Raw genomic sequence first — 72,089 nt, forward strand, 5'->3', positions numbered from 1 at the left:
GACCCAACGCATAAAAGGGTTGGGTTTCGGGTCAAAAGTCGGATTTACGCGTTTTAAGTTATATTTAAGATTTGGGGTTTATTTCCCCAACACCCCATTCACGAAAAATCACCCTAAATTCATAGAGACCAAGTCTCAAACCTCAAGAACCTTCCAAGGTAAATTTTATCATGATTCTAGGTTGAATTCAAGTCCCTAATCCCTTTCTAACTTGAGTAAACTTTCCAACTCAATTCGAATATATACTCTAATAATCTAAGCAAGAAATCATCATTCCTAAACTAGGGTTTTCAAGAAAACCCATCCCAAGGTTCAAGAATTCAAGATTTTGGAAATCTTCTTCAAAGCTCAAGTCTTTAATTCAAGTTTTGGAGCATTACCAGGTATGTAGAGTTGCTATCTACGTGTGGGAACATCATTGTTCTTCCCCACGCCTCTTAATCCATAAAGTATGAATCCTTATGAAAACTACTAGGGTTTCTATACCATCCTCATAATTATCCTAGGTCCATGTCCATGATTATATTATGTATGAATTGTTATAATTCCATCATTGAGTTCTTAATATTTCTTTATGATTATTGAGAATCCGTCTGTAATCCATGAAAACCCATATCTTGTAGTCCATGGGTTCTTGCATGCATGTTTTTAAATAAAAATGATTATTTCATGAATATGCTACATGTCTACGAGTTTTCATGTAACTATATTATATAATTACTTTCATGCTAAATACAATTATTTCATGAAACCATATTTACAAGTTATTTCATGAAACCATGTTTACAAGTTATTTCGTGAAATCATGATTGTAAGACAAGTACAAGTTAATTCACGAAAATCATAGGCTTCTTAGCCAACTATATTATGTTCATGTTTTTGGGGGTTGTACGAATTACCGAGAAGGCTCAGATAGCCTGAAACTATGTAGCCACCATAGGACAAGGATCGCTCCGCCCAGATAGGACGATACCTTAATTTTACACTGAATGGATCCAACAAGCACGATACCACCTTATACCCTGGCAAGGTATGAGGGCTCTGCTGGTCCGGCGAGGTACCAGACTCCACGTACCTACGTGGTAATATCACATGTCGGTTTATGAAATGCTCTCCCTACTTATCATGTTTTACTTATGTTATATATATATATATATGTACTCATGCTCATGCTCATGTTCATGTCCAGGTTTTCAGTTTCAGCTCTTATCATGTTATTCCATGTCCCATGTTATTTCTTTCAGTTGCTTTACATACCAGTACATTCAATGTGCTGACGTCCCCTTTTATTGTCCGGGGGCCTACATTTCACGATGCAGGTACTGATATACAGGACGACACATCTGCTCAGTATGACAGCATTCGTATCAGCTTATTGGTGAGCCCTATCTCATTCGGGGTTTAGTCAACTTTTGTTATATGATTAGTTATGCATCTAAGGTACGCTGGGGGCCTTGTCCCAGTAAGTATGTTTTCCAGTCAGACTCATGGTAGAGGTTTCATAGACTAGACAAGGTAGTTATGTTATGTCAGTCATTCGGAGTAGTATAGCCATCTTGGCTCATTCATGTTATTTCCGCACGCATGTTTAAACAAGTATTTTTATTAAGTATTATGACTTACTACGTTTTATAAAGGCTCATCATGCATTCACGCTATATTCCGCTCATGTTATGCCTCATGATGATTCAGCAAGCCATGTGGTTCGCTCGGTCAAATGCAGTAAGGCACCGAGTGCCGTGTTTCGCCCAGGCCATGGTTCGGGGCGTGACAGTTTTATAGCAACTCATTGAAGGGTAATGTTTGTTCCCTGTTTAAGTTTCCTGTGAAATAATGATATATCAAAGTGGTAAACTGTCTATGTGTTAGTCCCATGTGCATTGCTTGACCTCTATGTACTGTTTTGCATTACAATTTCAAGTACCCTTTTTTCTTTTTCTTTTTCTGGAATTTAACCAAGGCATTTTGGCATGTACATATGTATATCATATAGTATCCTCCTATCTAATACATTATGTAACGACCCGTTTGGTCATTTAGCATTTTGAACTCATTTTCGCTATGATACCCTTTTCGTAATTTTAAAGGGTATTCTTGACTTGCGGGAATTAGTGGCACGGTGATTTAATTGGCAGATATTTTCCTTGAAATATATTTATTTAATATGTGTGAATAGTTTACTTATAGGAATATGAGTTTCACACATATAAGGTCTAAGTTGGTAAATAAAGTATTTGACGGAATGATTACATTTATTATAATGGTTAAGTGAGTAAGTAAATTATAGAAATTATTGGGCTAAGTTATGAGGCTTAACCCACTTCTTATGAGCCATATATATTAGAAGCCTAGGGTTTAAAAATAATTCATTTACTGTGGGCATGAAAAATAAAGAAAATAGAAACACTTTGACGTAGTGGACAGCAACAACAGTTTTTTTCTTTTTTTCGTGGACTTAAACTCTAGAGAAAACAGGTACGTTGCTTCTACATTTTTGTTCTTGGAATTTCGCTTATGTGTGAAATCATTACATAACGATTAGTGTGTAACAATTAAATGAGTCCCTGAGTATTTGTAAAGGGTTAGTCACTGTTTCCGATTTGGTTTCTTCAAATTTCATATTCATGTGTTTAGAGGAAAACATAATGTGGATAATGGAGTTAAGTCTCAAGAGACCAATTGGTACGTGTACTATTATGGGCATTTAGAATTAAGTGAAATTTAGTGGGTGACACAATGATTGCACAATGACTTAAGGGATAATGATTAAGTAATGATGAAATAATCATTTGGGTGATATTGGTAGAATTAATGCAATGTTATGGTCCCTGTACGTTGGTTCTTTTCTAATTGAAAATCACTGGTTTCGTATTTTGTTTCGGGTATTAGAATTGCCTTATCGTTGCTATGTTGAAATTTCAATTTTATCGGATGGGTTTATGTTAGTTAACCTTTGGTGTATTGGATTATACGTACACCTTCGAATTCATGGTATTTGAGATGTGGTAAGCTAGATTTTAATCCTAAGTTAGGATTTTGGGGTAATTGGAAGTTTTGAGCCCTAGTCTTAAGAAACGAGAATTTATGATCTGAGAGTCCATTTGTGTATGGAATTGGCTAATTTTCTGAATACAGAACCTTTAAGTTATGGGTAAAATAATTTTTAAAGAAAGTTTCAGTTTTTCCCTTGTGGGCCCGAGGTCACTTTTCGGGGTGCGTTTTTGGGTTTTGAATATAAATATAGCATTATGGGCGTCCTTAAATTCGGATTCTAATGTAAATCGTACATTTGATAGATTTCGATCGTTCAGAGGCTCTACGCAAAGGAAAGGCATTGGTTTGATCGTTCGTGGCACCGCTCGGCATTGAGGTAGGTTACGGTCTACTTTAGTTAGACTATGATTAGAGAATCATATGTAGTTGTAGAAAGTGACGGGGATAGCATGATAGGCCTTCGGGCATGAAGTGGAGGTGAAATCCAACTAGGTTGGTTCTATCAGCTGTTATGTGGGCTTGTCGTCATATGTGTTATTTTTATGTGATTATCACCTATTTGTATCTCTGTCACATACTAGCTCGCTCATCACACGAAAGGGAAGTGTTATATTGATAATTGAACCGTGAACAGTAACATGACTTGGTACTTGTTGATTGTATATTGGCGATATTGTTAAGACTGATATCATGCATGACATGCTTTGCATATTATTCTTATGTTTTCTTGATGGTGAGGTGAGTGATTGAGAGAGTCCGAGGTCCTTACCGAAGAGCACGAGTGGTACATGAACTTCGCGGGTCCCCCATGGGTCATGGCTTTGAGGCACTGCCCTTAGCATGTGTGTACGAGAGTGGAGTGAGAGAGGTGACTGTTGCATTGCATTGCATTCATTCACTCATACATTTGACTCAACTCCAATTTTTTTTTTTTTTTTTGGGCTTAAAAGCCATTTTGGTTTGATTAATAACTTTACTTTTTTATCCCTCATATTTTCTGTTAATTTTGATACTATCCTTACTACTGATCATCTGGTGAACTATATATGTCTTGGTTGATTTCATGATTCCTTTACACTTTACTTGTATATTATATGTGACCATACCTGTTTGCTCTATGTGCTACTTGTTAGTTTCCACTTCTTCATGCGTTATCTAATCATTGTCGGCCTATGATGATTACCGGTACTAGTGTTGTACTGATACTACTCTTGCTGCACTTTTGTTGAGTGCATAGTACGATTCAGGCTCCAGTTCTACACCCCGTGGCTGATACGCGAGGGTGACATCTTTTAGTCATTCAGGGTGAGCTACTTGGTGATCCGTGGCCCCTGAAGGACCTCCTTTATTTATTTCTATTTTTGTATTCGACAGACAATATGTAGCCTGATATTCCGTACTATGTTAGCGCTCTTGTACCCTTTGACTAGATTTTGGGGTTATCATGACATTTCTAGTTATGATAAGTATTTAAGACTTGATAACTTATTCTTATTTAATTTTTCGCTTATTTAACTTGTTATTAGTAATGTGGTTCGCCTACTCGGAGGGATAGTGTAGGTGTCACCACGACTCGCGAATTGGGTCGTGACACATTAACATGGAGGTTTAACTGGTCATTAAGGATCAAGCTTAAGCCCTCCCCGATATTTGCCATGCCTGTGGTTCAAAGAAACCCCTTGGATCTTGTGCAGCGTCGGGAATAATGGGGGTAAGAGCTTTCCTATAATTTACCATTCAAAAATCTCTATGGATGTGTGTGATCATGTATACCATGGATATACATAGATGTGTCCCCATCCCTGTTTTTGTTTAAAGGTTGAAGTTTTCCCTGAATTTTGTACTGTTTTGGAAGCCCTTTCTATTTGAATTCGATGGTCTGTTTAAATATTGGTCTAAGTATATATATGAGATATTGATTCTTTATCTTTTCATTTGGGAACCCCTTCTTTGCATTTCTGGGTCATTTCTCTGCAATACAAGGATTGGGCTGAGGCCCAATCCCACTTCTGCCCGAGTTTGATGTTCACTATTTGCAAGGGAAGCTATATTGTTTTTTTTTTTTGCGAAGGCCCAACATTGATAAGCACAGTGAAGGCCCAACTATGGGTGAGAATAGTGTTAGTGGGTGCAGGTAGCCCATTAACTAAATTTCTTTACTTTCTTGCTTGATCATTTGATATATGGGTTGTAAAACTAAACCTCTACTATTAGTGAAACCCTTATGAACATAGAATTAGGATTGCCACTTAGCTAAGTAGGTAATTATTTTAAATGGGCGTAAATATTTTTACAAAGCCTCTGCTTATAAAAAATAAAAAATAAAAAAACATTTTGCTTAATCGGCCTTTAAACGATTTTTGGGATATAGAATGGTGGATATTTGCTAAAATATAGTCTTAAAACCGGGATAAATGGATTTTTTTTAATTAGCAATAGAAAGGTATTGTCAAAGAAATTTCATGGAATAAGGGTATTTTGATGAAGATTGGTTGGTGGTTTTGAGTTTAAATAATCTCTCCAACCAAGTAATAGTTCCTTGATATAATGTTCCTTTTAAAATTGATGATTCATGTTGGACCTGGAAGTGGGCTGCATTTTCTTTAAGAAAACTGGACACATTTTTTGACCTATCAGACCTGGTGAACTTGGGCTAAAAAAGAAATGGGATTTTACTTTGGACTGAAGCTGGAAAAGGGGCTTTACAAAAAAAATGACCTTTTGAAAGCCAGCCTCTTGGGCTAAACATATTGTGACTATTGGCGAACCAAGTTGCTCAAGATGAAATTGGACTTTGGGCCTGGTTTGTGTCACGCCCCAAAACCCACGTGACCGGCATCCGACGTCATGAACAATATCGGAAGAACCTAAACAATGCAATAATAACACTTGAACCCGCCAGGTTCAACATTCACCTCCAGCAGTTTATAAAAAAAAATGTAACGTCAAGTTTCTTTTTAATAATCTTTCCTTATTAAATTAAACAAAGTTATGAATAACTGTATATATCAGGATCATAATTATGAAATAAGATCAGCGGAAGTCTAATATAAGTAATAGTCATAAACGTGGCAACCACCCAGTAAGTCATACGAGACTTTGACAATCTACCCACAATTCTGACCACTATCTATGGAGCTTCTAAGAGACGCAGCAATCATCTAACTTCGGGACGCAACCCGGAAATCTAGAATAGTAAATGAAACAGGGAGTGTCCCACGAACAAGGATGTGGGCTCACCAAATCAACAGCAGCAGCAGCAAGTTCTCCTAAGCGTCGAGAGTATCACGAACCTGCTCTTCTCCGTTACCTAACATACCATCAAAAACAACATTGGTATACCTGAGTACTTTCATACTCAGTGAGTGCCTCGGGGACAACAAGTATTATAAAAATAAAATATAATAATACATAAAGAAATCAGTTCTGAAAAGATAGTATAAAAACAGTCATTCCACTTCATGATTCTTAATATCATTTGTTAAACAGTTTACAAAGCCATTAATCAATATAAAAAGAGGTATTCAACTTGTGTATCTCAATAAGAATTATCAAAACCGATTACAAAGCCTTTTGTCAATTTATAACTTTCAATTATGCCTTTTAAATTGATCGTGATTGTCAACAACAGTTCCATGAGAGAATGAGAATATCACACATGCCAATACAGGCCCAAGAATCAATCATATCGCGCATAGCGCACCACACCGGAACATATGATTCTCGGTGGCTATCCTTCCTCCCGAATAGCTAGGCATAAATCACACCGGACTATGTAGTACGCGGTGGCTATCCTTCCTCCCGAATAGCTAGGCATAAATCACACCGGACTATGTAGTAGGCGGTGGCTATCCTTCCGCCCGAATAGCTAGGCATACATCACACCGGACTATGTAGTACGCGGTGGCTATCCTTCCTCCCGAATAGCTAGGCATACATCACACTCCGGGTAGCGAACCCAGCGGTGGCTATCCTTCCCCCCCGAATAGCTAGGCTTGAATCACACCCCGGGTAGCGAATCCGGTAGTGGCCACTCTTCCTCCCGAATGGCTGGGCAATTACCACACTAGGATCCATAGTGACTACCCTTCCTCCCGAGTAGCTAGGCATGAATACACCGGAATATGAAATCCTCGGTGACCACTCATCCTCCCGAATGGCTAGGCATAAATACACCGGAATATAAAGTCCTCGGTGACCACTCATCCTCCCGAATGGCTAGGCAAAATCACATCAACAAAGTTCATAGCTTAAAAGTCGAATTACAATTCATCTTAAAGTAGTCACATCACCATTTACCATTGAGGTTCGTTATGCCATATCGTAAAGATAAATCATTTCAAAGAATGTCTTGAAAACGTTTCACTTCTTTAAACAAGTTTCAATTTCCACAATTCGTGATAACATACTTTTATGAGTCAACAACCTTTCAAGTAACTAGTTAAATCATCCATCAAGAGAATTCCAATATCATTACCAATCGTTATCCTTCATTATTAAGCATATCTTATAGAGGAAAACATTCATAATATCATATACATATATAGGGTTTGTTACAATCTAGGTTTAATGTGGGTTTGTCCCCTCACACATATTAACCACCATTTAGACATGAATTGGAGTTCAACGAAACATGAAAAGATTGATTTTCCTTTCATTCATTAAAGAATATTGAATAAAATTTATACTTCCAACAATAGTTTCAAAAGTGATTTTCATTCAAAATAAGTTCTTATAAAGAATCAATCTTTCAAGAGAGTTTGCAAAAGAGACATACAAATCACAACCAAAGAGTTCGTAAAAACCGGTAGAAAGAATATGTTCAAAAGAGACATAACTTAATTTGTTAAACAAGGTTTAACAAATCACTTTTCTAATGAAGAACACCCAAACCCTAGCTTGAATCACTTTGGGAAGAATTATGTTACAAACCTTAGGTTTTGGTCACAAAAATCATGTTAAGAATCATGGGTTTGATGTTAGAAAGGGATTAGGAACTTGAATTCAACCTAGAATCATGGTAAAACTTACCTTGTAGGGTTCTTGAGGCTTGGGACTTGTTCTTCCTGACTTTAGGGTAATTTTTCGTGAATGGGGTGTTGGGGAAATAAACCCCAAATCTTAAATATAACTTAAAACGAGTAAACCCGACTTTTTGACCCGAACTCGACCTGTTACGCGATGGGTCCGCGATGCGGGGCCATCTCTCGATGTTCTGCAGCTCAATACTTAGACTTGCGCCAGCGGCCCGCGATGCAGGGCCATCGCACGAGCCCCCACGCGCCTGAAAAAGGACGTGTGTCGGTTCTGAACTGTGTTCGGTAAAATGGACATACCTTCTTGTACATAACCTTTCTTGGGCTGGGCGACTACCGTTGGAAATCTATTTCAAAGATCTACAACTTTCATGAAGGAAGTTTTTCCAAATTCGCAACACATTTTCATGAAAATCGCCTAGAAGACAGACCTACCAAAACTTAGGCGACTTTAAGAGGCCTTAAGAACTTCACTAGTTGGTTTGACTTCAAAACGACCATCTTCCACCCGAATTCATCAAGAATGGTTTCATATAGATATAATATCATCTTAATACTAGATTTTTACACATTCACACCTAGTTCAAGTTTACGGGGTGTTACAGTTTGAGGCTGGACGGATCTGGTTATGTGGAATATGGATTACACATATTGGGCTTCGCTAAAAATGGACCTAATAAAATGGACTATATATATATATATATATTACTAAACACATTTCGTTAGGACTAGAATAGTAGCGCGACTCTACCCGAGAGCGACCCCGGGTGTGTCCTAGTCCGGAAACGAAGTGGGTTGAACACTTATGCGGATTTTTCTAAATCAAACCCCCTTATTTATAAGGGGAGTTTTTGCCAATTTTTTTTTAAAGGGAGATGATGATGTAAACATAAAAATATATATTTTGCGAAAAACTTTAACACATAAACAAATAATAAACCTTACAGTGAAGCTCTTAGGTCAACCTTATTCTACGGATCCTTAATACTAGGGTGCTTAAAACCTTTCCTGGGGGATCACCAGAACCCTTACTTAGAACTCTGGTCCAAAAGACTTTTTCTCAGCCTGAAAACTCTTTAAACCCGGTTTTCCTAATTTTCCTTTTGAATAAATTAGGTGGTGATTCAAAAAACATAAAATCCAATTTAGAGCACCAACAACCTCGTAGTTACTTTTTTGCCTTAACCCCCGTAAAAGCGAACCGTAACAACTGCTATAGGCAGATATTTGCTATTTCAACAGTGTGTCAACAACCTTTTTTTATTCAGGCCCCGTATCTTTCTTCAACCATCTAAAGCTGAATCATCAGAAATTGTCTTTCGCGGAGCACGACAACCCGAATAACACAGAAGATATAGAAATCGACATGCACGCACAGCCAGGATTACTACAGGGGTTGAGAGGATTACACAACATATATTCGAGCTAGTAAAGAAATTCCCTCAATTAGAATGGTATAATCAAGAAAGTGAGGCCTCAAATTTATGTATAGAAGCTAAAGCTACTGCCTGGGTTTGCTGCAACATTTTGAAACTTAGCAAACAGATGGGTGTAGATAGGTTCCAAAGCGGAAGCTAGACAACTTCTTAAAAAAATCGACAAAAAAAAAAGACAATTGAGGACCAAAAACCTCACCTAGAGTAAGTTCTAACAGTGGCAGGAAGAGTGGGAGTTACGAGATCAATAATCATGTAATTGAAATGATATTTAGGAAAGAGGGTGTTACGGTAAGGGGAAGATTGCTTACTGCAGATGAATCATGAAGATGAAAATTGCCAGTTGGAATGTGATGGGTTTAAATGGAAAAAGAAAGAGGGAAGTATTAAAATTACTTGTGTAGAAACATGAGGCCGATATTGTGTGTTTTCAAGAGATAAAGCTGAATGTAATCTCTGGTAGAATCATCAACGAGATATGGCCAAACAAGTGGGCTCAATATGCTGGAATGGAAGCCATGAAGGGGGGGGGGGGGGGGGGGGGGGAGGTAAATACTAATACTAGTATCGGATAAAAGAGCCTTGAAAGGCACTGCGTTCTTGCTCTCTAATGAATGGGAAGAGCCTTTAGATTTTTGAAGCAGTCGACTTTGCCAAGAATTAATTTCAGATCATTTTCCTCTGATGCTATAGTGTGGGCTATGTGAAAGACAAAATAGTTACTTTAAGTTTGAAAACTGATGGTTGGAGGTTTTGTGGAAATGGTCAATGAATACAAAATAGTTACTTTAAGTTTGAAAACTGGTGGTTGGAAGTTTTGTGGAAATTATCAATGAATGGTGGATTAGCTTCACTGTTGAAGGTAAGCCGAATTTTATACGTGCTACAAAGCTGACACTATTGAAACAGAATCTAAAGGAGTGGAACAACTAGTTTGCCGGGAACTTGGGTAAAAGGAAAGATGAAATATTGGGGAGGATTGTAGCACTTGACAGAACCATGGAAGATAGGTATCTTGGAGAAATAGAGCTGATACTTAATAGAGAAGGCCAACAATCAGATATTGCAAAATGGGAAGAAATTTCTTAGAGGCAAAAGTCAAGATGCCTATGGCTGAAACCGGGAGATAGATACACTAAATTTTTCCATAAATTGGCAAATGCTCGCAGATGGTACAATCACATAGACAAGATAGAGGTAGATGGAAATACCAAAGAGGAACCAATAGAGATTCAAGAGGAGATTCTGAATTTTTATGAGAAGCTTTACACATAACCGGAACATTGAAGGCCATCTTTCATTACGGGAAGCACAATAAATGAATCAAATCCACTAAATGGAAAATCTAATCACGTTAAAACCAAAAAAAAAGGACTGTCAAACGAAAAAATACTCACATTGATTATTAGTGGGTAACCCTTAAGACTAACTTTTAGGTCATTCTTCGTAACATCGTACTCAATGGACCTTGAATTTATTCCATTGGGGACAGGAATTTCAACCTTCACATCCAGCAATGTCTGCCCCCACGAATAGTCTTCCAGGTCTAGCCCAAGTTCTTTGTTGGGAATGGGAGCTGCACGGTTTATCTTTGATGTTTTTCCTCTCTTTGATTTTTTCTTCAACGCATCTGTTTCACCTTTGTTGCACCCAACACCTAAGGGTAAAGAAACAACTATTTGGTGAGTTTACATAAATTCTCATAGTTAATTAACATGAGACATGGATTGAGTATATTAGTTGAAATAGGCAACTATCCATTTTGTTCAGCATAGAAACCATGTATTTAATTCAATCATCAAAGGATAATGCACAGTACTCATAGATACTTAGGGCACCAAATTTCAAATTCAGGTCAGGCAACATTTAGACATCAAACAGAGACAAAATGGTACTCTTGTGTGACCTATCCATGTACCAAATAACATAACTTAACCTTCTCAAAGCTGACTGGTCATTTAGCAAATAGAGATATGTGTTTTAACCCATTTTTAAACTCACACAATTATTGAAGGAGCTTAGGCTCATACCAGTTACAACATAATAACTTTTTAACTAAATTAAGCAGTATTGGCATACATTTAGGGTCACTATACCTTCATAGGCTGTTGGGTCCTAATCAAACTCCCCCTAAGCCATTTGATCCCTATTTTCTACCATATGGAAGACTAGATGAACTAAATGATTTATACTAATATAAAACTTACCATTTTTAACTTATAGCATAGGGTCCTTAATTATACCTTGTTAGGCTAAAGTGGACAGACCTTGCTAATTTAAGTTAGCAATCATGCCATTTTAAATAACTAGTGTTGTATTTAGGTGTGGACCCCTATTTATAAGGTTCAATTAATCAAAAACAAATTGACATTTCAAACAAGGCAAGATGATGCATATTGACAAGTTCTGTAATACCACGTACCTTTAACGTAAGCTTTGACCATGATCCTAGACTTAGAAAATCAGATAAAGAATGTGGGAATTGGAATTTCCCTGTTTAGTTGTAAGATGGAGGTTTACGCCCATGAACAATGACCGTATTTTAGTATACGGGCCATAATTCAAGTCGTAAACTGGTACCAAGGATTTCTGAGCATTCTGGAATTTGACATTTGGATGTCATATGGTTAAATACGGACCGTATTTCAAAATATGGCCCGTATTTCAAAACGTATTTGGAATTTGGAAAAACTTCCTTGATAAAATTGTAGAGCTTTAAAATACCTTTCCAACGGTATATTATGGGGGTCAAACGGACATCTGTGCAAAGAGTTATGGACATTTTACTGAAGAGACGCAGTGCAGTCCGTATTTCAAAATACGGACCGTATTTCAAAATACGGCTAGTATTTAACTGGGCCGAAAATCCAATTTTTTCAGAATAGTATATATTCGTCCATATCAGTTCAAATCATTATTTTTCATTCCTTCAAGCCCTAGAACGACCTCCTACCCTCTTCCATCATCAAGAACACCAAGGTTAGCCTACTCTAATTATTCCAACTCAATTCTAACATATACTCTAATAATCTAAACAAGAAATCATCACTCCTAAACTAGGGCTTTCAAGAAAATCCATCTCAAGGTTCAAGAATTCAAGATTTTGGAAATCTTCTTCAAAGCTCAAGTCTTTAATTCAAGTTTTAGAGCAACTAAGGTATGTAGAGTTACTATCTACGTGTGGGAACATCATTGTTCTTCCCCACGCCTCATAATCCATAAAATTATGATTCTCTACTAAAACTAGGGTTTCAATGATTCTCTACTAAAATTAGGGTTTCAATACCATGCTCATGATAACCCTAGGTCCATGTCCATGATTATATTATGTATGAATTGTTATAATTCCATCATTGAGTTCTTAATATTTCTTTATGATTATTGAGAATCCGTCTGTAATCTATGAAAACCCATATCTTGTATTCCATGGGTTCTTGCATGCATGTTTTTTTACTAAGAATGATTGTTTCATGAATATCCTACATGTCTACAAGTTTTCATGCAACTGTATTATATAATTACTTTCATGCTATGATACAAGATACATACATACTAAATACAAGTTATTTCATGAAACCATATTTACAAGTTATTTCATGAAACCATGCTTACACGTTATTTCATGAAATCATGTTTACAAGTTATTTCATGAAACCATGCTTACACGTTATTTCATGAAATCATGTTTACAAGTTATTTCATGAAACCATGTTTACAAGTTATTTCGTGAAATCATGATTACAAGACAAGTACAAGTTAATTCACGAAAATCATCGGTTTCTTAGCCAATTATATTATGTTCATGTTTTTGGGAGTTGCACGAATTATCGAGAAGGCTCAGATAGCTTGAAACTACGTAGCCACCGTCAGACAAGGATCGCTCCGCCCAGTTAGGACGATACCTTAATTTTACACTGAATGGATCCATCAGGCACGTTACCACCTTATACCCTTGCAAGGTATAGGGGCTCTGCTGGTCCGGCGAGGTACCAGACTCCACGTATCCAAGTGGTGATATCATGTGTCGGTTTATGAAATGCTCTCCCTACTTATCATGTTTTACTTATGTTATATATATGTACTCATGCTCATGTTCATGTCCAGGTTTTCAGTTTCAGTTCTTGTCATGTTATTTCATGTCTCATGTTATTTCATTCAGTTGCCTTACATACCAGTACATTCAATGTGTTGACGTCCCCTTTTATTGCCCAGGGGCCTGCATTTCACGATGCAGGTACTGAAATATAGGACGACACATCTGCTCAGTAGGACAACATTCGTATCAGCTTATTGGTAAGCCCCATCTCATTCGGGGTTTAGTCAACTTTTGTTTTATGATTAGTTATGCATCTAAGGTATGCTGGGGGTCTTGTCCCAATAAATATGTTTCCAGTCAGACTCATGATAGAGGTTTCATAGACTAGACAAGTCAGCTATGTTATGTCAGACATTTGGAGTCGTATAGCCATTTTGGCTCATTCATGTTATTTCCGCACTCATGTTTAAACAAGTATTTTTATTAAGTATTATGACTTACTACGTTTTATAAAGGCTCATCATGCATTCACGTTATATTCCGCTCATGTTATACCTCATGATGTTTCAGCAAGCCATGTGGTTCGCTCGGTCACATGCAGTAAGACACCGAGGGTCGTGTTTCGCCCAGGCCATAGTTCAGGGCGTGACAAGTTCTCATACATGTTTCAGATGCATTATATTTAGATTACTAATAGCATGATTTGATTAGTAATGATAACACTAGCAGGTTTCAATATGAGTTACATCAACCCACTACTAACAAGATTTCAACTAACATTAAATGGGGATACTCTGACTCATGCTGAAACTATTATCAATAAACAATTAGCCTGTAATGCAATGAACAAACATGTTGAACATAACTACTAATCAACTAGGAGCAGTAATGACATCTTAATCATGCTAAACTATGAAAACAAAGGACTCAACTAGCAACAGCAAATCAATGCCTATTAATCATGCTCAAACCACTACCAACTAGAAAACCAAACATCTAGACTTAACACAAAACAAATTCATACCCCTAAATCCCCCAAACACCTAATAATAAACCTTAAATCCCCAAACCCTAATTAAATGCAAGCTTCAAATACAAAAATCAAGAAAGAGTCCAAAAATTACTTTGATCACAAGCTTCAAATACAGAAATCAAGAAAGAGTCCAAAAATTAGTTTGTATCAAAACTTACACTAAAACTGAAACAATAATATAAAATTCTTCTGAGCTTCAAATACAGTAATCAAGAAAAGATTCCAAAAACTTACTTTGATCTCACGCGTGGGTTTCAAGAATAGATATGTTAGGGTCTTCCATGGCAGCACTGTAGTAACTTGTTATTGGGGGCGTGACTTTTAAGTTTCAAAATTAAGTAGAGGTAACTCAATTTTTTTAATTAAGTAGAGGTGATAATTTTTAGATTAGTGATTAAGGAGTTTTGGACTTGCTCAATAGTTTTGTTTTTAACACTTTGACTTTAAGCTTTATTTTTAACACTTTAGCCCCAATTTTTATTTTTAACACTTTGACCAAACTTAAAAAAATCTTAATTACTTAAAATTGGTGGGAAAAAATCCCAAAAAACACACCAGCCCCCCCCCCCCCTCATCCCCTCCCCCCGCCGCCCCCACACCCCCGTAAAAAAATATTAAAAAAAGTTTTGAGATTTTCTTTTGTTTTCTCACCAGCCACCCCCCTCCTCCAAATTTTATTTTTCTTTTTTTTAAAAAAAAAATTGATCTTTTTTTTTTGTTTTTACACCAGCCCCCTCCTCCTCGTACCCCTCCGCCCCCGCCCCCCCCCCCCCCCCCCCCCCCCCCCCAAAAAAAAAAAGAAAATTAAAAAAGTTTTGATTTTTTTTCTCCAGCCCCACCCCCCGTGACCCAACACCCCACCACCTCCAGCCTCCCAAATGTAAAATTAATTTTGGTTTTAAAAAAAAAAGTTTTGAAAAGTTTTTATTTTTGATTTTTTGCACCCCCACCCTCCAAAAAAATATCTTTTGTTGAAAAGAAGTTTTGATTTTTTTTTGTTTCTTACTCGACCCACTCACCCTGCCAACCCCCCCCCCCCCTCCTCCTCTTTTGCTGCTGCTGCTTTCTTCTTTTATTTAGAAAAAAGTTGCTTAAGAAAAAAAAAATCACCCGATTTACGTAACTGTCGGACCGGATTTCATTTGTGTAGCACTGGGCATTACTTCATGGATTATTTCTGTCCATTTGGTAAGTAAAACAATGTTGTTTTATTTCAATTATTCATCTGGGTATAGTTGCTGATTTTCCAACAATTTACAGCAGCAGTTACATTTGTTGCAACAAGTGCTAAAGATGTTGTATAAGAGCTTCTGAATTTATTGCAACAACTGTCGTGGTTTTTGCAACACTTGCAATAATTTATGCAGTTGTTGCAACTTCTGTACTAATCTACAACAACTGCTAAAATGTGTATAAATAATTTAGCCTATTTGTTGCAACAACTGTGAAAGCTATTGGACAACTTCTACTCTTTCCAACAACACACTGACTTGTCGTATCAAATAGACTTCTTGTTGCAACAGCTACATTAGCTTTTGGACATAATTTACAGTTGTTGGATGAAACAGAGACAACTGAAGCTGTCTCCAACAACTAAGTGAACACTTGCAACAACTCACCTAACTGATATGTTGATCTTGTTCAAATCACAAATGTATGTTCTGTTGTTAATAAATTGCTGAAAATTTTCAAAAAGTAATAAATCTGTTGCAACAGCTCTGTAACATGTTGGGGGGTTTTCCAACAAGTAACAGGACTTGTTGCAACAACTAGTTAGTTGTTGGACATATCATAACAAATAGGAGGACTTGTTGGAACAACCATTTATCTGTTGGACTTTATCCAATAAGTGACAGGACTGCTTACAATTAACAAATCTGTTACAGCAACTAAGTTACTTGTTGGGGTTTATCCAACAAGTGACACGACTTGTTACAACAACTAGGTTGGTTGTTCGAATTTTTCCAACAAGTGGAATGACTTGTTGCAGAAACTAGGTAACTTCTTGTGTTTTATCCAACAAGTGATATGTCTTGTTCAACAGTTATGTTACTTGCTGCAACAGATATTGCAATTATCGCAACAACAATGATATGATTCACCCATATTTAGTGATCAACAAAGGGAATCACTGATATTTAGTGATAAACAAAGGAAATTAATTATATGTAGTGATCAATAAATATATACTTAATCAATTTAATGATATTTTGAGTCATGACAGATGATCAACTAAGTTGTTATGCACCAAATTGAGTGATCAATATAGTGATTTGATGTGAACTACTTGATTCACTCATATTTAGTGATGAACAAAGGAAATCAATGATATTTAGTGATCAGTATATATACTTAATCAATTTGATGGTGTTTTGAGTCAAAAACAGGTGATCAACTAAGTCACCATGAACTAAATCGAGTGATCATTAGAGTGATTTGATTTGAACTACCTGATTCACCTATATTTAGTGAAAATAAAGGAAATCAAAAATATTTAGTGACCAATATATATACTTAATCAATTTGATGGTATTTTGAGTCAGGACAGATGATCAACTAAGTCACTATGCACTAAATCAAGTGATCATAAAGTGATTTGATGTGAACTACTTGATTCACTTATATTTACTGATAAACAAAGGAAATCAAAGATATTTTATGATCAATAGAGTGAATATTTTACAACAACTAAGTACATTGTTGCAACATATGTGCCATCTGTTGCAACATTTGAGCCATTTGTTGCAACATATTAGCAATTTGTTGCAAAAGCTTCAGCAACTGTTTGATTTGTTGCAACAGCTGAGCCATCTGTTGCAACAGATTACTCAGTTGTTGCAACAATTTACTCAGCTGTTGTAACAATTTACTCAGTTGTTTGATTTTTACCAACAAGGTCAGGAATCTGTTGCAACAGATTACTCATTTGTTGTAACCATTTACTCAAAGCAACTCTTTGATTATTCCCAACAGTTGTTTAATCAGTTGCAACAGTGAGAAATTTGTTGCGACATCTACAACAGCTGTTTGATTATTACCAACATATTTGTAACTTGTTTGAAATTACTGAACATAAGGAAACTGTTGCAACATGTGAGGAATCTGTTGCAACAACCTCAACAACTGTTTGGTTTTTTCCAACCTATGAGGAATCAGTTGCAACAACTTCCTTGATTATTGCAATGACTTTATGACTTGTTTGTTTGAAACTACTGAACATATAATATATTGATACTGAACCCACAATACATATATATATATATATATATATATATATATATATATATATATATATATATATATATATATATATATATATATATATATATATATATATATGTATTGTAACACCCCGTATCTTGGAACTAAGTTTAGACTCATATCATTAGAGTTTTAGTCGAAAAACTGAAGGTCGAAAATGGTTGATAGGCCTACTTCGGGCAGCGATAACTCCTTGATTAGTTGGGAATTTGGGAAAGTACCCTTAATGAAAGTTGTAGTATGTAGAAATACCTTTCTAAAGATATAAGGACCAGGCCAATCAGATATCGGAGCAAGGAGATATGATCGTCTCAATATGGCTAATAGTAAGGCACTTAAAATTCTATAGAATCGGCTAAGTTTTCGATACGTCTGCCTTCCAGTCATATTTCGTGAAAAGACGTTGGGAATTTGAGGAAACTTAAAACATGAAAGTTGTAGCACTTTGAAATAGCTTTCCAACGGTATATTGTGGAGCCCAAACGGAGCTCTCTACAAGAAGTTATATCCATTTTACCGAACACTGTGCAGAACCGACACTCGTAGCTTCTTGGGGCGCGTGAGTGTGCGTGAGAGAGCTCGCGATGGCCCCGCTTCGCGGACCGATCGCGCAACTCTGAGTTGTTAGCTGCAGAATGTTGCGTGATGCACCCGCATCGCGGAACCATCGCGAAACAGGTCGATTTCAGGTTAATAGTTGGGATTTCGCGTTTTAAGTTACATTTAACCTTGGGGTTTATTTTCCTAACACCCCTAGTCACGAAAAATCACCCTAAAGTCAGGGGGAACAAGTCCCAAGCCTCAAGAACCCTCCAAGGTAAGTTTTATCATGATTCTAGGTTGAATTCAAGTCCCTAATCTCTTTCTAACTTGAGTAAACCCTTCTAATCAATAAAGTTATGAGTGGAACATTATTGTTGGGCGTGGAAACCCTAGAACTTGAATTCAAGAGGATTGAACGTCAAAAAGGTAATGTTTCTACACTCTAATCATTCATAATAGTGAATTGATGAGTTCTTGAGAGAATAGTAAATGGGTTTAGTAAAGAGAATTATACGAACTATAGTAGGGTTTTGAATTGTTGACTTGAGATTGTTATAATGATATAGGTGATGGAGAATGATGTTAATTACATCTAATTGAGATTGTAGAATCACCTAGAAGTAATAGAATGGGAATTGGGTGAAGAAACACCATTAATGGAGATTGTGGAGCTTTATGCCCACTAAGTGTTTGATAAAATGCTTAGATGACCAAAGTATGAATATTATTGCTAATATAGAATCCCTTTGGCTTGTATTGATATAGATCAAAGTTGAAAGGGGTGACGAACATTGTATTACGCTCAAAGGCTGGAATTAAGGTATGTGAGGCTAACTATCTACGTTAGGGAATGTTCATGATTCTTCCTACGCCCCATTCTTCATACTTGTCAGTAATTTGACTCAGAATACAGTTTAGCCCAGTTTTATGATATGTTGTAGAACCGTTATCTTCTAGGGTTGCAGTTACAGAATTCGTTCATGGTTATCAATTTGAATATCATGAACTCAGCACGTAATTTTTATAGACTTATGTATTGTTATCACATGAGTCTCAGTCTAGAAATTCAGTATGCTCAGAAACAGTCAGTGTTTTCAATTTAGTCCAGCATGTCTATTTCAGTTCAGCATTGTTCATTGTTGTTATGGTCTCAGCCCTTATTAATTAACCATAATTATACATATGTGATTTTACCCGAGGGCACAGCACAGTCTTGTGTATACGTATACATGGCCGAGGCCATTGACTGATGCACTACTAGGCCGAGGCCATAGCGTGCATTTATTATTGGGCCGAGAACCCACATATACAAACACAGATAATACAGATGATTCAGATATAGAGCAGAGAGTATTCATATCTCTACTTCCTTGCTATTACAGTTACACTTATCAGTTTCAGTTTCAGTTTCAGTATTTTATTGCTTCAGTTGCTTTACATACCAGTACAATTCAAATGTGCTGATGTCCCTTTTTATTGCTTGGGGGCCTGCATCTCGCGATGCAGGCAACAATATACAGGTTGACGACTCAGCTATTTAGGAGTGCATGTATCAGCTACTGGTGAGCCCCAAATTCCTTCGGGGCTTTGTCAGCTATCCAGTTATTTCAGTTTATAGACAGCTCTATTATTCAGTACTCTTAGAGGCTTCATAGACACAGTTCAGACAGTCAGATATTTATTATGTTAGCCTTGATGGCAGTTGTTCAGTCGTTTTGGTTTAGCCATGTTGGCTACTTTTAGATATATTTCAGATTGTCTATGTATTTCCGCATTATGATTTCAGTCAGACCTTTAGTATATCAGCATGTGTTTAGTTGTTTCCACATTTAGTTATGTTTTGATATCACATGTTGATTCAGTCAGCCAGTTGGTTCGCTCGGTCACATGTAGTCAGGCACCGGGTGCCGTGTTACGTCCAGGCCCAGGTTCGGGGCGTGACATATATATATATATATATATATATATATATATATATATATATATATATATATATATATATATATATATATAGAGAGAGAGAGAGAGAGAGAGAGAGAGAGAGAGAGAGAGAGAGATCAAAAATTACATAATGTTCATAATCCACCAAGAACATAAAATACAAATTTATAAATAATTGATCGTCAGCCCCCCTTAGGGCTCCAAAAAGGACAAATTAAACATAATTGTCTTACGACCCCAAACAACATAATTTAAAAAAACAGTTCACAAGCCCACTTTAGTCCTCCAGCATCTTATCAATCACACCCACAGCCCATTCCCAGTAAGTTGTCGTTCATTAGAGTGTTGGGAATTGTCACACTAGTGTCGGCAAGCAGGTGCTCAATGCAGTAATTGATTTCTATCTCTCTACTTGATGCATAGTTGATTTCTGATCTTTTCTTTTGGGTGGAGCCATTTTTTTCTGCACACAAGAGACAAATAGAAATCATCAATTAATTTGTGCATCATTCAAAGTAAATAGGGAAAAAAACTACGACATACAAGTATTGAAGCTGTTGCAACAACTGATGAAGAAATTGTTGCAACATCTGAGGAAGTTGTTGCAACAGATTCCTCAGTTGTTGGAAAAAATTAAACAATTGCACCAACTTCCTCAGCAATTGTTTGATTTTTTCCAACAGCTGAGGAATTTGTTGCAACAACTTCTTTAGCTATTGCAACAACCTGAGCAACTGTTTTTGATTTTTCCAACAGTTGAGGTCTTGAGGAATCTATTACAACAGCTTCTTGGGCAGTTGGAAAAATCAAAACAAATGCAACTCTTTTTTTCCTATACCATAGATTGACAACAACAACAACAAAAGAATCTATTTCACTACCAGTGTACGCTATTTACAAACACACAACCACAAGAAGTTAAACAAATACACCACATAAGAGTTTCTTTAAGCATGCAACCTCAACAACAGTTTTTATTTTTTCCAACAACTGAGGTCTTGAGGAATCTGTTGCAACAGCTTTTTCAGCAGTTGGAAAAAATCAAAACAAATGCAACTCCCTTTTTCCTAAACCATAGAAGGACAACAACAACAACAACAACAACAACAACAACAACAATATTTATTTCACTATCAGTGTACACTATTTACAAACACACAACCAAAATAAGTTAAACAAATACACCAAATAAGAGTTTCTTTAAGCATGCAACCTCAGCAGTTGTTTGATTTTGTCAAATAAGTATTGAAGTTGTTGCAACAACTTCTTAAGTTGTTGGGAAAAATCAAAACAAGTGCAAGTGCTTTTTTCCTTAACCATAGAAGGACAACAAGAACAAGAACAACAGTAGAAAAGTAATTTCCATACCAGTATATGCTATTCACAAACACCCAACCACAACAACTTAAACAAATACACCAAATAAAATTTTCTTAAGCATGCAACAACAAAATAAACAACTTTGAAGGTAAACCCATGTATTTCTTCTTCTTCTTTAACCAAAATCACCATTGTCACTTTCAGATCTCAACCCCTAACTTTGAGCCAAGTCAAAGTGAAAAAAATTACCTGAGAGAGGAGAAAACAACAAAGAAGAAGCACCACGAAGTGATGAAAGAGATAAGAGCACCAGAGAAAGAGAGAAGAGGAAAAGTGTTGGAGAAAGCAGCAATTCGCTGAAGAAAGAGAGAAGAGGAAGAGTCGGTCTTTTGATGAAAGAAGAGAGAGAGAGAGAGAGAGAGAGAGAGAGGCAACAGTTCTTTTTCTGATTTTTGAAATAAATGGGTTGGGGATTTAGGGTGGGAGCTTTTGTATTTTGTAAAAGATTAACAGGTTTTAAAAATTACATTTTGGACCCTAATTAACTTAATTCAGATTTTTAAGTAGGCTTTGACCTTGGCTGGTTAAAGTTGTCACCAATTTTAATTTCAACATTTGTTTGGTACCTTTTGTTAATTCTTCTCATGTAAGTGCTAATTTGGCTAAGCAAAAGTTGTATGTCGCTCTTCTAATTCTACCTTAAATGCTTATTTTTGTCCTTGACATAATTGTATCATACATTAAGAGTGTGTTTGGTATGATGGTGCACTAAGGACCCGTTTAGCCATGAGAATTTCACTTCTCGATTTTTTTTTTCACTTTATTTGAAAATCAGCGTTTGGTCATGAACATTCCAAATACAACATACAACTTGAAGTTGTATTTGAAATTTGAAAAACACCTAAAACCTTGTTTTCACTTTTGGTACATTCAAACAACCAAATATTATTTGCAAAAACTATTACCAAACATAACTCCAACTTCTAAATTTCAAATAAAGTGAAAAATATTTTGTTTTCATGGCCAAACGCCTACTAAATATCTTGAAAAACATTTTCCAAAAATTAGACGAAAAATATTCTTTGGATCAATAAAAACACACCAACTCGTCCCCAAATCCTCCAGTCAATCACTCCAACCACCAACCCACCCCCGCTATCCACCCCCACCCAACCACTCCAACCACCACCCCTTACCCACCCCACCTCCACCCACCACCCCCACCTATCCCCCACCCCCTATCTTCATATATTTATTTTACTTTTCTAAAAAAATTGAATTTTTTTCTACCTGCAGCCTACCCCCACTTCCCACCCTATCTCTCACTAGAAGTTGCAATCTGGATTAAAAAATTTATAGTGTTTTAGTTTAAATATATAAAAATACTTTTAAAATGATATTTTTCAACTTGCGTACCAAAGACAAGATAATGAGTAGAAAAACACTTATTTTCTGAGAAAATATTTTTTGGGAGAATATTTTCCGTCATACAAATACACCCTAATAATAACATGGGATGAGATTGTATGTTCATCAACATAGGGGTGGGCAAGGTACGGTATGGTACAGGATTAGAAACTTTAGTTCGGTAATTTCAGTTTTTGGTTTTAAAAAATATTGTATCATTACCATACCAAATTAATTCAGTGTTGCACCTCATAAATGGATTTTTGTAGAATCAAAATGATTTTGTTAATACATCTGAATGTTTCACAATTAGGAAACTAAATTTATTGTTATAACCTGAATTTTCCAACAAAATCGATCTATTTCTATTTAAACTGTGATCATGGGCAAGTGCATCAATATACTGCTGAAAGATATGGTTCAGTATTTTTCAGTTCAGCTTCTATGTTTTGCGGTACGGTAAATCGGTAATCATAGTTTGTTCGAATTTGACTTACACATACTCATATAATAGAAAATTATGACTTTCGACTATTCAAGAAATGTCTCAGTTATATTGTACTAAACAATTTACACATGTAAAAATATTCAAAAGAGAGTACAAGCAATCCCCTTTATAGATCAATTACACAGAAATGACATTTCAATCAAGATAGATTAGTCAAAGTTCATACGTCTAAACAATTAATTTTATACTAATACTAGTTTATATATTTGTAAGTATTATAATACTAATATATATGTAACTATATACACTTCGGTACGATATTCGGTATTTCGATTTTTTTAATAAATACCGAATACCGTACTGAATACCAATATTATTTTTTAAAATACATATCAAATATCATAATACTGTAACCGTAAAATTTTGATTACGGTATGGTAATCGATATCTACCGTACCATGTCCACCCCTACTTCCCTCTTCTGATTCTACCTTAATGCTTATTTTTGTCCTTGACGAAATGGTTTTGTATGGCTACTTCCAATTTAAATAAAAATAATACTAATATTTCTAGATCTTTTAGGTATAAAAATAAGTAAAATTTACTATAAAAAAGACATCATAAATTAAATAATAACATGGGATGAGACTGTACGTAGATCAACATGGATGTTAAGTGATATAGCAAGCGAATTAGCTAATCCCATTGTAAAATCAGATACTTTGCTACACAAGTTGGACGGAAGAAAAATATGGATAATATTTATATTATAAGAAAGAAATGATAATATAGAGGAATTATAAGTTGATTTGACCAATTTATATGTTTGTCTATACAAACATCTGATATGCCTAAATAACTCAAATGATTAATTTCCTTCATAAGAAATTTATATGATTGTATACATATGAGTGGGCAGAAACTGCTTGTGGTAAAATAATGTCAGTTTAGTTTGTAGGGGTAAAATATATCATTCAAGGGTGTTATGTTCAACTGGATGCGTGGGAATGTTAGAGAATCCAATCATAATGGACCTGAAGTCAATGACAAAGTCAGAAATTTTGTTAAAAATGTCTAAGATTTAATATGTATGTATATGAAGTAATTCTTTTACTTATATACTTTTAGTTTAATTAATACTTTATATATACAATATAAATTTTCAACGAAGAATTTTCAATTGATCACTCTTCATTGTATGTGGTTATGTTATTTATTACGGTTTATATTATCTTGTTTTGTCCATTAACAATACTTTACAAAAGGATATTTTTCTTAAAATCTGTAATATTATTCATTATTTTTCTATTATGACAAAGTGACAATCATCAATGAAGAAATTTTAAATGGTGATGATATTGCCCTATGATAATTTTCCATAATATTCATGAACATGATAGAGATTAGAGGCCACTGCTTTAGAAGTTGTTAACCGTATTCTCATCTCCACCATCTCTCCTTTCTTTACGCTACTCCTCCTTACATTTAAACCAAACCAAAACCAAGATTTCAATATTGCTACTTCCTATTTCCATTGTCATTGTCAATAGTCATTTTGTCAAATAATGTCAATGTCAATGGCTAAAATATTACTGGCACCACCAACTCTTTTGGTGTTGTTCATCTTATCAATCTTCATTATTTCCTCAAAAGCAACTCCACCAACCTTTGATTGGGTACAACAAGAATTCCTCAAGGCTCACAATAATCTAAGAAAGAGTGTTGGTGTTCCTCCTTTGGAATGGGATGCCAAATTAGCCGCTTATGCATATGATTGGGCTACTCAGCGCAAGGAGGATTGTGATTACAGGTAAGGATCGATGTCCATGAAAATATGACCTAACCAGCTCGTTTAAATCTAGATGGACTATACTGAACATATATGTATTCATCATTAACGGGTCAATTAAGGTGTAACAATCCTAGTTAGCTTATCGAAAGACTTGGATCAATTTGGACATCATATGTAGCTAAATTTAGGGTGACTTGCACAATAGGATCAATCTTCAGGTGCCACTGTTTAAATTTTGACCTCGTTAAAAATGGTGCAAATATAACCATTTCGCCTGAATATGGAGCAAAATCATGACGGGTCGCCAAAAGTGGTCAACTTCTAATAAACACAAAAGAAAATGTTCTATTTTGGTTAATTATACTCATGATAAACATAAGAGCAAAAAGCTTTTGTTAGTCCAATTTGGTAATTAAACAAATTATAAAAGAGCAAATAAATTCAAACAATTCTATAAATAAGGCCAAAAGTGGCTACTTGTACAAATCAGCTCGTCTTGACCGAAACAAATTCTAGACTGACTATGACTCGATCCTTTTATTGACTCAATCAAAATTTAACCTAACTCGGCCATTTGACACCCTGTAAATTTTATTTATATCTACAGGCATCATTCTCCTGGCCCATATGGAGAGAACATCTTCTGGGAGCTTTACAAAGCCACACCTCCAGCCTTTGTTGTACAGAAATGGTTCGATGAGAAGAAGAATTTCGATGAGGTGAACAATGTTTGCAAATGCCAGCCAGAAAATGCAGCATGTCAATGTGGCCATTATTTAAATGTAGTATGGAAGACTACAACAAAAGTTGGTTGCAGTGGCAACGTTTATTGCGATGACCAAAAGGGTGTTTATTATGTTTGCTCATATGATCCTATTGGGAATTATAAAGGTGTTAATCCTTTAAATCCTGGTGATAATTTAACAACTAATTCCACTAGCTCTTGAAGTCGTTAACGCGTGCTAGGTGCGTATTAATTCTTCAAAAGAAAAAAAATTGTAATTGATTTTTGTGTATGTTTGATCAATAAATAATGATGTTTGATTTTTGAATCATATTATTGTAAGGATTGTTTTATCCCATGAACTTGAATTCATTTAAATGGAATTAATGTCATGATATGCAGTCTTGGAAAATTGCTTGAATTTGTAATGTTTAATTTAGATGATACTTAATAACAAGTCCTTTTGGAAACGATATGCTACTTATTACTGTATTTTATTATTTGTCGACTACGTCTACTTGCGTGTGCGTTTATCATTTGGACCCAACAACTTATTTACATTACAATCCTTATTTGGTACAGAGCATAAACAACTAAACAAGACGTGGAAAGAAATAGAGCATAAACAAGAACCAAATTTGGCAGTCGGCACACCTTATATATTATAGACTGACACCTCCATAAAAGAAATCTAATTATTTGAAAATTTATAGCGATGTTCTAGAGTTCGAACTTATTCAAGTGAAACTTCAGAACATATGATCCCTTGAAACAAGCACAAATTTATCGTCAAATTTCTCGTTAATTACGAAGACCGTCTGGTCGTATAGCTTATCCAAAAAATATTTTTTATTTACATCCACACCTTTTGAGAAGACGCAAGCATGTTTCAGGTCTGATGAAAGAGATTAAGAGAGCAAATGACAAAAGAGTATCACGCTTATTAATGGAGAACTGGTAACTTTTCAGTTTTTTGTTAAACGGTAGTAAACATTAATTAGCAGCCCCAAAACTGTCCAGCCGACACCCTTTTTACAAAATCATCCAAGTGACATAAAATAATTCACAAACTAGTCAAGAGAAACTTCACAACTCAATTTTGAAGGCGATGATTTTCGGTGTTTCTAAGTTTTCTTTTAATCACCAAGAAATTTTTCAAGGAATTATTTTTTAACTATCACCTTTCTATATCTAATTTTTGAAATACAATTTTTATTCAGGAGTGACGCAAAAGGATAATAAATAACCTAAATCCAAAATTTAATATGTGTTGAGTAATTTTCATTTTGATGTGATGTTAATTGTTATATACCTTCTTATGCTCTATCCATCGAAGTATTATAGCGGCCGTGCAATATGTTACCATAACATGACAAGATGTGTCCTTTAATTTGCTTTCTAATAAGTTGTGTCAACTCGTGCATGATCTAGAAGAACATCATTTTTTTTGCTTAAAAGGCACATTAGCATGTAAGGGTGTGATCTAGTAGTTAATGGAGTGAGTATGAATCTTGGAGACAATGGTTCAAATTAATAGATCATTGATTAATAGAGTTACCTAACACATATGTTGGGGAGGTAGCAAGTATATATCTGACAGAATAGTCGAGTGTACGCAAACTAACCTGAACCCAGCGTATTAATAGATAAGAAGGAAAAGACCAAAGTGCACATTAGTCCTTGGTCTTGATCACTTTAAGCCTTCCACCATTGTGCCTTTACATGGCTTTTCTAATATTGGTTAGGTAGGTTATGTGATGGTAGTCGATCCACATATGGCGATATGATTGCATTCTTCCATATTGCCTAGATATCTAGTCTCATAGAGTTCAAAAATTCACTACCTCATGCTTTTAGATTTTGGTGTGTTAATTATCTACCATATATTTGACTTCTAAGCTCTAGGAAATAAGACAATACACTAGCTTTTCACTTCACTAGGGAAAAGCCACGCAGATGTGCTAATTTGATACATCACTTAGCCATTAGAAGGAGGTAAATATAATGGCTTAATAGTATGTATATGTATATCACACCCTTTTCATAAATCAAACTCCAATTATGACTCTACTTCCTTACCAACTTGAACTCATTAATAATAACAAGGATCTGACAAGATTTTCTAAATTATTTAGGAAATTGCCAGGCTCAAGTTCCAGGAAACTAATTTTGGAAGTGGCTCCCCTCCAGTATAGTTTGTGTCCAGTCCGTACAGTGCCATGCTAATCTAATTACACTTGTCCGTTTTCAATTTTAATGGTCAATAATTATTCAATTGAAAGATTCCTTAAACCACGGTTAAACCCATTAGTTATCTATTTTAACCTTACCTTATTGGTAAAGATTTGAAATATTGCTTATACCAGTTTTGTTTTACATTTCATAGAATCCCAGCTTGCTATGAATTGCTCGGGAAAACAACCTATGAAAACAATAGAGTTTTTAATTGGATGAAAATCATTTACACCCCCAACTTTGCTTTAAAAATCAAACTTTCACCTCAAATTTGAAATTTGAATAATAGATATTCTCCCACTTTATCCGAATTGACTTTTTCAGATGTCTATATTATCCTTACTTTATCAATCTTTGTCTTTTTTTTTTTACTTCTTTAAAATTATGATTTTTCATTTTTAATCTATGTAACAAATTTTCTATAAAAAGTGTTGGGATCAGTTCTCTTTTTATATATTTACAGTTTTATTTGTATGTCCATTAATTAATTTGGAGAGCAAGTTTGTTAAAATGTGATTTGTTCATTATTTTGATTTATTAAAAGGTACGACTCAATTGGGGGTCTATGTATTCCTGGTAAATTGGATAATGACAAATTACATTTGTGAAATAATAATTAGTTGATAGAATCCATGTCTCGACTTTGAGATTGATGATACCCCTTTATGGATGCTTATAAGTCTCATGTGAAAACCCTGTCGGTGGATTTTGTATCCGTTACATGATGTAAGTTAAGCAGAAATATAAAAGATTCAATTAGTTAATGAATTAAATTGTCAGTAATTTAATTTAATTTAATTGATTGGTATCTATAATCTTAACATGGGGAGTTAAATAAGTTTTAATGTATGATTTCGAAATTGAACTGAGTATTGCAGTTACGATTTTTTAGTGGAATAATTCATAATTTATTATGGTAGGATTAATTCAGATTTTTTGAATTAATTCCATAATAGGAAGCCTCGTTAATTAAATTATGTGGTCTCTGTTGTGCCCAAATAATAAAGAGTTAAATGGAATATTATTTCTTGGTGGAAAATAAAGACCTAACAGGTTTTGAAAAAGGGTGAAAACCCTAAACCTGTAGTTATAAAATAGGGGTCATATTCCAGAGGTGAAGAGTGTTACAAGCTTCTACACCTTTTCCATAGAAATTCGCCCACAAGAATTTCGCAGATCCTGATATCATTCAGGTTACACAGTAGAAAACCGTGGAACTGGAGGATGAACGCTTCGATGGTTTTTGCTCGTGCTTGAAGGCTAGATTCGAGGTTGCATTCACGCTTCAAGAGATAAGTATCAATTTTATATTTGATTAATATCTTGATTATGTGTTGTCTATATTACATGCAAATTCGATCCTACTATTTGCTTTCGCTGTGTATGAATGTATTCCATCAGTTATAGCACAAGACTTTGTCATTACTCTGAAAAGACGCAAATAATTACGAAAGAGCTAAGGTTAAGTCTCATTTACTAGTCGTAATTGCTTAGTATTACAAACAATGGGAAAGAAAGATATGTTGGGTACATCTTTCTATTACGGACAAAGCAAAAGATGTCAGGTAACATCTTTTTCTTTTAGGTATATTCGGTACCGAGGAAAACATTTTCCGGAAAATATTTTTTAATTTTCTCATATTCATTTGGTAAAAAAATTTGGAAACATTTTTTTTAGAAAAATAAGTTCCTCAAAAATGGGGGAAAATGACTTCCCTAATAAAAGTAAGGAAAACAAGTCCACAAGTGCATTCCATCAATTACTCAGCCCACCCCCAACCACCAACCCCAATCACTCCCACCACCCCACCGACCCTCTCCCACCCACCCTCCCCCCTCCGCCAAAAAAATAATTTTATTTTGAAAAAAAAAGTTTTGAATTTTTTTTTTTTTTTGGTTTTTTGCACCACCCAACCACTCCCGCAACCCAAGCACCACTCCCCCCACGCGGCACCCCACCCCCTCCCCCCACCAATATATTTTTTTTTAATTTTATTTTGAGTTTCTACACCACCACATCCCTCCCCCTTCCACCACCACCCTCCACTCAACCCACCCCCAGCCACTCCCCTAACCCTGCACCCCCAAATTATTTTTTCTTTTTTCTTAAAAAAAGTTTTAAAAGTTTCTTTTTAAAAAATATTTCACCCCACCCACCCCATGACCACCCCCCAACACCCCACCACCCCCTCCAAAAAAAATAATTTCTTCTAAAAGTCTTGAAAAGTTTTCTTTTTTGATTCTCTACACCCACCCCCCGCACGCACCCCCTACCCTGTTACATCCCGTAATTTTTGTACGTTGAGATTCGTTAGGTATTAGCTATTCAATTGCAGACATCGGAGTTATTGTCGAGAAGATACAAGATCATAGGTGCTCGTTTTACGATTATAAGAGTCCGAGTCCGCGTAACGGGTTATAGGAGGATTGGAAAACCAGTGAACTAAGGAGATTAAGCTTCCGAGGCTTTGAAGGAAAGTTAGGCAAGGTTTGGTACGGAAATTTTGGCCTAACTGGAAGAAAGAATATGTTTTAGTATATTAAGAGTTTTGAAGTGAAACAAAAGTCTAAAGTGAAGTTCGGGAAGTCTAGTTTCCAACGCAACAAACTGCTCCTCAATAGGACATCGGGGTAAGGAGATATGGACGTTAGAAGTCGGGCTGGCAGATCAGAAAATGGTCTGCGCGAACGCGTCAGGGAATGGCGCGAACGCGCAGGAGGCCAAGGGCCAACACTGCGCGAACGTGCCACCACGAGGCGCGAATGCGCTGAACAATTTTGAGGCCCAGATTCGGGATGAAGGTTATATTATAAGAGTGTAATAATAATAATATATATATGACATTTGGAGACCATATGGTGTGAATTGGTTCATATGTTACTTGACGAAAAGCCCTCGTTACAGTAAGCTAAGTAGGGCCCACACGCCGGGACTTTTATAAAGGACATATGAGTAGTACATGGAAAGTTGAGCAAGTCCTAAGAAGGACCCTTAAGCCAAATATGGGCATAAGCCCTCCAAAAGGACGATTTAAGGAAACATTTTCGGATCATCTGACTTGGAGGGGCCAAAACTATATTATAAGTTTGGAATTTGAAAAAACACCAAGAATGAAGGTTGTAGATAATTGAAAGAGATTTCCAACCATAGGTCGTGGGACCTCACATGATGTCGGTATCAAGAGTTATGATCTTTTTATTGAACGAACGCGCAGGCAGCGAAATAAGCCTGCGCGAACGCGCCCAAGACCCACGCGAACGCGCTGGGCAATTATTATGTCGGTCTGGGCAGATCCCAGAACCTTATAAAAAGGGTCTTATCCCCTTATTTCCTCATCCAACATCCTAAAACCTTCTCCAAAATTCTGGAGAATTCCCCCCAATTCCCAAGATCAAATTTTGAGCCCAAATCAAGTATAATTCCCGAATTCCGGTCCAGACAGCGTATAGTTGCGACTACAAAATTGTGTATTGAGGCATTGTGGCTTAATTTCAAGGTGGAGTAGTGAAGATATAACATTATTATTGAGGGAAAGGTATGAATCTCTTTCTATTTGTGTTAATACCGGTTTATTTACGAAGAAAGTGTGGTTAAATAATTGTATACTGAGTTGATTAGTTATGGAAGTTGGAAAACAACATGTGGGTTGTTCTATGGAATACTTTGGAGTTGGAAATGATGCTATTGATATTGGTATTGATATTGTTGTTGTTGGTTGTTGAATTGAGAATTCGGGCTAGGCATGTAAACAGGGGAGATGCTGCCCGATTTTTGGCAAAATATAGAATAATTTGATTTGAAACTTGGAATAAGTGTGCGATAAAGAGGCTAACGTTAGTGTAAATCCTCTTAAATGTAGACTTGCGAGCTCGGATGAATAAGCGTAGCTAATAAGAGGTGGAACGGGTACGTTAAGGCTTGTCCCTTTCTTTCAAAGGCATGACTCCTATATTGTGATACCATAAATGTTTCCATAATATCCTTAGTGTCAAAGTTGGAAGTCCCTGACTCAAAGGCATGGCTCCTTTTTCTAATAATCCATACATGTTTTCTAAATGCCCGTATTTTCCCAACCAAAGGTTTATGATTATGTGAACACTTATGATAACAACGATGAGCATGTTTTCACATGATGACAATGATGCCAAAGAGGAGAATATTTCTATGATGACTATGATGAGAATGATTTCATGTCTAAAGGATTCCAATTTATGATTTCAATGACGATATGAGAATATTGAGTTATTTCCTGATCCTCAACCTTATTCTTTGATAATGACTATGTTTTCAAAAGACTTCAAAGTAATATATGAATTGACGCCTCATGAGATTTATGATTTTATTCTATGTTCTCTTAATGCTATTCTTCATTGATAGTCTCACCTTATAATAATTGTTCCTTCAAGGTGAGACAAAGCGATGATGATTATTCCATAAAATAATCGGAGGTTACCGACCATACGTCACTCCGATAGAGACATAACCTTCCTTGGGCTCTCCGGCATGCTGCTTATATGATAGATGTCTATGATAGATGAACATGATATATGTATATGATACATGAACATGATACATGTATATGAATATGGGAAAGGGGGCCAGAGCGCTATAGACGCGTATCCACCTGATCAGTTGGTATTATATGACATGATATCACCCCAGACGCGGGATGCCCGGACGCGAGACATATGTGGCTAAATGGATCGGAGCCGACGGTTCTCGGCAATATGATATGTTCTATTTCCTAGATACATGAACAAGAAATGTTTTTCAAAGAATGCATTACTATGGATATATGTATATATGTATCTATGTGGATCGGGCTGCACGTTCCACAGCACTAAGCATGCATGGTACCCGCCTAGAAGGCACTCATATGTACAGGTTACTCTTTTATCTTACGATATGCTCTATATTTCCATTCTGTTATTATCCTTACTTGTATCCCTTATTATATTATCGTTCATGCCTTACATACTCGGTACATTACTCGTACTAACGTCCCTTCTTGTGGACGCTGCGTTCATGCCCGCAGGATCAGGTAGCTAGTCGGACGATCCATTGCAGTAGGACCTCCCCTCAGCAGCAGAAAGTACGCTCCATTGATCCGGAGCTACAGCCCTTTTGGTATGCTATTCAGTTACGTACATATATGGGTATGGCAGGGCCTTGTCCTGTCCTTTCTACAGTCTGTATTCTATAGAGGTCTGTAGACAGAGATATGTAGTCGTGTTGTTATGCAGCCTCGTCGGCACTTATTTTGTTGTACAGTATATATGAAGCGGCCAATCGACTTGCGTTGTTACTCTCAGCATTTGTGTTTATATGTATGTGTTGGCCGTGAATTCCCGATACAGTGTCTCTTATGTTGATTGTTCGGGAGACAGTCCAGCTCAGTTACAGATTGTGTATGGGCCTAGGATAGTCAGTGAGAGGTAAATGCAGGCATAGGAGTGCTTGACCAGCAATGGTCGGGCACTTGTTGCGGCCCATCGGTTTGGGTCGTGACAAAAGTGGTATCAGAGCAGTTCGTCCCAGGGATTGTCTACAGACCGTGTCTGGTAAAGTCCTGTTTATGGGTGTGAAGCCGGCCACACTTATAAACAGGAGGCTGCAGGGCATTTAGGAATCATTGGCCTTTATTTATATCTTAGATCGTGCGATAGAGCCATAGTCTAGGAAATATCGCTTTTGATCATTTTTCCTGCAGGTAAGTACAGACTGACGGGAGATGAAGAGATCAGCTTCAGATAGTGGGGGGGGGGGGGGGGGGGTACTAAGAAGGCCTCTAGAGTATCTCCAGGACCCCAGGCTCCAGGACCGAGCAGAAGGAGCCTCAGTTATTCTATTGAGACTGATCCTTCGGAGGACCCAGCGACGTTTCCTCCAGAGTTGTTGACTCCCAGGGAGGAGGACCCCCCGAGGACAGCTATGACACAGATCCGTTCGAGTATTCGTCTCCGGAGGAGGAGATTCCCCAGGCTATACCAGCTGCTCCTATGGCAGAGCACTACGTCAGACCAGCCTCCCCGGTGAGTGTTACGGATTACTCCAGCCCCCTATCCTGGCCGTCGGTAAACCAGGAGTTACCCGGTTATCTATATCCCTCGGATTCAGATGAGAGAGGTGCGAAGGCTAGACGAGCAGATGGTGGGTAGACGATGATGAGGAGCACACTTCACCTTATAGTCTGCCAGATCAGACTAGAGACCGATCGGATATAGGTATATGAGCCTTTATTTGGATTTTCTATGTATGTGCATTTGCTAAAGATTATTACTTAATAGCGGCGAGCGGAAATCCAAGGGCTGATAACTAAGTATTTATAAGTAACGGCGATCAAGGTGTTTTCGCCACCATCGGGAATCTGGAAATCTAGGATGAAAGGTAGTCATACACATAGGTGAAAGGTGAATATTGAGGATTGAAAAGGCTTAAATAGTAATTGTATAGTCAGAAGAGTAAAAGACCCTTTTCTAATTCGGAGGGAGATGCGTTACGATAATGTTTTGGAATATGCCAAGGCTTCAACTTGCTCTAGATAATATGATGAAGGTCATGTAGTAAGGTTGATGCGATCATGCCAGCATTAACGCACCAGATTTCATCAGAGTTTCAAGGTTAAGCGTGCTGGGGTGAGAGAAACCCTAGGATGGGTAACCCCTTGGGAAGTTTATTAAAAGTCCTATAAATTCAGACATAAGAGACAAATGAGAAGCTAGAGTAGCCCAAGGGAAATTAGAGTATGCGGAGTGGGCGGAAACCTTAAGAGGTCGCGTAGGACGAGACATACTAGACCGGTGAAGAGAAAGAAGGTGCATCACAACTCTAGAACTAGGATGGGTTTAAGTAGTGTTTGGAAATACTTTGTAAGCGAGGCGTTAGAATACATATATATGAATGCGTGTGATATCTGATGTTACTTTCACTACAGGTTAGGCTTGGAAAGTTCTAATGCAACGACATCTGGAAAGGAGAGAAAGTGAATATATGAAAGGTAAGGAGATCAAAATGTCAAAAGTAAGAAATATGAGTGAGTGAAGCCTCCAAGAGAGACGATGGGCAAAGCACGAGACTATTTGGGTAAAAATTCGAAGGTAGGCATGTGAAAGGGATAAAGTGTGGTAGTATGGAACAAAAGAGGAATGTGTGGGGTTCGAGAACAGAATTCGATAAGTGGGGCTAAAAGGATAGTGACCACGACAAGGAATGTGAAGTAAGAAAAAGAATGATTAGGCCTTGCAACGATGCTAAGAGATTTCCAACTCTCAAAAGATATATATATAAAGGCATAAATGTGTAGTCATATTGATATGGTTGCCTCAGATATAGAGAAGCTTTCCTAAAAAAATGACTTAAGAATAGAACGGATTTGCACATTTCAAGGAATATTTCACGAACTTCAGGGTCGATACTGTAAATAACGAGAGAAGAAAGGCGCTCAAGGAGGAAGGAACCAAATGAAGGTTAAGGATGAAAATAGGAAAGGTATACTAATGGGTTGATCAATAAAAAAATTGGGGGGGGGGGGGGGGAGCATTTAGCAGAAAAGTAACTGGAAATCTTTAACGATGAGAGTAAGAAGGATACTTTAACGAGTTGGCGGTAGAAAACCGATCAATCCCCGATATAAGAACGAGGATGATGGGGTTACCCATGTGATTAGAAAATCAATGATATGAGGCAAGAACTACCGTAAAGACCGAGAGGTTCGATTATAAAGGAAATAGAATGAAATGTAAGGAACGTGCATGGAAGAGAAGACAACCTGGCCGTGACATTAGAAGGACGGATGAAGGCTCGATGGACGAGGATGGAGAGAGTGTACATTGTAAGAATTCTATGCTAAGAGCAAGAAGTAGCAGGACACTCGGAAAACTTGGATGCGCAGCTGTAACACAAACACGTAGTTAAGAAGAATTATGAGTAAGTGAGCTAAATGGGCGAAAGGACTAGTAGTGGATGGAAGTGTATGGAAATATTGACAAAATGATGATATAGACCTAAATGGAAGAAGAACTCAGGGTAAGAAGTTTTATATATGTTATGAGTAGAGTCGGGAAGAAAGACAAGGAGTAAGGTATAATCAAAGACTTCATAAAAGGACGTGGTGAATTTCGATGTCCCCATTAACTTGTGGGTTCAGGACACCGTTAGTCATAAAAGACAGAGGTATGAAAAGACGAAAAAGAAGGCATCGGAATTGGATACCCTTATGAGTATTCCAATTGAACACAAGAGTGTAACTAGCAAGAAGGGTAAATAAGGCAGAACATACGATGACAGAACCCCGACCTTGAGAAAGTCGTGAAGGGAGGCGGATAATTGCCGAAGACGATAGATATTTGAAAGCTATTTGTGTATTATGACCTTCTTAATAAGGGGGGAAGAACATATTGGACTTGAAAGGAATTATGACGTTCTCAAGCTCCAGAAGGAGAAATTTATTAGCTCGGGGCCAGAGTTCGAAACATATCGGCATATCAGGAAGGTATCAGAAAGAAGCAGAAACGAATTGACAATAAGTGTACCATGAGGCAGACATAGGAAGAAAGTATGGAAGACACCGTAAGATAATGCTTCACGCCAATATGAACTACGATATTTCTAGACCATGATTTGAATCCCTCGCATCGGGTAAAATTGTGCCATACCTAAGTATGTAGTGATATGCCTAAAAGGGCAGTAAAGAGAGCAAGAACGGGTTCCAAGTCAAATTCATGAGGATGACAGAGAGGATGGCGAATCCAAGAATGACAAAAAAAAAAGGATTTTACACCGGAAGGAATAACATTTGTAACAAAAGCAACAAAGATTGGTAGTTTGGTAATTTTCTGAGGAAAGAAAGAACGTTGCTCCTATGAATGGAAATAAGAGAGTGCACTGGATATTAGAAAATAGTTCATGGACCACTAATTCCACTGAACATGAGAGAATATGCTATGGAATTATATGAACCGTCAACGTGAAGCTATGCCCAACTACAATTGTAAGAAGGCCACACCGGAAAGCCAACAAGGAAAACGACTGACGAAACGATCGCCAATACAAGGAAATCGAAGACAAGAATACTTGCGTTGCAAGAGAGTCATAATAGAAGAATTGTCGTAGTCCTATGCTTCTAGGATTGTATTGAGAGATGGGAGGGAAGGTAGTAAAGAAAAAGTTGTAGCAGGAGCTCAAAGATGTTGCGAGCTATGAAATTAGCTGAACTCGGATTATAAGTTTACCATAAGTATAATGGTACTGCGAAGGATAGTAAAGGGTGAAGAACCATTATGTATATACGTACTTTGGATCGATGGAAGTGGTCTTGGAAAGGAACTGGGAGGAATAGTTTAAGGAACACAGCCATTATGCCCACTAGCGACAAGGTTATGTTGGATAAACACTCGGAATGTAAGGGTAAGAGAGATGGTGACAAGGATGTAAGGACTAATAAAGCTGACCAATGAACTACCAGGAGTCAGTACAGTGTATATCCAAGACCAACAGATATCAAAAAGAGTAGCCCGAGATGGTACCGAAGGGATAAACGCAGAAAGGGCACCGTATATGAGAAAGGTAGTGGGTCACTAACAAGGAAACAAGGAACGAGAAAAAGAGAAATACTTACGGGCCGATGAATAGTTATGGCACGAAAGTCAAGACTACAATAATGGAGACAAAATGAGAGCGAGATGCTAGTTAATTTCTGACCATGTACATGAAGACAAAGAAGTGAAAGAAGTTGACTGAAGGCAATGAAAGAGTTAAGGAAAGATGAGAAGAGACTGAACCAAGTTATAGTCTAAGCACATGGAAACCAGACCTTAAAGGAAGAATAACCATTCTAACAAAAAGTTCGCCTCCAGGTCGGTGTTGAGGGTGGGCAATACTGCAACATTCGAGGACGAATGTTTCTAAGGGGGGAAGGATATTACACCCCGTAATTTCTGTACGTTGAGATTCGTTAGGTATTAGCTATTCAATTGCAGACATCAGAGTTATTGTCGAGAAGATGCAAGATCGTAGGTGCTCATTTTATGATTATAAGAGTCCGAGTTCCCGTAATAGGTTATAGGAGGATTGGAAAACTAGTGAACTAAGGAGATTAAGCTTCCAAGGCTTTGAAGGAAAGTTGGGCAAGGTTTGGTACGGAAATTTTGGCCTAACTGGAAGAAAGAATATGTTTTAGTATATTAAGAGTTTTAAAGTGAAACAAAAGTCTAAAGTGAAGTTTGGGAAGTCTAGTTTTCAACGCAACAAACCGCTCCTCAATAGGACATCGGGGTAAGGAGATATGGACGTTACAAGTCGGGCTGGCAGACCAGAAAATGGTCTGTGCGAACGCGCCAAGGAATGGCGCGAACGCGCAGGAGGCCAAGGGCCAACACAACGCGAACGCGCCACCACGAGGCGCGAACGCGCTGAATAATTTTGAGGCCCTGATTCGGGATGAAGGTTATATTATAAGAGTGTAATAATAATATATATATGACATTTGGAGACCATATGGTGTGAATTGGTTCATATGTTCCTTGACGAAAAGCCCTCGTTACAGTAAGCTAAGTAGGGCCTACACGCCGGGACTTTTATAAAAGTCATATGAAGAGATATATGAGTAGTACATGGAAAGTTGAGCAAGTCCTAAGAAGGACCCTTAAGCCAAATATGGGCATAAGCCCTCCAAAAGGACGATTTAAGGAAACATTTTCGTACGATCTGACTTGGAGGGACTAAAACTATATTATAAGTTTGGAATTTGGAAAAACACCAAGAATGAAAGTTGTATATAATTGAAAGAGATTTCCAACCATAGGTCGTGGGACATCACATGATGTCGGGATCAAGAGTTATGATCTTTTTATTGAACGAACGCGCAGGCAGCGAAATAAGCCTGCGCGAACGTGCCCAAGACCCGCGCGAAGGGCAATTATTATGTCGGTCTGGGAAGACCCCAGAACCTTATAAAAGGGGATTATCCCCTTATTTACTCATCCAACATCCTAAAACCTTCTCCAAAATTCTGGAGAATTCCCCCCAATTCCAAAGACCAAATTTTGAGCCCAAATCAGGTATAATTCCCGAATTCCGATTCAGACAGCGTATAGTTGCGACTAAAAAATTGTGTATTGAGGCGTTGTGGCTTAAGTTCAAGGTGGAGGAGTGAAGATATAGCATTATTATCGAGGGAAAGGTATGAATCTCTTTCTATTTGTGTTAATACCGGTTTATTTATGAAGAAAGCGTGGTTAAATAATTGTATACGGAGTTGATTAGTTATGGAAGTTGGAAAACAGCGTGTGGGATATTCTATGGAATACTTTGGAGTTGGAAATGATGCTATTGATGTTGGTATTGTTATTGTTGTTGTTGGTTGTTGAATTGAGAATTTGTGCTAGGAATGTAAACAGGGGAGATGCTGCCCGATTTTCGGCAAAATATAGAATAGTTTGATTTGAAACTTGGAATAAGTGTGCGATAAAGAGTCTAACGTTAGTGTAAATCCTCTTAAATGTAGACTTGCGAGCTCGGACGAATAAGCGTAGCTAATAAGAGGTGGAACAGGTATGTTAAGGCTTGTCCCTTTCTTTCAAAGGCATGACTCCTATATTGTGATACCATAAATGTTTCCATAATATCCTTAGTGTCAAAGTTGGAAGTCCCTGACTCAAAGGCATGGCTCCTTTTTCTAATAATCCATACATGTTTTCTAAATGCCCGTATTTTCCCAACCAAAGTTTTATGATTATGTGAACTCTTATGATAACAACGATGAGCATGCTTTCACATGATGACAATGATGCCAAAGAGGAGAATATTTCTATGATGAGAACGATTTCATGTCTAAAGGATTCCAATTTATGATTTCAATGACGATATGAGAATATTGAGCTATTTCCTGATCCTCAACCTTATTCTTTGATAATGACTCTGTTTTCAAAAGACTTCAAAGTAATATATGAATTGACGCCTCATGAGATTTATGATTTTATTCTATGTTCTCTTAATGGTATTCTTCATTGATAGTCTCACCTTATAATAATTGTTCCTTCATGGTGAGACAGATTATTCCATAAAATAATCGGAGGTTACCGACCTTACGTCACTCCGATAAAGACATAACCTTCCTTGGGCTCTCCGGCATGCTGCTTATATGATATATGTATATGATACATGAACATGATATATGTACATGATACATGAACATGATACATGTTTATGAATATGGGAAAGAGGGCCAGAGCGCTATAGACGCGTATCCACCTGATCAGTTGGTATTATATGACATGATATCACCCCAGACGCGGGATGCCCGGACGCGAGACATATGTGGCTAAATGGATCGGAGCCGACGGTTCTCGGCAATATGATATGTTCTATTTCCTAGATACATGAACAAGAAATGTTTTTCAAAGAAAGCATTACTATGGATATATGTATATATGTATCTATGTGGATCGGGCTGCACGTTCCGCAGCACTAAGCATGCATAGTACCCGCCTAGAAGGCACTCATATGTACAGGTTACTCTTTTATCTTACGATATGCTCTATATTTCCATTCTGTTATTATCCTTACTTGTATCCCTTATTATATTATCGTTCATGCCTTACATACTCGGTACATTACTCGTACTAACGTCCCTTCTTGTGGACGTTGCGTTCATGCCCGCAGGATCAGGTAGCTAGTCGGACGATCCATTGCAGTTGGACCTCCCCTCAGCAGCAGAAAGTACGCTCCATTGATCCGGAGCTACAGCCCTTTTGGTATGTTATTCAGTTACGTACATATATGGGTATGGCAGTGTTAGATCCCGTATTTTTATGCGTTGGAAAGCGTGCGAGTTAAATGATATTAGTAGCGGAAATGAGATTATCCGCCAAGCTTATAGGTGGTTAGAGTGACGGTACATATGTGTTGTAAATATTAGAAGTTAAACAAATCTAAGAAAATAAGTTTTGTCAAGGTTCGAAATTTATTTGCAGGAAATACGGTCCAAGCTATAATATCCCGTATTGTTGGACCAGGAAATTGAACCATCTGATATGAGCTAATTTTACCGAGGCCGTAGGATTCGGTAATATTCAAGGATAAAAATCGAGAGCTCGGTGTACAAAGAGTTTGAGGTCCCGAAATAATTTAGCACTTGACAAGTGTGACGATGGTGATTGGGAATAATATTTTGTGTATCCCGAAAGAGGCTATGGACTAATATTATATCACGTGAATCTCAGAATGAGAATATGAAGTTTGTTAAAAGTGATTAATATTTAAATAAACTGGGAATAAAGAATTAATTATCAATTTTAGTGGAAAACAAAGAAGTGTAATTAAGAAATAAAATGGATAAGTATTGAATTATCATTTCCACGTGGGGCCTTGCAAAGTAGTGTAACATATGATTAATGTTTTGGATAGAATCTGTTGGTGTACACGTGTGGGACAACAATAATTATAATAATAATAATGAGTATAAAAATGAATAAGTAGTGGGGTCAATGGTCCACAAAAGAAAGAATAATTGGGATCTTTATTCTCAGTACCTTTTATGAGCAAATCATTTATGTATATGCTGCAATTTATCCATATACAAAACGAGAGCAAATAAAATTCTACTCAAAAGATATGCTAAGATTCTACGCAAAAATACTACAAGGGTTGACTCGGAGATTATGTCCACATCTATTGCGTGATTTTACCATCGATTGCTCTTCGGATTATAGCAAATTGGAGGTTTCTTTATGATGAAGTAAGGTGAAAATGGACTTAGTTCTTGTCATCTAAGGTAAGAATTCTCCTATTCTTGATATATTTAAATTCATTGAAATCACAGCTAAATCGTGGGACTAGTTTTATATCACGTGGTCATGGTAATGGGTGTATGGAGTATGTTAAAGGTGATTTCTATTTAAGTGAATTGAGACAAGAAATTAATTATGTTTGTAATTGATTAAATGAGGAATTCTATTAGAATATTAGAATTAATTACGATTTTTTTTGGGATAAATATTATAATCCACATGGAAGCTTGTTAATTGGGAAGATGGGGTTTTAAATATACGCATGGAACAGATGGGATGATAATGGCTGTTGAGGTGTAAAGGTCCTAAAAGCCCCATGCGTCAAAAGGAATAGAGTGCATGCGTAGCCTTTTTATTCCACTTTTGGAGAATTCACTTTATGGAACTAAGTACTGCATATATTTAAAAAGGAGCACAACGTAGCAATTCTTTCTTGGAAGCAATCTTTCAAGGTAAATCCGACAAATTCCTAGACAAAAAAAAAAATGGACAGTGACGTGAACTTCCAAATTCAACCAGCAATGCCCTTCTTAAATACACAGTAACAACCTTTCGTTTGTGCAACATAGCAGCTATTTTGTCCTAATAAATATCAAGTCAAGTTCAATTCCATTGACGTGATGATACTAATATCAATTTCCTCCGGTGCTGGCAAATTGAAGAATTTTTCGAAGTGAAGTAAAGTGGAAAAAGAATACTTCTTGGTATATAAGGTAAGAATCTTTCCCCTAGATATATTTAATTTCGTCCAAGTCATAGCTAAATTGTGGGCTGAATTATGAGAATTTTATATGTACATATATGTACATCTCTGTCGGTGGTATTTCTGTGTTAATAGGAGAATAATTGAAAATTCGGATTAGGTGAAAATATAGGGGAAGTGCTGCCGAATTTTCGTTAAATTTTAGATAATAGAAAATCTTAAACGAGAATATGTATAAGCTAGAATATAGGTTCGATGAGAAATAGGCTATGGATTTGTAAACTAGATAATATAGTTACTAACAATAACGTTATTCTTATATAAATAGGCTAAAAGAGCGACGAGACGAACGGGTTACGAATAGCCGCTAACAGGTATGTAAAGCGCAACCCTTCTTTCTTTTGGCATGCCTTAGTTTTCAATAGGCTATATCACGAGCCTCGAGGAAATTCCAAATTCGAAATCCGAGCACGTTATGATCCTTATATATATTTCTTGGCATTCTTATGTATGTTGTGATGAAGTATGAACCATTATGTCTTCGAAAGCATTGATTTCCAAACTTTGTACAAAAAGTTGTTTTAAAGAATTCCGTAACTACGAAATGCCATATCTTTCGCATAAAGGCTCGGATTGCTCCAATATTTTTATAGGAGTTTGCATGATGTATAATGAGTATGTTTTCCATAGGCGGGCCCGTCTCGGGTCAATACCCGTCCGTGGGTCCCGCGACTTTCCTTGATGTAATTCGGACGACTTTTGAAAGAATTTGGTATGATTATCATTTCGAATTTCAAGTATGGTCATTTACTTATATTTGAGTCTATGATAATGATTTTATGCATATGGTTACTCATGACTCTACTCGTGCGTTTTGTTATATCTTTCGCCGGTTCCCGGGCCGGTTCTGTTATCGTGCGCACTTTGATATACTCCGGAGTTATGCTGTGTTTATGGTTCACCGAGCTACTCGCAAAAGAGGGTCGGGTTCCACCTATATTTGGTGTTATGCTGTGTATGGCGTTATGTTGTGATGTGATATGTGACGGGGATACGGAGATTTGAAACTTTCTGGTGTTATGCTGTGTTATGGCGCCATCGACGGGTGGGCGACCATATTCTTCTGTACCCTATGCATTACTTACATATTTTTGAAAGTAAGCAAATTTTGATATGTTGGATTTGCACTTATGTTTGGTACTTCCATTTCGTTTATGTCTCAGATTTGCTTTCTGTATATTCTGCTTTGCATACTCAGTACATATTTCGTACTGACCCCCTTTCTTCGGGGGGCTGCGTTTCATGCCCGCAGGTACAGACGCACAGTTTGGTGATCTACCCATTTAGGACACCCTTTTCTGCTGTTTGGAGTGCTCTTCTCATTTCAGAGCACACATTTTGGTATATATTCGTTCGCTATGTATATATGTATTTGTTCAGGGGCACGGCGGGGCCCTGTCCCGCCATATGATTCGGTTTGTCTGTTTAGAGGTCTGTAGACGTATTTGTGGGTGTGTGTGCCTACTTCTGTACAGATGTGTTTGTATGACCCCATTCGTTATAGCAGCCTTGTCGGCGTGCACTTTGTATATGTTTTGGGCCGTTGCGCCATCTGTTAGCCTTGTCGGCTTTTGATACATTTGATAGCCTTGCCGGCTTTTTGATATATATATATGTCCGCATATGGTTGCGTTGAAATGTGTTCGATACAGTTTGATATAGTTTGAGACGGCATATAGTATTGTGGCCGTATATGCTATCTGTATGTGATTCGATTTGGATAAGTGTGTTACGATTTGATATGTTTGTCTGTCTGGGTGTCCAAGTAGGGCACCAGTCACGGCCCACGGGGCTGGGTCGTGACAGGCAGGGCCTTGTCCTGTCCTTTCTACAGTCTGTATTCTATAGAGGTCTGTAGACAGAGATATGTAGTCGTGTTGTTATGCAGCCTCGTCGGCACTTATTTTGTTGTACAGTATATATGAAGCGGCCAATCGACTTGCGTTGTTACTCTCAGCATTTGTGTTTATATGTATGTGTTGGCCGTGAATTCCCGATACGGTGTCTCTTATGTTGATTGTTCGGGAGACAGTCCAACTCAGTTACAGATTATGTATGGGCCTAGGATAGTCAGTGAGAGGTAAATGCAGGCATAGGAGTGCTTGACCAACAATGGTCGGGCACTTGTTGCGGCCCATCGGTTTGGGTCGTGACCCCAATTTTCTACTTTCTATTAAATTTTACCTTTATTAAAAAATTACAAAAATTGAAAGTTTGTTATTGGAGGGGTGGGTGGTGTAAATTTCCAAAAAAAAAAGTAACCTTCAAAACCTTTTTTACGAAATTGTTTTTGGTGGGGGGGGGGGGGGGGTCCACACGGGGGAGGGGGGGTTGTGGTGGTGTAGAAAACCAAGAAAAGAAAATTTCAAACTTCAAAGAAAAAAGAATGGGGGTGAAGGGGGGGGGGGGCGTTAGGGTGGAGTTGCGGGGCTTGGGTGGGTATTTTCCTGAAAATGTTTTCTACCAACCAAACGAACATGAGAAAATAAGTAAGAAATTCACTTATTTTCTGCTACCCAAATGAACATGAGAAAATAATTAGAAATTCACTTATTTTTCAGAAAAACATTTTCCTCCATACCGAACACACCCTTAATATTCAATTGATTTCGTTATTGGAGTAGCTAATGAAGTTTGCAATAACATTGCATATCATATCACGGGTCCTTACTTGATGTGCTACTGTTGTTTAAGGAAAAAGATTAAAATATGCATATAGAGATACGGGAAATAGTATCTTGTTCACCTGACAAATATCGTTACATTTGACATATGAGTTTTTTATGCTATTATTCATAAATTTCTAAAAAAAAAATAAAAAAAATAGGTTGTAGATCTCATGGTGCTTTATAGCTTCGAAAGCAGCAATTGCTTTGAAGCTCGGTATACTCTTAAAAATATGTTAGAGAAAATTCTCTATCTTATATGTATGTCTTGATTTGTTCTTGAAGTAGCAATATCTTAAAAGAGGTTCTGAACTATCATTATTTGATACGATTAAGGCACGTAAATATCTCATTCCTGAAGAATGAAAACTTTTGATAAATGTTACAAATATAGATTCATTCCCTGAAGTGAATGTGATAGTTTGGAGTAAAACCTATAAATACGAACGTGCATTTGGTTGTGAAAATATCACGACTCACCAGAAAAGGATGAATAATTGAGAAGTAATATTCTGAATATTCTATGTTTTACTCCTAAAGTACTAATCTCATAAATCTGCTCTCGAAACACAAATTCAGAAATCTGCTCCCGGAGTAACAAACTTTGAACTCTACTCCCGAAGTACTAGAGCTTTGAAATCTACTCCTGAAGTACTAGAGCTTTGAAATCTACTGCTGAAGTAGTAGAATCTTAAAATTGATTCCAAAGTATTAAATATGCTGAAATCAACTCTGGAAATACTAAGACTCTAAACTCTACTCCTAAAGTAGTAGAACTATGAAATTTACTCCTGAAGTAGTAAGACTTTGAAATTTACTCTCGAAGTAGTAAACATTTAAACTTTACTCTCGAAGTGGTAAAACTTTAAACTTTACTCCTGAAGAAAAAAGAATTAATAAACTATCAGAGAAATATTCTGAAGCAATGACTTTTTGTGCTTGAGCAAAATAACAAGCTATTGATGAACATCATATTGCAAGCACATTTGAATAATCAGGTTTCATTTCTTGAAGTGAATGAAGAAATACCACAATATGTGTCCTAGAGAGATAAAATACAAGGAATATACATGTTAAAGTGCTTATGGAGGTTAGTCACTATTTCCAAATATTTCCTACCCGTCCCTTAGCCGACGTTACAACCATACAAATCCTATGTGATGCTAAATTCAACTTACTCTAATTAGCGAAACAGTTACTGTAAGGGCAAGCCTATGGTTCGTCATGTTCTAGCATTGGATTTTCTTTATAAGAGTGAGTGATATTGTGTCACGCCCAGAACCATAACCTACGTGTGCTACCATACCGAAATTTGTCTTTCAAATGGTACTAACACCTGATAAGCACACCACACACTATTTGGCAAGTCTTGGGTCTCGAATTTCCTTCTTGCCTCTTACACATTTGATACGTTTAGAATTCGATGGAAAAAGAATGTTACTTACTGCTCTTAACTTCATGACACGAATTAGAATAATTCCTGATGACTCCATCTGAAAGAAACACATTGATAATGATTAGATTTATATCTTTCTCATCCATTGAGACGTGGTGTATTCGGTAGAATGGGAAACAACACACGAGTCCGAGTAATTTCTGAGAACATAGCTCTATTGCACGATCTAGAGTTGAAAGAAGTGAGACAATCCTGAATGTCTTGGTGGTCAACTATTTATATGTATGGGGCCCTCACACATACAAAAGTGACCCCACTGGACACGGTTTCATAGACTCCCTAAAGACACTTGAACCTAGGCTCTGATACCAAGCTTGGTCACACCCCGAACCATGGCCTGGGCGTAACACGGCACTCGGGCCTTGCTTGCATGTGTCCGAGCGAACCTCGTGGCTTGCTTGTCAACATGGGCATCAAAACAATATAATTTATATGATGCAATTTAAATGAATCATGAAAATGTAATTTGCGGAATAAAGTCTTGAAATTATCTCGTAGCATGAAATATCATGAAAACATAACAGTCTGCAAACATGAAAGCATAACTGACTCTGTGGACTAACATCTGTCTATGAAACTTCTAAAACATGTCTGAATACTAGCTACCAGGGCATGGCCGTGGACTACCATAAACTGAATACTAATGCAGACTCCATGTTGAACCCCGAGAGGAGTGGGGCTCACCAATAAGCTGATAATTGAAGTGATCCTATTGCGCAAGTGTATGCTCCTGAAAACTGGTATCTGCGCCGTGAAGTGCAGGCCCCGGGCAAAAGGGACGTTAGTACATGGTAAATAGTACTAGTATGTAAAACCTGCTGAAATGAAGAACATGACACAACATAGGTATAGGACATGAACTGAAACTGAATGTAACTTGAACATGAGCATGAAATGTGAGTAAAGTCTGAAAACAGGAAATCAATGGAAATACATGTATGTAAAACTGCTTGTAACGTGGGGAACGCTATAGTATAACCGACAACATGATCTGGTACTTGCGTCCTACCAGCAGAACACTCACACCTTGCCAGGTATATGAGATTTAAGTAATAATAAGCATGTAAGGATCCAAACTGCATAATGAAGGTGTTGCCTCCTTGCTGACAACCCTTATCCTACGGTGGCAACGTAGTTTCAGGCTATCTGAGCCTTCTCGGTTAACTAAGCAATTCCCAAAAACATGAACATGATATAGTTGGCTAAGAAGCCCATGATTTTCGTGAAATAACTTGTAATCATGATTTCACGAAATAACTTGTAACATGGTTTCATGAAATATCTTGTAATATGGTTTCATGAGATAACTTGTCATAGTCTTGCAAACAAGTTCTTGATTCATGAGTAATAACAATAGTTCATAATTATATATATATATATATATATAATTGACTTGAAAACATGCTTGTAACTTGCTAGATAAAATCATAAAGTTTCATATAAACATAATGAGAACACATGAGGAAGAAGTCATGATGCATGGATTAAGCTAGGGTTCCTAATAACCGTAATGGAAGATTAGGAATACAATAACGAATATAGATACAAAATTCATGTACATAAATACATAAATACGGGCTACCAATATGTTGGGTTTAATGCCCTAGGATTTGAACTTCATGGATATCAAGAAACGGAGCATGGGGAAGAACGTAGAGATTCTCACATATGGATGGAAGTTATACATACCTTAATTGCTCCAAAACTTAAATTAAAGACTTGATTTTTGGAGAAGATTTCCTAAATCTCGAATTCTTGAACCTTGAGATGGGTTTTCTTGAAAACCCTAGATTAGGAACAATAATTTTTTGCTTAGCTTATTAGAATATATGTTAGAATTGAGTTGAAAGGGTTTGAATTGACTTACCTTGATGTTTTGGATTGTTGCTAGGGCTTGGAATTGTGAATAATGAAATAAAAGAACTCAAGGCTTGAATTTATACAAAAGTGAGGCGAAAGTTATATGGACGTATTATACGGTTCGTATAAAGTTATACGGTCCGTATAATATGACCATATTTCATCATGGCTGAACAGAACATCGATTTGGAGGATCTTGAAGTGCGAACGACTTATACGGTCCGTATAAAATTATATGGACCGTATAAGTAGTTCGTATAACATGACCAGTGAACAGACTGCTCTGTACTCCTTCAGTAAAATGACCATAACTTTTTGTACAGATGTCCCCTTGACCCCCATAATATACCGTTAGAAAGGTATTTCAAAGGGCTACAACTTTCAAGAAGGAAATTTTCACAAATTCCTAACTCCCGAAAACAGGCCATAAGTACAGACTATCCTAGACTTAGACGAATTTAGAAGGCCTTAAGAACTTCACTTTTTGGTTTGACTTCAAAACGACTGTTTATCACCCGAGTTCATCCCGAATAGATTCGTATAGCTAAAATATCACCTTTATACTAGATTCATACATTTATACCTAATTCGGATTTACGGGATGTTACATATTGTTGCATTTTATGTCCATTGAAATAATGTCATTGAACTTGTGTGATATATGAACAACTCTCTTTTGGGTGAGGGCACATAGTTGATAAGAGATGGGTGAAGTATTGATTTCTCGATTGAGTAGCATACTTGTTGTGTTTTGAGTCGTGTCTTGAGTCATGTGCGTTTTTGAAAATGAGTAGTTTCTTGAGAAGGTTGGGTTTAGATGTTCTGAAATTTAAGATTTTTTTTTTGTTTTAAAGTGTTTTGCGTGACTTTTGAGAGAATTGACTCAATGTTTGGTTTGTAATGCAATGTTGAAATTATCATATTAAACGAAACCCGATGTAGACCTGTTTAAGTGGCATGGTTGTGTTGAGTACTAGGGAAATGATTGGTAAGTGGTTGCTCGAGGGAGAGCAAAGTCTAAGTGGGGGATATTAATATTTGGTACAAATATCTAGAATTTGTGTCACTTTCACCCTACTTCTTAGCACTTGAATCGCAGCTTTGAATGGGAATTGTTGTATGTGTGCTTATGTTGGTATGTTTGTATGATTAGGTACAACAAGGACAAATCAAGGGTAATCCAAGCAATTTTGGTTGATTCTGAGGCAGTTTTGGTTTAGTCGAGTTAGCGGAAGGTGGTTGCACCACTTAGTGTCAAAATAGACCACTGAAGGGTCTCGTGCACGCACAGCCAGCACACAAATTACCCCTCTCTGACTATCAGACTTGTTATGCATTGGCTATGCGGCGCACAACGAAAGCACAGAGGCGCTCATGCGCTGGCCATGCGTCACATGACCAATGCACAAGCAGCGTCAGTTGTCCTAATTAGATCGGGATTGGGCCAACTTATCACATATTTACCCTAGCATATAAATAGTCGTCTTTAACATTAGAATAGCAGCTTGGACGATTTTTTGAGACTTGTCAACGGCTATCTAGGTTTTTATTCTCTCCTATTATTTTCTTTTCATTGAAACCCGATGTTATTCATGAATTCTTGCTTCTATTCTTGAATCATGTGTAACTAAACACTTTAATTCTGGGGTTGGGCTGTAGCCATGATTATTGGCGTTTGACAAGTGTTTGAATCTTAGTAGTTTGTTTGTATGCAATTGTTTCTTTACTTCTGTGCTTAATTTCTTGATTGTCTGCGCAACAATTGAGTTCTATTTACTAATTAATAGACGCGCTTGGGAAAGACGTTGATAGTTTAGAGAGGAAGTAAAGAGATTGTGATCTATTATCCCTATAGTTGGGCTAGGATTTATGACTAGGATAGGAATATACTTAGTTGTCGCAATCAATTACATACCGTACTCTTATTGCGTTCTTGACAAGTCAATTCCATAGGAATATAAGCAGCGAATTGTCTTGAATCAGCGAGTAGTGGTTCGGAAGAATACTACGAGATTAATAATTCGGTTAATTAGCAATTATGAATGAAGTTACTAAGATAAGATACTTTAATGACTCAATAGGATTGGTGAACTAACCATGACCCTGGAATACTTCTTAATCCTGGTAAAAGCAATTCTCAACTATGTTAGTAGCACAAGTTTCGTTTACATTGTCAGTTATTTAGTTTTTAGCATTAAGTTACAAAACAAACAAAACTTTTATTTCTTACTTGCCTAATTTGTAGTAATAGTTAATTTTCATGAAATTGTTGGTCATCAACAGAATCAGTAGAATCAGATCCAGCAACACATCCATCATTGTCATGAGGATTATCCAGATTAATATCACTACGAGAAGTATTAATATCATGATCGTCTTGAACTGACTCAGATCTAGAAATTTAGGGCTCTTCCTCATCGGATTGCTCGTTATGTTCAACTATAGCACTAAAAGATGTAGATGTATCTCCAGGTCTACTTCTCTTTCTTTTTGTTTGTCCGTCAATCTTCGCTTTAAGTTCTGCTAGATTTCTTTCAATGTCCAAAATCCAGTCCTAAGTTTTCTATTCATTTCTTTTAACGTCCGAAATTCGGTCCTGAGTTTCTTTTTTTTTTTTTTGATTTGATGGGGTATCAAGTGGGCTTGATTAGCATCAAGCGGTCTCTGAATTTTTGCTCGTAAAGCCTCTTGTGCGTACTCACAATTAGACAATTTAATCAAAATATTAATGCTATCACCCTAGAAATAGTCATTCAAAACACAGCCCAGACAGTCGTTATCGTTCCATACATGTAAACGGACGCACGGTGCCATGTTATGGTGACTTGTGATTTGTGAGAGAGAGAAGGGTTAGAAAGAGAGAGGTTAGAGAGAGGCGAAGTGATTAGGGTTTAGGTTTTTGTCTGGCCCAAGCCCGTATCGACATATGCTCAGACTATCGCTTTTAGTTGGAGGTTAGACGAAGACTACATAACATAGGGTTTTCAAATTAAGTGGACCCTAAAATATGACAAGCAGTGTTTTAAAAGGCGGAGGCGTAAGGCGATGCGTTTTACATTTGCCTCGGCAAGGCGTAAGCCTCGAGGCACGGGGCGTAATTTTTAGTATTTCATAAAATAATATAATTAAAATAAATATTTTTAAATAGAAAATTACATACAAAAATAAAGAAAAATGTAAATAAATGATAGACATAAAACTAAATTTAAATATGAGGCCTTAAGTATAAACACATATACAAAAATTTTAGTGTTGCCTTTTTTATTTTTCATACTTGTTGTCTATTACTTTATATAGTAACATTAGTATTTATATTAGTGAGGATCAATTCAAGTCAATAAGACATTAGCCATGTGTTTTAAAGACATTACCTAGGATGTTATTGTAAAAAATTTATTTAATAATATGAAGATTTGAGTAGTTTAGTTCAAAGTTTTGAAATATTGCTCTTAAGACATAGATAGTGTTTTTTCTTTCTTTTGTTATATATATATTCTGTACTTCTTTTTACAATCTTCAATATTATCCAAAAGAAACTTAAACCATAAAATTCATCGGTAAAAGTTTGGGGGCCTAAAGCAAAAGCTTTACTAGCCTCACCCTCTAGCCACACCCTGCTTACCACTTGTAATTATATACGTATAACATAATTTTATAAGTATAAATAATACAATGAAATAAAAGCTATTAAGGAATACAAATCAACTCTAACATCTTAACTTTCAAACAATGAAAAAATCACAATTTCTTAAAACAATATTATTATTATTATACTGTTCATTTTTTATTTTATATCAATAAACTTTATCAGTATTATAATTAACACATAACTCCTTCATTAATAAAATTAATTACTTTCAAATAGAGAAATAACAAAATATGATGTACATAAGGACAAAAGACCAATGATAAGTGAAAATGTACAAATTGGCTATGTATTTTTAAAAGAAATATTAAGTGATATTCACCCTCACGATGCTCTCAAATAGTAAATATGCAATACTACGACTTGTTATCTGAGTTGCACCCAATCTTCTTATTTATATAGATGAAAAATATTAAGTATCATTCATTTGTTAAAGAATTATGAGGGTCAACGATTATAATTAATGAATTTAATATATAATTTGTGTAAGAACTGTTAGGCGAGCCCCGAGCACTGGGCATTACAGTCGGGCGCTTAGGGCGTAATGCTCGCACGTGAGTCCCGAGACATTTTGCCAGTGCCTCACCCTGAGACGAGCCCCTGGGCGAGTCCTGAAACTGCCTTTTAAAACACTGATGACAAGAAATTATTAAAAGATCAATCCCCACATAATAACAATGCCTAGAATCATTAAAGCTTCTTTTTTTATTATAATGTAAGCTTTAGGATTATTTAATTATATTTTTTTTCTTGATTTGGTCTGAATTAAGCACACTTATCCACAAGCAAGGCAATGGGGTGGCATAATAAGCATCACATACATCGGTTTTTCAACAAGTATTCGAGTGGGCGTTTGAGTGCTTCTTGTTCATATCATAATCTTAAATTAACTCATAATTTAAAATTTAACTAAAATTCAAGTTATATACACAACCAGCGTAGAAAGTCGTGATGATAATTTAACCAGCCATAGTAGATTATTACTCTATTTTCTAAGATTGAAATATAAGACTTGCTATAAAGGCCAACACTTTTGTTATAGGTCAACTTATCGGACGTAGTGCACGGATACCCGATTTTGAGATCATTATTTAAGTCATTATTATAGTGTGTAAAAAATTGCAAATCTGGCCATTTCGGATCAACTTCAAGCATGAGGTACATATGGCTAAACTGAAGTTCAATGATTTTATCTGAACTTAAACCTTATGTGACTGGATTCAGTCATTTTACCCGAACTTGAACCTTATGTGACCGAATTCATTTAATGAATCCTTATTAACAGCTGAAATACAAATTTACGTTTTTTTTTTTAAATTAAAAATTATAGGAGTAATGTATAAGTGAATGGCAAAATGGTCACTCCACTTTTATAATTTTATAATTCCACTTAAATTGCTTTTATATTTTTGTGCATTACTGATAATAAAAGAAAATAAATTCGTTTAAGCATAACATAAATATTTCTTTCAACTTGTTTCAATTTTTCAACAACATACTTAACTTCTATAACAAAAAAGGCGTACAAATAATGCAAAAAGAAGAAGAAGACGAAGCTGACATATCTGTTAATAATGCAAATAATGCAGCGACGGTGGTAGATAACGTTGGGCGACGGCGATGACAGTGAACAGATAGAATTGGTGAACTTTCATCTTTATTGAAATTTTTGAATAAACATCTTAATAATATTAAGACTTTGTTACACATCTTAATCATTAACATCTATTTGGAAGTGGTTATAACATTAAAAAAATATTTAATGATTAAAATTCTGACCTAAAATACAAACTGACATAATAACTAAGATCTGGATAATTAAAATTAACACCCGGCCCCCATTAAATACAAACAAATCAGGCTGAAAACATCAATGATCGGAGGTTAGTATCACATTCCGCATTTCATTTCATCCATATGCTATCTAGTTTGTAAAGCTAACTAGATAGCATATAGATAAAATATTATTTAAGCTTGTGGATATCTAACAATATCTGGTGAGAAAATTAATCCTACTCCCCTTAAAATTAAGTCCAGACAGCCAGACAGTATATGTGAATCAACTAGCATGACCAAACTTTTAACTTGTAACAACCAAACCAACCAATTGAACTGGCATATTTGTTAATCATAAAAACTGTAACTCGTCTTAATTCAACAAGCTACCTAACTAATGATCACACTTATTTATTTATATCGGGCAATTCGCACAAATGTCCTATTTATTGGTGGTCTTTAATTTTTGGCCCTCAAATCGCAGGTCTTTAAATTTTATCCTTCGGCATTTTAAGTGATCGAAAATATCTGAACTTTTGGATTCGAACCCCACAGAGTATAAAACAAAATAACTTCAGCAAGGTAAGATTGCACAGCAAACTAGGCCTATTCGGACAAAAATTATGCCTTAAAGCATAGTTTTTATGTAAGTTATGTCTTGTCCAGCATAGTTCTGTAGAAATTAAGTTATCCTACAGAACTATGCTGAGTTACATAGAAGTTATGCCTTATCCGGCATAGTTTTGTAGAAATTAATTATACTACAAAACTATGCCGCAAAAGGAACTACATAAAAACTATGCCTTAAGGCATAACTCTTGCCTGAATAGGCATAATTTGCTATGAAACCTTGCCTTGCGATATTGTTTCTTTTTTTGCCTCTACTAGGGTTCGAACCCGAATCTTTGGTTTCATAGACTAGCGAATAAGAGTACTTTGACCTACAAATTTTCATTAAATGAGAAGTAGGAGCAAAAATTAAAGACCGCCGATTTGAGAGGCAAAAATGAAAGACCAGTCCATATGGAGGGCAATCCGCTCAAATTTTTTATTTATATCGCACCTTAAACGCCACGGCCTGCCAACATGATGGTAAGACTTCCTCTATGAATAATACATAAAATTTTAGCTTCAATATATATAGTAGGCGTTTGTACATGCGATTTCATCTCATGAGATGAAATCAGCGTTTGGACATGCGATTTCATCTCTGATTTCATCTCATGAGATGAAATCCCAAATCATCCAAAAAGGCATGAGTTGGGATTTGAAATCATGATTTCAAAAAATATAAATGTAAAATTTGACCCATATGTTTATATTTTGTAAAAAAAGACTCATAAGTTGGTAGATATATTTACCAATCATGTTTAGCAATCATAAGTTGGTAGATATATTGTTCGTACCATTTGGGAGGATTACATTAAAGAGTAGTTACATTACTATTCATGTTAAATTTTCCTTTTTATTGAACTAAAGTTTGATCAATTGATGTTATATTTTTTAGAAAGGCATTCTAGTAGCGTATTAATTTTATTATGAACTATGATTTACTCATTTGGTAAGATTGTATAAGAGTTGGGAAAATTTTGATGGTTTTTACAACTTTTGGGGTTTTTATGTTTATAAAAAAAACTGCAACTGAAGAAATCCAAATTGCATGTCCAAACATGATTTTATCTCGTAATTTCATATCATGAGATGAAACCATGTCCAAACGGCTCCATAATATACATCCCATGCATGCATAGCTATTTAATTTATATCCCAAATGACAATGCTTCGCGTTGAAAATCTTTTTCCCTTTAGTACAAGGGTACCAACTAAGTTTTTTTCTAAAAATAGTCATTTCACTAGCAAATTTTCATACACGAACAATGAAAGATCAAAGGAAACTAGTCACATAACGTTAGGAATTCATCATGGCTCGTCTTCGTTTTGTTCCTCTATTAAAGCATTGGGTGAAGGAGATGTTTTAGCTCCAAAAGCTAGTAATGGAATAGGAATTGTCGAGTTTCTTGAAGCCAAAAACCTTCTTGTCACCGGTGCTACTGGGTTTCTTGAGAAAGGTAATTTCGTTCAGAGTTTAATTAACCAATATGCACTGTCAGTGTAAATAATTTTTACACTATCAGGTCATTTTTTCTTGTTGTAGCAGATAATTAACATATTTTATTTTAAAATTTCAAATCTCACATTTTAAGAATGGTCACCTATAGATATATTTTGAATAATTTGATAACGTAGAAGAATTTAAGCTATTAAAAACATGTAATAGTGCAATAAAATCATCGACTTAACCTAATATACGCCTTTCATCTGCCATCTTAGCCGTCGTGGTACATGTGTGTTTTGTGGCAATAGGTATATATATCCACGTTGTGTTATTTCTTCTCTTTTATTTTTACAAAAGATATTGATTTGAAACAGGTGCATTATTGAAATAGTAAGATCACAAAGCAAGATGGTATGAGCTATAAAGCATTTTAATTCTCACCTTAAGTTTTATTCCTTTGCTAAAGTTTGAACGATCGTCACATTTTCTGTTACTTTGATGTCATATTAAAGTGTGTGATCATCTCGTCTAAAAGTTTACGTTGTTTGAGAGAACATACGTTTATTTACTTTATTATGTTCTCGACATTTCAAATAAAACAATTCTTTGCAGCTCTAATCAAAAAGATGCTAAGAACAACACCAAAGATAAATAAGATCTACCTCCTCATCAGGACGAAGGATAAGGAAGCTGCATTTGACAGATTAACAAGAGAAGTATGTTAATTTTATGACTGCTCTCTTTCCTCCATACTTTTCGTTTTAAAATTTAACTAACTTATTCTGTTTCCTATATTTCAGATAATCGAATCAAAATTATTCAAATGCCTAGAAGAAATGCACGGAGAATCTTACGAGTCGTTTATACGTAGTAAATTGATTGCTGTGGTTGGAGATATTCATGAGCCAAATCTAGGTATGGATAATATTACTGCTTACCAAATTATATTGCTCAAGAAATTGACCTGATCGTTCACAGTGCAGCAAACACCACATTTGACTTGAGGTTAATTCTCTTAATTATATTTTGAGTTCTTCTTTTCCAGGAAGGATACACAATTTAATGGAATAGGTCACATTGCATGATACAACATGATACTGCATCTTATGTTTTGCAATGAATATCTCAACTGATGATGCTTGCCAGGAAGTGCAAGAAATTGAAACTCCTCATCCATTTTTCAACCGGTACGGTATGGTTAATTTCATTGATAGAGAAAAAATGTGTTTATGTAGATTTACCGTCAGATTTCTCTATAATAGTCATCCCCTATAAAAACATTGTATTAAAACGATAAATCAAGATTTCCTTGAAATCAATTTGTCACGTTATGCTATATGTTCTCTAGAACAACATTTTGTTACAATAGCTAAAAAATATTTAGACAAACAACGTTGTTATAAAGAAATTTGAATGAATATGTATTTAACAAAAACGAATTTCCAGTGCTTATTCAATTTCTTTCTTTTAAAAGCGTATGCCAATGGCGAAAGAGAAGGCTTAATTTATGAGAAGCCTTTCACCATGGGAGAAAGCATAACAAAGGAAAAAGTCACATTATCACCACAACATAAGGCATCTATAGCTACGGAATTTAAGCTACAAATTTATAAATCGTAGCTATTACCTAGTAATAGCCACAAAAAATAGAATTTCATGGCTATCTACAATTTCGTAAAATTTCTTAGCCACGAAAGTTAAATTGACAAAGCTAATACCTCATTTTTGCTTTGCTAACAATCGTGGCAAAAACTATCTAAATAGCTACAACTTTATTGCTACAATAAAAATTTGTAGCTGATCATAAGTTTTTGCCACCGGATAAAAGTTATTGTAGCAATAGTAACCTTTTAGCCTCAATAAATTATTTGTGACAAACTATTGTAGCTAAATAAATATCTTTGCTTCCAGTTCTAAAGTGTTGTGGCAATAGTTAAATGATATAGCCACATATTTTTTGCTATAATAAAATTTTGTAGCTGATCATAAGCTTTTGTCACGCAATAAAACTTATTGTAGCAATAGTAAGTTTTAGCCACAGTAAGTTGTTTCAAACAAAAAATTTGAAGCTAAATAAATATGTTTGCTTCAACTTATATAAAATTGTGTCAATAATTAAATGATATTGCCACAGATCTTTTTCTATAATAAAATTTCGTAGCTAATTATTAATATTTGCCACGAGTTAAAACTAACTATAGTAATAGTAACCTTTTAGCCACAATAAATTAGTGTATTAGTGATGTCGTTAAGTAATGTTAATGCTTGATTAACCAATACATGATAGTTACAGTAAATATAAGTGTATTAATGGTATTCTTAAGTAATATTATTGATTGGTCAGCTTATAATTAATAATTACATTAAGTAGAATTGCATCAGTGGTACTTTAAGAAATGGAAAATTTTCAATAATGTACGATCTAGCATACAAAATTACATTTACGTAGCCATATTTTTAAATTACACCCGCATAGCCACTTTTTCACAGTATACAGCATTTTACAACAATATACAACTTATAAATCCACTGTAGATAATGTATCAACCTTGTATAAAAGTGTATAATAATGCATAAAAGGTGTTTATACATACTTTTACACTAGTATACAATATTATACAAACTTATACAAGAGGTTTTTAATGTTTATACATAAGAGGGGTTTATACATAATGTATAAGAGGTGTTTATACACACTCCAATCGTATAAAAGTGTATAATAGTGTATAAGAGGTGTTTATACACACTCCAACCGTATAAAAGTGTATAATAGTGTATAAGAGGTGTTTATAAACACTCCAACCGTATAAAAGTGTATAACAGTGTATAAGAGGTGTTTATAAACACTTTACTGGAACCCTAGATCTGGCGACGACGCAGCCACCGGCGACGCCGACAACAAGATTCCTTTATCAATGAGCAGAAAGTGCACAGTCACCGGCGACGGCGATGGCAACAGTGTTCAAACCGGTGACGACGCTGCTTCTCATCTCACATGCTATAACAATCACCGGCGACAGCGCACCCAATTACCTCATCGCTTCCTTCTTCTCCATCACTGCCACAGATCCAACTTCGTCTCCATCGATGCCTCCGATGGCTAGCTCGGGTAAAAAAATAAACATGAGCTAATCCGGGTAACTATTCCTCAAATTGTCACACAATGTTATTTTCCCTTAAGAAATATTATTGATTGAATAGCCTATACATCAATAATTATAGTAAGTAGAAGTACATTCGTGATATCATCAACAAAATATTACTGATTGATTCACTTAGACGTTGATAGTTAAACTAAGTGAAGTGTATTAGTGACATTATTAATAAATATTATTGGGTGACTATCTTATAAATTGATAATTACAATAAGTAGAAGTGTATTAGTGATATCGTTAAGTAATGTTAGTGATTGATTAGCTTATATGTTGATAATTATACTAAGTAGAAGCGTATTAGTGGTATCTTTATGAAATAATATTGATTGATTATCGTATACGTAAATAATTACAGTAAGTAGAAGTGTATACATCCTTAACATAACGTTACTGACTAACTAACTTGTAAATTAACAATTACACTAAGTAGAAGTGTATATATCCTTAACATAATGTTACCGAATAACTAACTTATAAATTGAAAATTACACTGAGTAGAAGTGTATTCATGATAATGTTAGTGATTGATTAACCTATATTTTGATAATTATACTAAGCAAAAGTACATTCATGGTATCTTTAAGAAAAAATATTAATTGACAATCATATACACATCAATATTTACAGTAAGTAGAAGTGTATTTGTGATATCCTTAACATATTTTTCTTTTTTGAAAAATAATATCCTAAACAAAATGTAATGATTGATTAGCTTATAAATAGCCAATTACACTAATTGACGTTTATTAGTGACATTCTTAAAAAAGAATTTTGACCGACTAACTTATAAATTGATAATTTCACTAAATAGAAGTGTATTAGTGATATTGTTAAATGTCATATTATGTGTTGATAATTAATACTAATATTTATAATTAATGTTGGAAATTTCTTTACACAATTTGCAACAATTGAACTCAATTTTTATTATTTCATCTTTCCCTCTATTTTTTTCCCCAACATTATTGTTTCCCTCTAATTTTTTTCCCAACATTAATTAGCGATTCCCTCCTGAAAATTTTAAACAAATTGAAATAAGCTAAAAGCTCTCATATCCCTCATAATTCAAGAACCACCATAGCCGCTGCCCTCATCTGGTCATCCGTCTCTCACCAAGCACCACTGCCGGCCACCATGCCTGGTAACCCAACTCACCTCTTTGAGACTATATTCTCTCTATAATGCATTACTCTCTTTTCTAGGGTTTTGGATTTTGATTTTAGTTAGAGATCTGAGTTTCTATGAAAATATATCGAAAATAGGTGCAAAAAGATTCAAGTCTAGTTGATCTAATTGTTTGCTGGAGTATTTTATATCTTTAATTTTTCGTTCGGAAAATACTGTCAATTAGAAGATTCCTTCAGTATTGAGTTTTGAGTGAAGCATTAAGGTTTTAATTGGTAATATTTCTTCTAGTAAATAAACTTACAGAGTTGTAATCAATTGTAGAGCATTCAAGAAATTAGACAATTTTTCCACTTTCATGCTTGTTAACCTAGAAGGGGAGCCTTGGAATAGCTAGTAAATTTGTTGCCATGTGACCAGGAGGTCACGAGTTCAAGCCGTGGAAATAACTTCTTGCAGAGAGTCAAGGTAAGCCTGCGTATAATAGACCCTTGTGGTCTGGCTCTTTCCCGAACTCCGCGCATAGTGGGAGTTTAGTGCATTTTGCTGCCCTTTTTATGCTTGTTAACCTACCATCGCCTCTGCCAACTTTATTTTCAGTTTTGATTTTTTTTTTTTTTTTTTTTGTATTGTAATATAGTTTGTCAAGCTTGTTTCATGAAGCTGAGTTCACGCTAGCAGGTCTGTAACTAAGTTGAAATGTTTTTTCTTAGTTCTAATGGTCTGTGCAAATCTGTTTGGTGACCTTCTATGTTTCACTTCTCTTCGATGGTGAGGTTTCTAAAATTTTAGAGTTTATTTGGTTTATTACTGTCTGCAGTAGGGGAATTTTTATTTACTTTATGAGCCTTTCAATACTCACAATTTATACGATTTTAAATTCAATTTACCGTGTGCATCTCGTTTGGCAGTCCAATTATCTATTGTTCACTACTGTACAGTTCAATATTAGCCTTAGATGTTGGCTGGGATTCTTGAATAAAAGCAGAAGCACTTGAAATGTGGAAAACACGAGCTTCTGGATTTTCTCACACGGTTGAAGGCAGAAGCACTTGGCTACTCTTGTAAACAAGTTAAGAAACAATACTAAAAGGAAACTTCAAATTTTTGAAACATATGCCCATTGTTTTGTCTTATTTGAAATTGTGATCTAGTTTATTACCTTTGTTTTTTTTACATATAGTACTTTGTACCAGTAGTATATAACATCAACAACAACAACAACAACAACCCAGTGAAATCCCACATCGTAGGGTCTGGGGAGGGTAGAGTGTACGCAGACCTGACTCCTACCAAGGTAGGACGGCTGTTTCCGAAAGACCCCCGGCTCAATAAAAGCATAAAAAAAAGTCAGATAAGGTTAGATAAGGTTAAGAGATTCGGATAAGAGATTTAAAGCGATATGAAAATGAAATAATGCAAGCGACACAGATAATACAGGATAATCAGAACACAGAAAATAACCGATAATAGCAGAAATCGGAGCAGATGACACAGGATAACCAAAGCACAGGAAATAACAGATAATAACAGATAATAGCAGAAATCGGAGCACAAGAAATTATATTGCAATAATGCGACTACTAATAAGAACGGATAACGAGACTATCTACTAGCCTTCTACCCTAATTTGGGTCCTCCAAACCCTCCTATCTAAGGTCATGTCCTCGGTAAGCTGTAATTGCGCCATGTCGTGTCTAATTACCTCTCCCCAATACTTCTTCGGCCTACCCTTACCTCGTCTGAAACCATCCATGACCAACCTCTCACACCTCCGCACTGGGGCATTTGTAGCTCTCCTCTTCACATGCCCAAACCATCTCAATCTCGCTTCTCGCATCTTGTCTTCCACCGAGGCCACCCCCACCTTATCCCGAATATCCTCATTCCTAATCCTGTCACTCCTGGTGTGGCCACACATCCATCTCAACATTCTCATCTCGGCAACTTTCATCTTTTGAACGTGAGAGATCTTAACTGGCCAACACTCCGCCCCATACAGCATAGTCGGTCTAACCACCACTTTGTAGAACTTGCCCTTAAGTTTTGGTGGCACCTTTTTGTCACATAGCACTCCGGAAGCAAGCCTCCATTTCATCCACCCTGCCCCAATACGATGTGTGACATCATCGTCAATCTCCCCGCTGCCTTGCACAATAGACCCAAGGTACTTGAAACTACTTTTCTTCTGGATGGCCTGGGTACCAAGCCTTACTTCCAAGTCAGCCTCCTGAGTTGCTTCACTGAACTTACACTCCAAGTACTCTGTCTTGGTCCTACTCAGCGTAAACCCTTTAGACTCCAGAGTATGTCTCCAGTAGTATATAACATCAGTTTCTGAAAATACCTATAAGAAAATATTTTTGCACTTTTGTATTTGAAATTCCTGGTCTGTTTGATTGACTACTTTTTTTTGTTGTATCCTTTCTTCTGCTTAGTTGGATTCAAATGGAAAGCTACAAGGAAGGAACATTTCAAGTTTATGGAACTTGCTTTAATACAGGTATAGACCTCTTATATTGTTGATAGAGTATATGTTTATGTTTTAGGTTGATGAGTCTCTAAGTAAACTTAAGGCTACAAGTTTGACTGCTGAACCACAATACAAGTTTAAGGCTATAGTTAGCAGAAGTATATGTTAACTTTCTTTTTTAAAGCGTTCTATTTTCTCGATATGTGTCTACATATTTTGCTTGCAGGTATGAATTGTTTATAAAAGCTTTCAATTATATATTTGGAAATATGGACTAGATATACAAGCAATTGATGAAGAGAAAGAGGCATCCCTTCGGTGGGAGGTGCATCAAGGGATAGAGCGCAAGTAAGAGGATTTTGATTTAGGTAATTACTTAACTTTGTTACTTTTCCCCTTTTGGTAGATGGGGTTGAAGATGTTTATATGATTAGTAAAAAGAATGGAAAATAAAAAAGATAGCAAGCTTTCTAGGATGTCATGTTGTGTTGGTCAACTGTTACAAGTTCAACTGGAGTTTTGGGAAATTAAGTTATTCTTTATGACAGACTTAATATGCACAGTGTTGCATTTCTATCTTGTCTTGTTTTTATCTTGGTGTTTGTTGGGTCTGGTGGCAGTGTTGTACCACAGGACCTTTCAGCGACACAATAACTAAAGATGAGGGTCTATCGGAAACAATCTCCCTATCTTTTAAGGTTGGGATAAGACTGCGTGCAACCTACCCTCCGCAGACCCCCACTAGTTGGAAATACACTAGATTTTGTTGTTGTTTGTTGGGCCTTGCTTGTGTTCTAATTGGGATTTTTTACATTTATCATAGACAAGTACTTTAGCCGAACTCAGTTTCTTTTCAATAATTGGTGTTGTTGTATACCTAGTGTTTTAATTAGATTGTCGTTAGTATAAGTTTTCATGTAAAGTTGGTTTAAAAAAAGAGATATTACATGATATGCGGCTCTCTTTTTTCAGCCGCAAAAGTGTTTGTGAGTTGGTCAAACTTGTTATGAAGACGGCTCTCTATTTGTTCTGTTTTATTGCGGTAGCTGTAAGAACATAAGTAGTTACAATCACTCTTGGACTTCACCTTGCTTATGGTATTTGTACTTGCAGGCTTTGTCTTAAAGGTGCAGAATTCGTTGTGTTAGCTCTTCCCCTCAACAACAATTTCAACATTTCAGTCTTTTGAGACAATCTACTATTGGCTCTCAACATATCATAGGAAAGACTTTCTCCACGTGAGAGCTCATTTACCTTACCTCAGAAACATGTTATTGGATATGCATTGGAGCACCTCTTGGATTTTCACTTCAACATCCTCGTTGATGATTATCACTATCTAACCTCATGTTAGCTTGTTTTTTCTTCTAACTTTATTGTGTTTGCTTTAGAAGAGTTATGTAATGCGGATGCTATAAGTTTTAGCTATACAATTGTGTATCTGGAATTTATTTTGGCAAACTTTAGATGTCAATTTGAATGAAATAAGTTATTTCTAAATCTTTATTATGTTGCTAGTTTCCAATATTATGTGCATCAGTGCGTGATTATTCGAAAAAATTGAAAGTATGTGTTAAAAGCAATGGATTTGTGGCGGAAACTTTGGCCATTACTAAGAAATCAAAATTTTGTTACCAAAATGCAATATAGTAAAAAAAAAATTAGCTCCAATTATTGTGTCACTTATAGCTATAATAAATTGAATTCGTAGCTAAACTTGGCTTTTAAAAGTATAGCTACAATTCAAATTTTTGTGGCAAATATTTCAATTCACAGCTATGAATGTTTTAGTTCATAGCTAAATACAGGTATTGCCACGGAACTAAACTATAGAAATAGCCACAAAAATTGAATTTGCATGATAAACACTTTTGCTACAAATACAATACCTTGTGGCTACAATTTGGAGATAGCTACAAATTTTATTCGTCGTGGTAAAAACTTTTTACCATCACAGCTATAACACAAAAAATTCCATAGCTATATGTATTTGTTCTTAGCCATGGACCATGTAAAGTCCGTAGCTAATTTTTAGCCACGCTAAATATTGCTACGAATGCTACGGAACAAAAATTTGTGGCTAAAGTGTTTAGCCACGAAATTTTCATATATAGCTACAAAGTATTCTGTAGCTACAAATACTCTGTGTTGTTACATTCTCCATCTACTAAATTTCCATCCCTCGATGCTGCCAACGAGTTGGACTTTGTTTCAAAGTTGAAAAATGCTATCAACAATAATGAAGCCTTCACGAAAATCATGAAAGACTTAGGCTCTGAGAGGTACGTACCACATTGCTCTTTAAGTTTTAGAGTCAAATAATTAATTAGTTTTCTTTGATCCTGACTTTATGTTATAATCATTTATGAAGAAATTAAGCCTCGTACTCACAGAAACACTAAAAAAAAAAAGATAAAAATTAAAGGGCCAGATCTGCCCTTCAACTATACGATATTCCGCGCATATGCCCCTATTTTAAACGTTGTCCCATATGTGCCCTTTCTGTTACTTTTTGGGTTATTCGTGCCCTTGATTTAACGAAAATATATTGGAGGGCATATTGTTCAGTTTCGCATAGTATAGGAGCATGTATAATTTATTGAAATTCCTAAATATTGTGACACAAAAACAACACCATGACACAAGATATCATTGCATTCCAAAACATAAAACAAGTTTCCATCACATTCTCCTTCAACTAAGTTTCCATCCCTCGATGCTGCCAAGAAGTTGAACTTTGTTTCAGAGTTGAAGAATGCTACTACAAATTATAGCAACTTTGAGAAAATCATAAAAGACTTAGGATCTGAGAGGTGCATTTTTGCTTTTTGATATTTAGAGTCACATAATTAGTTTTTTTTTTTTAATCCTGATTTACTTTATTTTATAATTATTTATGAAGAAATTAAGCCTCCTATTCAAGAGAAGCATTAATTACAGAGAATATAAACAGGAACCTCACATAAAGTTACCTGAGGCTATATGATTACTTTCTTTGCCTCAATTTATGTGGCAGTATTCGAATTTCGAGAATCAAACAAGTTTTTCATATGTCTTTTAAATATTTTAGATTGTTAATTATTATGATTTATTATACTTTTTACGTAGTTTCCAAATCTGTAAAATTTATTTCATAAAATTCACAGATTATGTCCAAATTCACGATCAAAATTAAGAAATTTGACACTCAAAATTCGAGCGATGATACATAAATTGGGACAGGGAGTAATACATAACATAATATAACTACAGTAATACAAGATTTATCCTTGTTGTAGTATACAATCGATAGATTCAAGTCTATGAAAATAAATTATGATTGTTAATATAATATAGTGCGAGCTTATATGGAAGGAACGATACATATTCATTCGCGAAGGCCATTGGTGAGATGATGATCGATAGCATGAGGGAGGATATACCAATAGTCATTATTCGTCCCTCCACAATAACGAGTAGTTATCAAGAACCTTTTCCAGGATGGGTGCAAGGATTTAGGTATAATATTGTATTCTAACTATAATTTTCTTCTTAGCTTTATTTATAGTTTTTATAAAGTTTATAATTACTATGTTCTTCTCTCTCACAGGGTAATCGACCATGTAATTGTTTTCTATGGAAAAGGGGACTATCCATGTGCTCTTGGTGATCCAAATTGTCTTATGGATGTGGTAGGTATACTTTTCCAATATATTTTGGTTTTTAGATCGCACCCGTTGTAGATTCAACATGTATTTTTGCATAATATGAGTCAAAATATGTTAATAAATTGGTAATTCATGAGTGATTGCAATCAATTTCGATGGAAATCTCTCTTTTGATCTTACAGGACGACCCCTTCTGATAGTGAGAATTTATATAATCCCATATTCTGGCTTGATCCGATATGAAATTGATTGAATTTATATTCATGAAATTGACTTACTCATCAGATTATAAGTTCATAGCCCTAGCCCATTGCCCTAGCCCATTTTCACTTTGGGCGGGATAGATCACTAATTCTTTGATTCCAATTAGAGTGATCTTGAACTAAAAATAGACCCTGAAGGCCAAAAAAAATACTAATAGTTATCCTGGTACATAATTTTTTTATTATCTGACAACTTGTTCGATGACTTGGTTTAGGTTCCAGTTGATATCGTTGTAAATGCTACAATGGCCGCTATTGCCAAGCATGGATACTTGCAAAGTCCAAAGATAAATGTTTATCATGTAGCATCAGCATCTGTGAATCCTTTATCAGTGTCGCAACTTCTCGACTATTGCTATGAATTTTTTCGTTCTTTTCCTTTTGTTAACTCAAAAGGAGATCAGGTGTAGGTTAAGAAGATGAGATATTTCGACAACATGTCAGATTTTTCAAATTATATTTTGGAGCGACAGAAAGTAGGAGATTTAACTGAACTTGAGCATTCAAAGATGCGTAGACATTTTAAGTGGGAGATGGAATATCTGAAGAACTTTAGCAAGGTTTATGAACCATATGCATTCTACAAAGGGTGATATGCCATTCTCTCCTAATTATCAATGTATTTGTCAATGCTAGACTAACATTAGCATTTTACTACTATATAGAAAGTCGATTAGATTTGTTTGTTGTATAACACATTATTATCGTTATATTAATTGTTTTCAAATACAGAAAGGTGTCATTTTTTAAATGGATTAAAAGGAAATAATGTCATATAATATGAAACGAAATGAGAAATTATTATGTAATTTTTAACACAGGAGAAGTTCATCCGTAATTGCCAGAAACTTTAGCGCCATAAACACACCCTCACAATTGATAAATAATGAACTAATATATCTTAAGCATTTCCGCGATCATCATGAACTATACACATTTTATATAGGGTGCTATGACATTTTTTTCCTTAAATCTAAGACTCGACATTATGCTTGACGATTGATATCCAGTGAGAAGATGAAACAGAATAAACTTTGTGTATGCTTAATTTTCTTTTTCTTTTCTCTTTTTTTTTCATTGAATTGTTGTTTTGCAAGGTTTCACAATGGCAACATGCAAAAATTAATGGAAGATATGTCTGAAGAAGAGAGAAAAAGCTTTGAGATTGATGTGTCAAAGATAAATTGGAGAGATCACTTTTTAAGAATCCACATTCCTGGAGTGAAAGAACATGTATTGAAAGGCAGAACAATATCTTCCTAAATGTATTCAGAAATACAACATTTCGTTGTTTGACAAACTTTGCTTCCTATATTATGTTAGAGAAAATAAATGTCTTCCTAAGTGTATACAGGGAAACAACATTTCCTTGTGTGAGAAACTTTGCTTCCTCTATTCTGTAAGAGAATAAATGTTGGAATTCATTTCATGGAGTTATATTGCAAGTCGACTTTGAAGGTGGTTATTTTGAGTATTATTATGTTTTCTTTTTATCTGAAACCAAAAGATATCTTTTGCGGAATTATTTTGAAATTACCACCTTTTTATATTTAGTTTTCAAATTAAAACTTCTATTGTATTTAGCATATTATTTTAGCAACACTTATTTCTGGTTATACTATTTCAAGATGTAACAACACTGTCACATTCTTTCTAAACTAAAACATCCACTCCTATCAATCATTCTTGTGGAATCGTTAATATGTAGTTGTTTCTGAGCCAATTCAAATATACTCTTAATATGGTGTGATATATTGTTTGCTTTAGGCCAAGTTTATGCGGTTTTAAAGCCTCACAATATTAAGAGTAGGGAACTTTGTAGACTTGGCCAGCTGATGCTCCCATGTCACGATCTAAATTTGACAATTAGGCCGTGATGGGGAACCCAACAAGTCTTTTGTCTTGTCCAGATAACTCACTAAGATAAGTATGCAAGTAAAACATTAAACAGTAAAAGATTGATAACAAATATAATTTCATAATATAAATATTTGAGTTTGAATCCTACTGAGAGGTTCATAGGAGATATTTGAGTTTGAATCCTACTGAGAGGTTCATTGGAGATAAAGTTCGTTTAAAAAACTACAAGATCTTTCTTTTGTCATATGCACAAAATACTGTCTCAATTCATCGTAAAATATACTATTAGTAAATGTAGGCCCCGTTTGGACATAGTTTGAAACGATGGTTTCAAACCATGTTTGGACATGCAATTTAGATATTTTAAGTTGTATTTTCTCTTATAGACATAAAAACCCCACAAATTGTGAAAACTATCAAAACATTCTCAATTCTTATACAATCTTACCAAATGAGCAAGTCATAGTTCATAACAAAATTAGTACACTACTAGAAGGCCTTTCTAAAAAATACAACATCAATTAATCAAACTTTAGTTCAATAAAAACGAAAATTTAACATGAATAGTAATGTAACTACTCTTTAATATAATCCTCCCACATAAATTAAAGGTTGGTAGACATAAATAAAGGTTGGTGGAAGTTAATGAGATTGGTAAATAATAGATGGGGGTAATTGTTAAAAATATCTACCAACTTATGGGTCTTTTTTTACAAAATATAAACTTATGAGTTAAATTTTATATTTAAAAAAGTTGAAACCATGGTTTCAAACCCCAAATCATGCCTTTTTGGATGATTTGGGGTTTGAAACCATGAATGAAAACGCATGTCCAAACGCTGGTTTGAGGTCATAATTTCAAACCATGGTTTGAAAACGCATGACCAAACTACGTAATATAAGAAAAGGGACTGATCCAGAATTTAAGGGAATTGGTGCACTTCTACTTCTATGGTAAAATTTGTCATTGGACTGTGAACTTAAGTAAAAATATGCATTTCATCAGTTCAATTATTTCGGATTAATCCAAATTAGTTTATTACTTTTCAATTTGGTAACCATTCACGAACCAAAACAATGTAGATTTGATACTTTTCACTCAATTTTGGATTAGGATAAGAAACATTACCCTATCAAAAACGTTAAAATTAAATAAAATCTAGACATTCTCTTAAAAATATTAGTTAAAGAAATTATTTAATGGAGGTGTATCTTTTGTGACTCAATTCTCTAAATATGAAGAAGCAAACCATTTTTCACCATTTAGATGGGTTGAAAAAACAAAAAGCAAACTTGTGGGGGAAAACTAGAAAAAATGACAAAAATGATTTATCTTTGATAGTAAGTTTAAAATAATCCTTAAGTATCACTTAAACAATTTGACCTTTTAAGTTTGTAAGAAATGAGCATTTTCTTTTATCACAGTCAGAGATTTACCAAATTTTAATTGCTAAATTTAATTGGAACTGTAAAAATAAGAAATGTTTAACGGGAACTTACATTTGAAAGTATATTTTTTGTAATTTATGTTATTTTTAAATCTATTTAGGAGTTTGGTGCATTCTTTTTGAGGTGCAATTTATGTTATTTTTGTGTCTAGTGTATTTTTCATGTTGCGGCCTTTGAAAATTTGGCGAAAATTTCTGGCGTTTCTGGTTAATATTTGTTCTTAAGTTTTGGTTAAATTTGAATTTAACAATCAAAGTTTGGTAAATATTTTAGGGACCAAAAGGCTCACTTTTGACAAAAGTAGAGGACTACAACTGCTCAGTTGATACTTAAGTGACTATTTTGAATCTATTACAAATATAAGGGACCATATTTAGACTACAACGTACCTTTCTTATAACGACGTCGTAATAATACCTCATCAGTTAAAAAAATAAAATAAAAAATACACACTTCACATCAATCGCAGCCACTGTTAACACACTTTGCTTTCTTCACTCTTTTACTCTCAATTAACGTTTAGCTTCATAGTTTCCAAGATGATGGGTTTATTGAGAGTTGTGATTAAATCCAACCGTCCGATTCAAAATCAAGGGCTCATATTGCCTCTTAGCAGACAATTATCGACTCAAATGGAAACACCTCAACAGGAGAGCAACTCATCTGATCCATTCCTTCAAAACCCATCTACTGGTACACATAATTTTTTTTGTTGTTGTTTATATTTATATGTGAAGTTCACTTTTTAGTATATAAAAGAATAACCCACTCTGACTATTTAGGAAAAATAATGACCCGAAATAGGCCATGTTTGTAAAATTACCAGAAATGACCCAATTTGTACCCCTCACTTCAGAAGCCTGTTTTATATTTGTACTCTCATTGCAATTGAAAAAAAAATGTTGTATATTGTTGTATACAATTAAATTTTCTTGGATATAAACACCTCTTATACGTTATTATACACTGTATACATTGTTATACACTTTGATAAAAGGTTGATATATTGTCTACTCCAGATGTATAAAGTTATAAATTGTGAAAAAATGGCTATGCGGGGTGTGATTTTAAAATATGGCTACGCAAATGTAATTTTGTATGTTAGATTGTACATTTTTGAAATTTCTCCTTTTTTTAATGATTTTTAAAAGTGTTTAGATTGCATATGCATGATGCAAGAGATTATGGATACCCTTTTGCTTATTTGTGTTCTTGCACAGTCTTGTTAATTTACCTGTCTTTTCTTTTTCCAAAAATTTCAGTGTTGGGTTTTAAGGTTTTTTCTGTTTTTTTATTGTTTTTGTTTCTTGTACTTCGATTATTTTATTCATCTGTGGTAGCTACTACTCCTTTTATCAGACTGCTTTATCATGATTTTGCCATGCTTTCTCTTGAACCGATTCGGAAACAACCTCCCTACCTTCCGAGGTAGGTAGGGGTAAGGTCTGCGTACACATTACCCTCCCCAGACCCCACATTGTGGGATTTGACTGGGTATGTTGTTGTTGTTGCTGTTTTCTTATTGTTTGAACATTTTCAGTTTGCTCCCAACGATAATGGTTTATTTTAGACTCTTGTCTTCTGGTATAGAACAACGGAGAAGGGTAAAACGTTAACGATAAATGGGCTGGGCCTAATTGACTCAATGTATTGGGCTTTTGCTTTAGGCCCATCAAGAGGCTACGCTGGGTCTTTAATTTTGTTCCTCAAATTTGTGATCTTTAATTTTTGGCCTTCAGCATTTTTGGCGCGGCATAATTTAGATTTCTCAAGGTATAGTTTATGTTTAATTTTGGCATATGTATCATCACATCCACATAGATTATGCGGTAAAACTTTCAACACAACATAATCTTAAAAATACTACAAAATTTCAAAAAGTTGATAATTTTGAAATTAT

At 35.6% G+C, this 72,089-nt stretch overlaps 3 protein-coding genes, 1 long non-coding RNA gene and 1 pseudogene across 6 annotated transcripts in view; 4 read left to right on the forward strand and 1 right to left on the reverse strand.

Annotated features, from left to right (window-relative positions):
- Positions 1 to 20,421: 20,421 nt before the first annotated feature.
- On the reverse strand, positions 20,422 to 24,996 carry LOC132630236 (uncharacterized). Its single transcript, XM_060345827.1, has 3 exons — positions 24,939 to 24,996; positions 21,850 to 22,086; positions 20,422 to 20,743 (listed from the first exon to the last, which is right to left on the reverse strand). The coding sequence occupies exons 1-3, from the start codon at positions 24,994 to 24,996 to the stop codon at positions 20,577 to 20,579; spliced, it is 462 nt and encodes a 153-aa protein (XP_060201810.1). The 3' UTR covers positions 20,422 to 20,576.
- On the forward strand, positions 24,976 to 26,432 carry LOC132633703 (pathogenesis-related protein PRB1-3-like). The gene is made up of 2 exons (XM_060350209.1): positions 24,976 to 25,265; positions 25,855 to 26,432. Exons 1-2 carry the CDS (start codon positions 25,021 to 25,023, stop codon positions 26,192 to 26,194), a joined length of 585 nt encoding a protein of 194 aa, XP_060206192.1. The 5' UTR covers positions 24,976 to 25,020; the 3' UTR covers positions 26,195 to 26,432.
- A 15,253-nt stretch (positions 26,433 to 41,685) lies between these two features.
- On the forward strand, positions 41,686 to 44,395 carry LOC132630162 (uncharacterized). Of its 3 annotated transcripts, XR_009578492.1 has the most exons (4): positions 41,686 to 41,978; positions 42,567 to 42,707; positions 43,026 to 43,071; positions 44,010 to 44,395. It is a non-coding gene; the product is annotated as an uncharacterized LOC132630162 (long non-coding RNA). The 3 variants fall into 3 exon arrangements; XR_009578493.1 differs by lacking the exon at positions 41,686 to 41,978 and having other exon boundaries at positions 41,985 to 42,707; positions 43,026 to 43,854; XR_009578491.1 differs by lacking the exon at positions 41,686 to 41,978 and having other exon boundaries at positions 41,988 to 42,707.
- Positions 44,396 to 55,932: 11,537 nt separating this feature from the next.
- Positions 55,933 to 68,264, forward strand: LOC132633704 (fatty acyl-CoA reductase 2, chloroplastic-like; annotated as a pseudogene).
- A 2,383-nt stretch (positions 68,265 to 70,647) lies between these two features.
- LOC132630163 (uncharacterized) overlaps positions 70,648 to 72,089 on the forward strand; it is a 10,095-nt gene continuing 8,653 nt past the window's right edge. The window contains exon 1 of the mRNA XM_060345739.1: positions 70,648 to 70,882. Within this exon, the coding sequence (XP_060201722.1) occupies positions 70,729 to 70,882 (154 nt within the window). The 5' untranslated portion in view covers positions 70,648 to 70,728. The remainder of the gene's footprint in view (positions 70,883 to 72,089) is intronic.

The sequence above is a fragment of the Lycium barbarum genome, chromosome 3 (genome assembly GCF_019175385.1).
Source record: "Lycium barbarum isolate Lr01 chromosome 3, ASM1917538v2, whole genome shotgun sequence".
NCBI lineage: Eukaryota > Viridiplantae > Streptophyta > Magnoliopsida > Solanales > Solanaceae > Lycium > Lycium barbarum.

Coding starts and splice junctions, on each gene's coding strand:
- LOC132630236 (XM_060345827.1), bottom strand. CDS start 24,996: ATGACAATGGAAATAGGAAGTAGCAATATTGAAATCTTGGTTTTGGTT. Junction 22,087..24,938: donor GGTTTTGGTTTGGTTTAAAT/GTAAGGAGGAGT, acceptor AAAATACAAAAG/CTCCCACCCTAAATCCCCAA. Junction 20,744..21,849: donor GTTGTTTTCTCCTCTCTCAG/GTAATTTTTTTC, acceptor TCTTGTGTGCAG/AAAAAAATGGCTCCACCCAA.
- LOC132633703 (XM_060350209.1), top strand. CDS start 25,021: ATGTCAATGTCAATGGCTAAAATATTACTGGCACCACCAACTCTTTTG. Junction 25,266..25,854: donor AAGGAGGATTGTGATTACAG/GTAAGGATCGAT, acceptor TTATATCTACAG/GCATCATTCTCCTGGCCCAT.